General features: G+C 42.5%; 1 protein-coding gene across 1 annotated transcript; it reads left to right on the forward strand.

The window, feature by feature from the left end:
• The first annotated feature begins 4,863 nt into the window (after window positions 1–4,863).
• TNFSF11 (TNF superfamily member 11) lies at window positions 4,864–29,256 on the forward strand. The gene is made up of 5 exons (XM_074572934.1): window positions 4,864–5,085; window positions 12,994–13,161; window positions 19,782–19,827; window positions 19,910–20,008; window positions 27,140–29,256. The coding sequence occupies exons 1-5, from the start codon at window positions 4,864–4,866 to the stop codon at window positions 27,559–27,561; spliced, it is 957 nt and encodes a 318-aa protein (XP_074429035.1). The 3' UTR covers window positions 27,562–29,256.
• Window positions 29,257–72,089: the final 42,833 nt, after the last annotated feature.

The raw sequence follows: 72,089 nt of genomic DNA on the forward strand, positions 1-72,089 counted from the left end.
TATTTTCACTACTTCCATAAAAATGTCCCTATTCACACTCGGTAGATGAGAGTTTCAGTACAGGATCTCTTTACATCCCCTAAAGAGTCTGTTCTGTCCCTTGGAAACCTTCCTGTCCATAACATGCTCAAAACTGATACACCTCAATAAAACATTCGCGGCAAGTCCAAAACAACCTTTTGCTGATGAAATAATTTTGCCAACAATATTCCAACCAATACTAAGAGCAGAGAAGTTAGTTATGAGCACCTCTCCATGGAATAAAATCTCACCAGTGTAAGAATACAATACTCGTTTAACAATGCCTGTTAAAAAAATGACACAGTTGTATGGATGCACTTGCTGCTTTACTGAAATGGAATATTTCAGCTGCATAATCTCTCTGGAGTTAATAAATGCTGCCTTATTTGCACTTTAGGTTGGGAGACCTTTTAGTGATTCTCCATATTTTGAAGGAGAACAAACTAAAATAAAAGAAAGGACTTTCTTTTCTAATGTTTTACTTTGACCTGCAGGCCCACTGCTCTTTGACATTTTCAGATTTTTCAAGACTTTCAGCTTTGCAATGAGCATTGACTTTGCAATGAGAACCTACTTTCAACACAGCCTTTTATGTAAACACTATGTTTCCTGTTTTGCTTCAAAGCAAAATGATGAAAAAATCGTAGCAGTTATGCAGTCTTATAACAACAAGGTAGTATATTCATTGTCATCTCCTGCAACACAAATATTTTGTAGACAATAGCAAAGAGCTGTATTCTGCTCGGGGGCCAAGAGTTCGCATTACAGCGCCAGGACTTTGCTCACAGGAACTGTTACCGATGTCATTAGTCCTCACACAATCCAAAGAAAGCCACATTTTTTAGGAAGAGAATATCTTTTATTAGGCCAAAAGATACAGTTGGGTAAAGTAGATATTAGATAAAGCAGATTGATTTGCAGGTAGATGAACTACTCTTTGGGTCCAAAACATAGAATTTGAAGGTAATTGTAGTTAACTGCTCTGAATTGCACTTAATTGGTCAGACATTTGAGAGAAAGTGCTTAATATTTTGGAAGCAGAGAGTGATCCTGGCCCTGCTAGGAGTATAAGAGATGACAGAAGCTAAATGATCAGAGGAAATGGTAATTCCCATCAAAGATCAGCAAGACTTGAGATGTGAGGAAACACAGAGGTCTGTCTCAAATCCATCTGATGTGGTGTCTGGTATTTCATAGAGTTACACATTTTAGTTCACTGGACCATCTTTGATCTTGCAGTGCCAGGACTGCAAGGTTAGAGACAGAGTAGTTGTTTTGGGAATATAATTTTCCAAATGGTAACCAGGTGTCGCTGTTCTTTCTTGATTAGGTAGCATATGACAGTTGTTTGGTTTCACCCACAGAGTTCCCTAAGAGCAGTGAATGCATCGTGCAATGCCTATGACATTTCAGGATGCACGTGTATAGGATCTCTGGATTTTGGTCGTTCTGGTGCAGCAGGCATTTATCAGGAGGGTTGTGGCAAGATTTGGATCTGATTTTCTCAATCTATCTGGTTCTAGCCAGCATATGCTGGTCTGCCGTAAATTTGCTTTCAATAACATAGCTAATGATGATGCATGTCATCAGAAAGGAGGGAGGGGTGTTTCTAGGAAAAATAATTTCAAGCTATGATTTTCTTCCAACACAAGTTGCAGCTTGTTAACATTTTCTAGTATAAATTCCTTGCATATTGTGGTACGTGATACCCGGTAGGGGATTTTCTCTCTGTATTGTAGTACATTTGTACGAGGTTTAGGCGGCTTCTTCAAATATGTGATTGTAGAGGAGTGTCACTGTTGGACGAACATCATCTGTAGCTTTGTGAGGGCATGTCATGAATATTCTCCTCAGAGCAAATGAGGTGATGTCTGTGGGCTGGTTGTATATCAGTTTTTCTAGTGTGTTTTGGATAGCTGATGGTTTGCGGAAGGAGGTGTGTTGGTCTGTGGATTTTCTGCATATGGTAGTTTGAAGGTTGCTATTTCTTTATGTTGACCTTGGTGTCTAGAAAGTGGATGCTGATGTAAGTTTTCCAGAGGTAGTTTGATGGACAATTCTGGTTGCTGAATTTGTGGTAGAAATCAATGAGGGAATCCAAGTTTTCAGTCCAGATGTCATCTATGTATCCTAGTGTATCCTAGGAAACCGGGCTGGATGGGGGAAGGTTAAAGTCTTTTTCTTGAGGTGACTCCTGAAGAGCCTGCTATCCTGGTGCTTGGATACAAGTAACTGGGTGCTTGTAGTTGAATCTGTGACTTGGTGGGGATGAAATGGCTGTGGGTGAAGATGAAATAGGTGGGGTTGATACATATATAAGATGCCAGTTAGAAGGCTGGTATCACTTACGTGTGCGGCTCAGGCATAATGCTTCCCTGGTGTGGCATAGTGATGATAATACAAAAGATGACAGTAAGAAGATAGTTTATGAAGCAGTGATCTTAAAGGAAGCACATTTTTCTGGAGAAAGCTGCTTTCATAGATAACAAAGTGTTTAAAGATGATGTCAGCAGATCCTCATAGCTCTTCAGCAAAAGTGCCCTTGGGTTTCCTTCTGTAAGAATCTAGAAGAGCACATTAAAGTCTTAAGGTGGCAAAAGAAGGGTTTACACAATTTTGACCTTCTTCATTAGGAAGAGATTTGAGCTCCAAAGTGAAAAGAGAAGGGTTCTTTCTTGAGTTCCTTCTCCTATGAAAGCACCAAAAATCATCTGCTAGCATCACTGACGTTATCCTAATTTCTCCTTTATCAGTTGTTTAATTGGTGACTGGATTTTAAAAACTACGTAGACTATTAACCCCCCCCCCCACTTCTATCTTTCAAAACATTATTTCACTCTTATTCCTCTCCTGAAAAAATTGTTACTGTAGACCAGTGTAAAATTCATTCGGGGTGTCCAGCTCAGTAAAATGTGAGGTTATTTTCACAGCTATTTTACAGGGGATGGTGGTTAGTTTACCTTCATTTTGTTTACAGAAAAGTTGAGACACACTTAGAGAAACAACTCCTCCAATTCTCTACAGACCACAATGCTACAACGTTTCCAAGCATAAATGTAAGCATTTGGAAAGAAGAGAGATGGTTAGGCATTCAAGGTTGGGGTATTGCTCCATGACTTCCTGGTGGGTGGTGTTGGGAAGCAGGTGCTCTCACCATTGTTTCTCAGATGTGTCTCATCGTTGGTGAAGTAATAGTTATTGCATTATTTGGGTCCAGTGTTAAATGATACCAGCTTATTTTGATAGTAATTTGTTGCATGGTGGTTTGGTGTATTGCAGACAGTTTCCTTTAATGTGTTGGAGCACACAATCATGTCTGGTTCAGTCAACCTCTTTGGGAAGTAAAATTTCTCAGTTTCTTAGCTTAGGCAAACCTAAACAGGATATTCTGTCATTTCTGTCATATTCAAGAGTCAAAAATTGGACTGTTTTTGTACAGTCAAAATGATGTACATGGATCTGTGTCATTCTCCCATGTTCTTCAAAGCCTGAGCTGGGCTTCAACTCACTTTCTTTTATGTCTGGACCATTTGCCCATGGAATTTTACGGTGCTGCAGACCTAATATACCTGCACTGCCTTTGCAACAAGCACTTTCATAGGATTTAGGAGAACGCTTCCCACAAAGTGGAAAAGTCCTGAGTAATGTGCTCTAGGCAATCCTGCTTTAGCAGGGGAGTTGGACTAGATGATCTCTAGAGGTCCCTTCCAACTCTGAAATTCCGTGATTCCGTGATTCCATAAGATGGATCTACCAAAGAGATAGTCACACCTCCAAATGTGTAGATAAACTGATGAGCGGAAGTGCAGAGGGAGGAAAGACTACAAGGAGGTGGGAAAGACAACGAATAGACAAACTCTAAATGGGCAAGTATATGAAGGGGAGACTTGACCTAAACAGGACCCCCAGAGGAAGAAAGTGCCTACAAATTGTATCATGACTTTACAAGGAAGCGGTTTCGGTGCTGAACACAAGCTGAGGCATGGGGACCACAGGAAGTTGTTGCTCCTAACCAAGCGTTTGGAAATGCCTCTGTAGGAGACCACCTGGGTGAGGGGAGATGGGGAGGCTCTGGTCTGGTTTCAGCAGGAGCCAGTTGCCAGCACAGCTTTCTGCTGTTTCTTTACCCTAGTCCTTTCACAAGACTCTGAATTACGTGTCCTGTTTCGGGCAGCGCAAGTCAGCATCATTTGTGCTCATTTTAGCCTGGCCCGAGGAAGGGAGTTCAGGCATGGAGGGCTTGCCAGGCCTCTGGACCAAAGGTGCCAGGGGGTGACCAGGAGGGCTGTGCCCCTTCCAGGTACCCCGGGATTTTTGGGAAAATGCCCCTCCAGACACGACCAGGGGCTGAGAGGCCTCAGCTGCAGGGTGGATCACAGACCCGAGCCGGGGCGAGGAAGGGGCAAGGGGGCGGCGGGGCGGCAGGAGCCGGCCGTGGCGGGGCCGCCTGTACTTTTGTTCCCTCATGGTGGATGGGAGGCGAAGAGGAGGAGGAGGAGGAGGAGGAGGAGCAGCGCTGACCGCCATCGCCGGGCGACCGTCCCGCCGCTGGAGGCCGGGGCTCCGGGGGCAGGGGCGGGCCCGACCCGACCCAACCCGACCCTCCGGGCCGGCGGGGGCAGGTCTCTGCTCGGGGAGGGGAGACGAGGAGGGGGCGGTGGTGTTGTGTGGGGCGGCGGGGAGGAGGGGTGGGGAGCAGAGGCACGCCGCCTGGGGCTGATTGGCCGCCCAGTTTATAAAGAGGTGCCCGGCCGGGGTGGCGTGGTTGTTTGCCGAGGTTGGGGAGCTCCGCCGAGCCCCTTTGTGGAGCCGTCCGAGCGGTGCGGAGCTGCCCGCGGCGCCATGCGGCGCGCCAGCCGAGACTACACCAAGTACTTGCGGGGCTCGGAGGAGCTGGGCAGCGGCGCCGCCCACGACAGCACCCCGCCGCCGCCGCCACCACCGCCGCTGCCGGCCCACCCGCACCCGCCGCCCGCCTCCCGCTCCCTCCTCGCCGCCCTCGTCCTCCTGGGGCTGGGGCAGGTAGTCTGCAGCGTCGCCCTCTTCCTCTACTTCCGAGCTCAGGTAAGCGGCGGCTCCGGAGGCGGCGGGGTGAGAGTGAAGTGTGGGGGGGTCGGTCCGGTCCCTTTCCCGCCTTTGGCGTCGGGCGCCGCGCCGTGAGGGAGCGGCTGGGGCAGGGCGGGAGCGGCCGCTTCGCACCTTTTGGACCGTCCTCGCGTCGGTGGGATTGAGGGGATGAATAGCAACAAAAAAATAGGGCAGAGAGCAGCTTTTTCTGGCTCTGAAGTTGGCCCAGGTTTGAGAAGGGGTCGGGCTGGTGGGTTGCAGGGGCACTGCCCGGCCCGCGCTACCCCCTGGTTGCTGGAGCTGCTTGGCCTGAGGTGGTCTGGGTGGTGCTGTGGCCTAATGGTGACTATGGGGGGTTTCTCAGCGAGGTCAGACTCATGAAGCAGCTTGATGATCCTTCACGTGAAGTTTTGAGAGGCTTTGTTTTTTAATGATTGGCTTTCAAGTCACTCACCAGAGAGCGGTTTGACGTGGCTGAGGTCTTCAGCTGTCGTAAGTGTTTCACCAGGGAGAGAAATGCCTTGAAGTGGGGGGGGGAAGCACCACCACACAACACCCCTTGGGATCCTTTGTCCTTCAGGCTGCACAGGGGCCCTGTGGAGCAGTGTCCATGCCTTAGTGGGCACCGGCCGGTGGTGCCGCTTGTAGCTCAGGAGATGGTTTCTGAGAGAGAACCTTCATCCCTTGTCCGCCAGGCCACAAGCTGGCCACGGGGATGCTTCAGAAGAGGCAGGGGTGCGCGCAGAAAGGAGCACAGGGGAGGTATCTGTCGCTGTTGGGGGAAGATGAGGTGATGCGCGGTTAGGCTTTCAGAGAGAAGAAGAGCCCGCTTCTTGGAAACGTCTCGTCTGGCTGGATTCAGTCGTTGTTGCCTCTCTTACCCCAGCGGGGCTGAGCCCTCTCAGAGGAAGTGGGGGGCTGCCGGCTGGTTGCTTCTCGGGGCTAAGGTGTTATCTTTCTGATTGGCTTTTTGGTTGTATGCTAATTAGCTCTGTTAATACAGGTCTCACGGCCTTCATGGAAGTGGTACTTCTGTTGTGCGTGCTTTTCGTTTGAAGTCAGTGGGGAGTGGAAACCTGTTTCTTTCGGTTTACTTTCTAGGTAGATGCCCTTGATCTTGATGTAGCAGACTGGATTTCTTAGCACAGTGCACTCCGAAACCAGATGTTGCACAAATGTATACCCACTTAAATAGATGAATGACTATCAAATATGCAGTAGTGCTGCTGATCATTTATTATGCAGACCAATTTGTGTTTTCTTAACAATGATTGCTTTGTGTTTGCCATTTTTACAAAAATAAAATGGAACAGCAATATAGTACTTAGTTAATCATATCCTGTATGCTTCAGAAAAGTGACATTTAATTTCTGGGACTCATTATAAAGTAGCCTAAAGCTACTTGTTTGCTTGACAGTGAAATAAATTAATGCCTACTTCAGCTTGTGGCATAGAAATGTTTTTCACTCCAGATCTGCATGTACTTGAAAACACATCTTTGTCAAAACATATCTCCTAGAAATGCATAGCTATACATTGATCAGTAGGCAAGAGAACCATTGCAATCAAAACAACTAATAAAAGTATACTTTTTGAAAACCCTGTTTTTCCATTCTCTTTACACCCCCCTTATTAAGGACTCTTTCTGGTACGTTCATGTCAGTGCCTCACACAAGCCTAACAAAGGGTAAAAAGAGCTTTCTTACCATAATGACTGTTTTTCTTCTGCTTCCTTGATTTAAAAAATTACATAGTCCGGGTGTAATTCTGCATTTAGGAGCTTAATTCTCTTGCCAGTTTCTTATTCTGTAGATCTGGAGTAATGCTGTTGGATGGTGTCCTTTATAAACTTGAACTTCCGAAACATCTAACAGAGATGATGTAGCTAGATGTAGACTTGACTGAAGTCATTGCATGAAAAATTTCTAATGGAGAAAATGTCTTATTTGAGATCACTGAAAAATAGAATAATAAGTATACTTTTGAAGTAAGTACATAATTCAAAATAATAAGATATGGTTATCCATATTTGTTCACCAATTTCTTATTGTGAAATAAGATAGATGGAAAATATAGTAGGTCCCGCAGAAGTTAAGTCTTAAGTCTTACGATTTGTTTTATTTATATGGGATATGATCTGACCTCTTTCTCTTGAAATGATTGCTGTGAAATTTAGTTGTATTAAGCTATCTCAATTTGCACTTTTCAGTACAAATTTCAGCTATCTGAATTTGTACTTTAATAATGGAGATTAAATATTGTGGTGTATTTTGTTAAAATAATGAGAAGTTCACAGTAGAAGCTGTGCAGAAAAAGATTGAAATTGTTTGGTTGGTGAATTAACTAAATGTGAATTAGCAAGATTTGACTGTATAGGTTGATATCAAGAAATTATATGTTTTACAAGCTCTTTAAAAGTCTACCTAAGAGGCTGAGTAAACTCTGACTCAGTTTTACCATACACATTTTATCTGTATTTGCATAAAATTGTTTGGGCTGGATCATGACACAATAAGAGCTGAGACAATAGTTGAGGTTTTGGTTTTTCCTTAGTTTTGTTTATTTTGTGGCTTGAGCATTTAGAATTTCACAAGACACATAACTAAGACTGACACTAGATTTTCACGGGTAAACACATGTTTGTGGCCAAGAAATAATGCAGTGCCATGCAAATGAGACAATGAGCTGGTATATCTAAAAAGAAAGGAAAAGCTAAGAATTTAATTTTACCAATATTCTGGTAATAGTGTTCTGAAATGTAAAAACATTAAGATCTTCTAGCTTTTCTTTTTGGACCATCATGTGCAATGTACTGAATCCAAGAAATTAAACACTTACAAAATGTATTGGTGTAAGTGTTTATTTTGCTTACACTTCGTGAGGAATATTTGCTCATGATCAGTGAAAATGCCATGAAAATTTAGATACTTGAAGCAGCTGGAGATCATCACATGATAAAGACTCTTGCACAGCACAAAGTGAGCAAATGAAGTATTTAACTTTCACTGATAAATGCTAAGGTATAGTCTCCAAAAGCTTTGCTTTTAAACTTATATTTCTGGCCCATTTTCTTAATGTACTTAGATCATAAAAGAGTAAGAATTTAGGTTAACGTTGACTGAACTGCAGGGCAGTGGAACAAGCTTGAAAGTGCTTAATCCCCGATGTGAGGGCTGGATGTCTAACTCCCATAGTTTAACCCAGAATCTGAGCTTAACTGTTTTTCCCATTAAAAGAAAAAAAATAATCTATAGAAATGTGAAGTATCCTACCACACTGAAGAATTCACCCTTGGTTAATTCAGGACATGGACAACAGATTTTCTTTATTGTCATTTCATGCATCTGTGGAACTCTGGCTTTAATGAAGGTATGTTTTTAAACAATCACCTTTCAGACTTCATCTAAAGTTTTGCGAGCATGTTAGAGCAGTGGCTAACAGAAAACAGCCTGCTGGGGTCATTAGCACTTTTTGGAAGCCTGGAAGAAGCCCTTCTTGGTGGTTAAGAAAGATCGTGGGATGCAAAGTGATATTTGATAATCTGGAAGTTGGTTTACGTTTGAAAAATAAGTACACGTGTAAATGGTAAACACTTATTGTAAGGAGTAAATACAGAACATGATACTGTAACATTTCATAAATGAGGCAACATTTAATAGGCAAAGCTGGCTGGAATGTATTATATTTTTAAAATCAAAATGAATCTTTTTAACATCAAAAAATCGGTTCTTAATTCTGTGAGTTCATCTGGTCTCACCCACAATGTTGGAGTTCATTTTGGCTGCCCTAATATAGGTGAAAGGAGTCCAGCGATGCAGCTAAATGATGGATGATGCTGAAAATTAAGGGGTACTGAAAGATTTGATCTGATTCCAAGGTCAGACATGATGCATGTATATACAACAGTAACATAAGAAACATAAGCTAGACACTCCTCTATTTAAATAGGTTAATTTCTCTAGGGTATTTAGCTTACTTAATGTGTTATAAAGCTTTCTCCGATGTTTTTGGTTGCATCTTGATGTTTCTTTCAGGTATTAAATATTTAGGACTTGATGCTGAATGTCTGTTTTTTCAAAGACTCACCTTCAGTGCCTTGCAAGTTTGATTCCTGTAGACCATCCTAGTATTTCATCTGTCTCTTTAGAAGTTCTTCTCAAAACATGCAAACTTGAAAGTTTTTCTGTGCGTCACTTCTTGCCTACAGTTTTGGTCTCAGTGCTTGGTAATACCTGTTTACAGCCACGGCAGTTCAGTACATGCTCTTTGTAAAGATAAAAGATACAGGATTTCTGAGAATGCCTTTTCAGACAAGTGAGCTAATTTCCATGGTTAAATGTGGTGAAGACTAGGTGTTCTTTGAAAAAGGTAAGGGCAATCAGGCAGGTTAGCTAGTCCCAAGATCAGAGCTGCACCTTATCAAACACTAAATCTCGAGAGACTTGCAGATTGTCAGAACCCGCTGCATAGCTTTAAGTTGCTGGAGCTATCAGTTACTGTGTTTCCATTGAGCCTTCAATCTTTTAGCTGTGGGTGCAGAGATGTTGGTTTTCTGTCTTAAGCCTTCAGCAGATAAACTATAATCCGAGTAAGTGCTTCTGTACAACCTGCTGTTACTGTTCTAGCGCAGTGTTGTGTGACACGGTTGACTGATTGCTGATGGGTGATAGCTCTAAGTCTACACTACCTGTGACTTGTCATGCTGGATGCTCAGGCCTTTACAAATTTTGTGACCTTTGTGCTGTGAAATCCGGTTTTCTTGTCTACTTTTCAGAGGATGTGTTTAAATAAATCCAAAACTGGGGTAATAGTCTCTCACTAGTAGTATTACTGATAAAAATGAGCATCTACTGGCAGTTATTTGCTATGGCTGTCTGTCTTCTAACGTGTGGTGTGTGTGGAGGGGGGAAGAGACATCCAGAACCTGTTGAAGATTCTAATTCCCTCAGGTCTCTAATGATCCCAACAGAAGAGGCTACATCTGGGATAATGAATCCTGTTTTGGGTCCCTCAGTACCAGAGGTATAGCAACAAACTGGAGGGAGTCCAGCAGTAGTCCAGTGTGACCATACTGTAGGGACCATACTGAATCAGAAATGAAGAACTGTATTCTTTGAACCTAAAGAAGAATGGGCTAAGGTGAGGGAAGCTAATCACCTAAAGATGGAGTCAGGTTTTTCAGAAGCACCCAGCAAAAACAAGAGGCGCAATCATAAATGGCAGCAAGAACTGTAGCCGAACATCAAGATCGATGTTTTTACAAAATCATAGAATTGTTAGGGTTGGAAGGGACCTTAAAGATCATCTAGTTCCAACCCCCCTGCCATGGGCAGGGACATCTCCCACTAGATCAGGCTGCTCAAAGCCCCATCCAGCCTGGCCTTGAACACTTCCAGAGATGGGGCTTCCACAGGGCTCTGGGCAACCTGTTCCAGTGTCTCACCACCCTCATGGTAAAGAATTTCTTCCTAACATCCAGTCTGAATCGTCCCATCTCTAGTTTTAATCCATTCCCTCTAGTCCTACCATTACCCGACATCCTAAAAAGTCCCTCACCAGCTTTCTTGTAGGCCCCCTTAAGATACTGGTATCTTAAGGTTAAATTAGAATGCAAGTGGTTAACAATTTGCCCAGAGAGGTTGAAAGACTCCATCAATGGAAATGCCAGAAAGCTTGTCTAGACGAGGCCCTGACCAACCTGACCTAAGTTACAAGTTGGCCCTGCCTCAAGCAGGGGGCTGGACTAGAGACCTCCAGAGGTACCTTCCAACCCAGGTTATTCTGTATTAACTACCTTTTTGCAGCTGTTGGTAAACAATTTGTGCTTAATTTTTTTTTCTTTCAGTTTACAGTTGAATTTCTGCATTCTGAATAGTAGTGGAACATATTGGGAGAGACGCTTTTAGGGTGCAGTTTTACAGTTGTTAAACCTTGTGGTGCCTTTGTGCTCTTTCATTCCTGTGCCTCTACAGGTTCTGATGCTTGTCTGATACCTGAAGTGAGTTGGTTTCAGGGTGCTAATCTTTCAGGAAATTAGACCAGCAAAAATTCCTCACAGGTTATTGATTTGGAAGAGGAGATTGAGAACCAGGAATAAAATTTTGTGGTGAAGGAGGTAAGAGCACAGAGGTGCTGGTTTAGATCAGCTTAAGCAGTTAATGGGGCTGCACAGCACTAGCTGACTTCAGAAGTCATTAGTGTAGTTTTTAGTGCTTAATTCATGGAGCTGTAATGGCTATACACAGATTCTCTTTTGGATTCAGCTGTGTCAGGCCACCCCAGGAAGATGTTACTGCCTCCAAGCCATTCTGTAACTCATCTCTACCCCTTTGCTCAAAGCTGTGGCATCCTCTGATCTTCGGGTGAACCTTTTCTGACCTGTTTTGTTCCAGATCTGCAGGGGTAGCTGAGACAGCTAAACCAGGTTATAAGGGCTGATGTTGATCTGAATGAATCAGGGAAACAGCTCTCCTCTGGAGACTTCAGCAGAAGGATGGTGATGGATGAGGCAGCATTTTGTGTTGCCATCTGTGCAACAAATGTTTCTCTGCAGTGTGTGCCTGTTGGATGGCTGCCTGGCTGGTGTAGACTTAAATTCACCTCTGTGGTCCTAACCCTAGGCTTTTAAGTTAACTTTGTTCTTTTTTTGGGGTTAGGAAGTTGAATTTAAGTTCATGTGAACAAATGATATAACATGTTTCATTCACTCTGCATGTTTTGTATTCTGCAAAACTTCTTTTGATGATCTATTTTGTTCAGTGCTATGTTAAAGGAAATTTAACACAGGTCAGGCACTGTCCATAATGTCTCAGCATTCCCTCATCAAGATTACAAATAATATATTACCTTTTGTAATTCTCAGATAAAATTGTTCCTTCCTTGAAGTAAATGTTCTTTATTAGACCAGTTGATACAGATAGAGGACTTAGACAAGGTTTTGAGTGCACAAACCTTTCTTCAAGCCTGAAATAAAAGCAGAATAAATACCAGTTGAGAGCTATTGCTGAGAGTCTTAGGCCATGTCTGAAAGATAGTGGTTAGTATCTCTTGAGTGTAAAGTATATGGAGTGTGGGGAGAGAGAGTGAAATGGTTAAATAATGTTTATGCAATCAAACTCTGCCATGTGACAGTCCTAATCTTTGGAGTATCTTTCCAATTTATCGAACTGATTGAATTCAAGAGTATTCTAAATTTACAGTTTAAAAGGATATTTGATTCAATCACAAAGACTGATTGCTAAAAATATCTTGCAGATATTCTAGATTTACCAATCTTTGTCCCATTGAGGCTGAGGAATTTTTTAGTACAGTTTTATGTTTATATTTTTCTGAATTTGGTCATTCTGTTCTACGTGGTGACTTTAATGCAGCAATATCTCTTGCCTACAAGATAGCTTTGGTGATAACTACCTTCTGTTCTTCTGTTTCTCCTCTTGAAAATGATGTGCTAGGTGTTGTACGTACTTTCCCCACGTTTTTCTACTTGGCATTTTTGTGTCATCCTGCAAACTATGTTTTTTATGATAGGATTGCTGTGTATGTTGCCTGCTAAAATAATTGTGATTTTTGTGCTGAGTGGTCAAAAAAATGAAATTCATGATTATTGATTTTACTGTAAAAGTGGGATTTATCTTTAACTTTTGAAAGTCAGATATCCAGTCTAAGCTAATAAACTGGGCAGCTCCAAAAGATAATTCATTCTGCTATCTGTCGCGCTTGTTGGATGAAATAAAGCTCCATGTGGGGAACTCTTTCTCTCTGAATTGTTTACAATGAAAGTTTAGGTAATAAACTTAGCTAGGTCCCAGACTTTTAGATGGCTGAAAATTCTCCCTGATTTAAATGCTCTTAATGTCTCTTGGACAGAAACTTAAAACTGTTGTCATGCTTATATTTTTGTTTCAGATGGACCCTACTAGAATTTCAAAAGAACACGCACACTGTGTCAGAACACTTTTTGGACATCAAGAAAATACAGATTTGCATGATACATCCTTTGAAAATCAAGAAGTGAAGTTAATTCCAGAATCATGTAGAAGCATGAAACAGGGTCTCCAAAGAGCTGTGCAGAAGGTAAGTAGCAGATAGACTGTGTGTTCCTTTATTTTATGCTACTGTTGAACTTAGAACAATTTTTCCAAAATCTGTATTCAGAGGTAAGTTCTAGAAAATATTTTCTGGTGTTCAAGTAATATGTGAAGTTGCATCCAAGATCATACTGTGTTTGCTCATGAACCTGATAGTGGTTAAATAATTCTGTATTGAAACACTTTTTTTTTTTTAAGCAAGGAGGACTTAAAGTTGCACTGATAAAACTACGATTGCAGTTAGTTGATTGGCCATTCTGGCATTTGGATGGGTCTGAAAGTTAGTTGTTTCATCCTAATATTTGTATAGGTTTGCCAACACTTTGGATGTTCATAAGAAAGGACGGTTCCACATTATTTCCAAAGCAATCTTCCTGACTCTGTTTCTGACAGAGATTCTTCCAAGTCAATATCATCAACAAGCAAAATATTGCCTGAAAAAAGTAGGAGATAACATTTGCTCTTGTTTCTTACTCTTCTGCAACCCATAATTGAGGGATGGTATCTTCTTTTTCTTTTTTAGCTCACTTTGCCAGTTCTCTGTTCTTGCAGACCATTCCCACACCAGCAGAAGAGCTATTTTGCCATAGCACAATAACCAGGCAGTCTTTGCCCAGCAGCTGAGAATGACAGCTTGTTTCCAAATACAAATTACTTAAGTAGTCAGCTAAAGAAGTCAGCCCTAATGAAGAAGCCTAGGCGAGCTGAATAATTGTCACAATCGCCTCTTACTGCACTTACTGCCTTTGATCTCTTTGTTCATGATAGTGTTTAGTGCTAATTATGGTCTGTTTAAAAGCTGAATGTGCTATGGTATTTGGTTTTCCTGGCTTACCAGATCCATTACTACTACTTCTTATCTCCATAACATTGTCAATTTTTCATACAGGATACTACATTAGATTTGAGCTGAACTCATGTACACTTTACAGAGTGAATTGTACTTGAGTTAATTATATGGTACTTTAATTCTGCTAATGCTTGCTTTTAATGGAGTACCCTAAGTGACATATCTTTTTGTGAACAAAACCAAAGAAAGCTAGGAGTTTGTCTTATCCCTTTTGCTAGCCATCTCCTTGAAAAGCTTAAGGACAAAAAAAGTCGGGTCTGTAGGATTAGTTCTATCTTCCAGCATTTTATAGACTGTCTTACACTATGCCTACTTCTCTATTCTTTTTGCTGGTACTAGACTGCTGGTTCATGCAGCTCCCATGACAGAGGAAGGAGCTTGTTACAGTAAGTGAATGGGAAACCCTGTATTCTGGTCATTTGCTGATGGTTACTCAACAGAGGCATTTGCTTTAGTTGAGGCTGCATATCCTGCCATTCTGGATGGAGGTTAAATGCTGCAATGTCCGTGGCCAAGATAAGTAGTGAGTAGGGATAACTTTTTTTTGCTGATGAACCATTAGTCTGAGAACAATAAAATTTAAGTTGCCAAAGCAATCAGACTCTGAATTTCCTTTGAATGCAACAGAATGAATTAAGCAGCTGGGTCAGTGTTGTACATGCTTTGTCATCATATGTTGATGACACTGAGAAAAAACAGGAAAATGCTTGCCTAGGCCTACATTTGCATCTTTTTGGTATATCAGAGAAGTGAAGGAAACAGTGTTAAAGCAAAATTATACTTTATCATGTTCTGTAAGGTCTGCCTTTCATTTGCTCTGCTACAATGAAGGGTAGGGTTGCAGCTGAATCTTACTCCAGTTGTGCTTGTCCTTCATGTGTGGCAATACAGCTAAGGTGACTTGAAATAGGTTTCCTATTGTCTGTGCTTTCTTCACTTTCCTGAAGGAGAATCTAACCTGTGTGTGTTTTAAGAACCAGTATCCTTATTTGAACTGGCAGCATGTTAAGTAACTGAAACGGAACACTTAAAAATACCATTTAAGTTTTGTGATTTTTTTTTTCAATATTTTTGTCTTTTGCAATTCAAGCTGTTCAGGAAATGAAAATAGACAACTTGCTTTTGCTCAGGTTTATGGTCTGGTTACAGCTTTTAGCTTACTGCGCTGGTTCTCGTTTGTTTTCTTTGCACACCTGTAGACCTAGTGCTTAAATCTAAAGCAGGGATTGATGTCGAAAATGAAAGTGCTCGTGTCAAAACCAGTGTAGTAGGGCTGCAAGGTCAGGTCTAGAAACATTTGTCTCCTGAAAAAATAATAATTAAAGCTTTCTTTTAACCAAAATCTAATGGTGAATTCCTTAACATGTTCCAGGATAAAAATACTGCTTAGGGAGCAGCTTACTCATATTGCATATTAACTTTAAAGGAGTCAAATGATATACTTCCCTAGCCTGTCTGTTTGCTTAATTTATTTTTTTTTGCATGTAACCCTAAAAACCTTTTGGCAGTCCAGATGCACTAACCACAGTTCTTAGGAAGTCTGTTATGAGCCTGAAGTAGAAAGGATGGCAAACATACCTTGGGTCAATTCATAAGTAACTTTCTTGGCAAAACTCCCAGCTTCTAGCAGCTTGGGGAGTTCAGGCGTAAACCAGTCTCCCACATGGCAACAGAGTACTTTGCTACACCTCCAGGGCAGCACTTATAAGGAGATCCATATACTTAGCAGACATTTAAAGTGCACATAATTACGGACAAAGTCAAGGTTTCATGAGTGATTGCTGTAAGTTGTTAAAATTTCAGTTTCCATCCTACAACCTTACATGCCTTTTTTGTTTTTCTGCAGGCAATAGACTGCTCATTTGGATAGAGGTTGTAGTGCTGATCTCTAAACTATCTTCTGATGAATATTGGTTCATGTACGTTCTATTTCACTTCCTTCCTGATTAGCATTCTTCAAATTGCTGAATTTCCGGCAAGATAATCAGATACTTCTTCCTGGTATTAGCTGGACTTAAAGCACTCAGGTAGCAGAAGAAACAACTGCATAAAGGAGCTTAAAGATCAAAGCTGAAGCAATACATGAATGTCTGGAGGGGTTTTCTTCTGATTGGTCTCAATAGGCCGCTTAGAGATGCTCAAAGTAGATACTGAGATATTATAAAAGCCAAAAGAGAAAAAAAACATTCACAAATGTCATGTGTTCAAATGTAGCCTTGTCTCTGCATCCTCAACATTGGACATAACTTGAAGAGCAAGAATTGTTTTTGTTTTGCAGATGCTGAGATGCTAACGGTTAAAACCTGCAGCCTGCTGTGGATGAGGAAAGAGCAGTTCCCAAATTTCAGGCACTTAAAGCATGATTTTAGCTTTATAAATGTTAAAGTTTTGCAGCTTCCTAATGGCCTCTAAATTTTTTTTTCAATGAAGGAAGACACATTTTTCACTTTTGTGACTAGCTGCTTGTCTGTTGTTTAAACAGTAACTGTATGAAGGAGGTTGGAATGTGGGAAGCTGGCCAGCAGAATTGACTTGGTGGGCAGTGAGAAAATGATGCAAAGGTGTAGAGGTGCAGCTTATCATGAGACTGACAGAGTGGTGTGATTTTTATGTGCAGTTTTGTAAAAATTACTCAACAGCTTGGTAGCACACATGGTTCTGTGGGTGGAAGTTGTTAAGAGAAGTCACTGGTAATATTTTGTCAGCAGTTCTCATGCCACTATAGCAGTGTCTTAGTGACAAGTTCTGTTGATCTGTTTCTGCTGTCTTAATGGTAGTGTACGTTGTGATTAGGTATGAGATGCCTAAAGACATTCAGGTGATAAAGAATGCAGTTGATACTTTAAAGATTTGTAAAATCCTAGCTCTTAATTCCTTGCAGTAAGGATACGAGGGGATTTTTATAATCCCACTAGAAGGCCGTCTTTAGACATCTGGATATCTTCAGACATCCACTGAAAAATGTGGTCCTTGAATCCTTCAGGGTCAGAAGTACATGCTAAAATCCTTTTCTAAGGTAGGTTGTGTATCAGCACCTTGGAACCATAGAAACATGAAGTAAAAAAAAAATCAAGAGAAGTGTTGAACTACATATCCTTCAGGAGGAAACCCACAGCTCCGTTTCTGTTTTCTATGGACTAGTTCATGTGTTTCAGCTTCCTTTTGGAAGTCTGGGCAACAGAACAGAAAGGAATGTCAAAATTTTGTGGGGCTGGTCAGAATCAAGTAAAGAACTTGACAGTAGTCCAGTGTTTGGAGAACTTGGCTGATAGATGATTTCTGTTTTTTGGCTGCAGGCTAGCCACTTTAATCCAGTGACAAGCACACAGAAGAGCCAATGAACATGAGCCAGTCTCCAGCTCTTTTCAGCGTGTCAGTGTTGGGCTCACGCTTATAATCTCCCTTTTGTTGTAATGGCATTCGCCTTCCTAATTGCATAGTAACATAGCTTCAAGAGGAGTACAGGAGAGTGTTTCTGTCAGAGAGAAATGCTCCTAGGAAACAGGAAAGTAGGCTCAACACCTTCAGGACAAGGAGAGTTGTGGACCCAAGTCTTCCTGGGTAGCTGTTCTGCCTACCAAGTGGTGATCTTGCAGATGAACAGCACCACCAACAGTTAGAAAGAAAGCAGCTCAGACTGCCTTTCATGAGCCTTTCCGGATGAAAGATGAGCTGAGTCAGGCTGCTAGATCTCAGAAGGTGAGGTACCCAGCTGCTCAAGCTAGAGCATCTTTGGAAATGTGCAAAAGCAGAACCCTATACTCCTAAGAAAAAAAAATAATGTAGTTTAAGAGGAGAACAGCGACTGGCCAGTTCAGGGACTTCAAGGGCTGTGCAGTTACCAACCATGAGATTTTTTTAGTTCAGATAATAGGAGACTAAAATGTACATAGCTCTCTTTGGATCTGCCCAGCCCCAGCAGGCTCTCCATGCAAATGCATTATCACATCCCCCAGAAGGAAAGGATATTAAAGCAGGCTGCACATCTGAGAAGTTTCCATTAAGAAAACAAGAAAACAAAGGAGTCTCCTCTTTCGAGGGAAAGGGTTGGGAGAAAGTGTGGCACAGTAATCTCTGAGAATGTGATCCCCTTCCCAATCTCTTTTACTTTATGTCCTCTTCAGAGCCTTTTGTCACTTTTCTCAGTATCTAGAACTCGCAATTTTTTGTTGTCTCCCTACTTCTGATGAAGTTAAAGAGCTCAAGTGTGGCTAGAGGCTGATGCTGGCGTGCAGCTCCTAGAATTGAGCTTCATTTTCATGCTCCTAGAACTGACATTGAAGTATGAAGATCAGAGAGGGGAAGTGAATGCAAATGGGGCAGGTGGGCATGAGTTTTGCTGCTTTTGAAGTTGCTATTCTTCTGCTTTTCTTGTCTCTACAGCAGAAAGTATCTTAATGATTCTTATCTACAAAATCAGCATATCTCTGCTGAAGTATTACACTTTGATAGTCATACTACAACTTCCATACTGCTGTGGCTTTTCATTTTGGTTTAACCTTTAAACACCTACTGAAAGGGGAAAGTGAGAGTAATATATACACTGGCTAAGGCGTTAGTTTTCACTGTGGCTGCAAAATTACGTAAAAGCAGGACTTCAGGTGTTTTCAAAGCAGGATTTCAAATTCTAAAGCACCACAATGATTGAGAGCACAGTGGGAAAATTGCTGATCTGGCCAAATCTGAGGCGTGTTGCATATTGAATCAGATGAACAGCAATATGTGTGACACAGTGCTTAGAGATATATTTTAGTGATGGTTTTTGTCAGAGTTAGGATGATGGTTGGACTAGATGATCTGAAAAGGTCCCTTCCAACCTAGGCAATTCTATGAAAACAAAACAAAGGACCACCCTTAGGTTTCAAAGATGAGATATGATTTGCTATCTTCAACGAAATGTTTCCTTTTACTGAACATCTTCTTGATGGCTCCATGGTATAAGGTATTCTGAATAGCAAGTAGAATATTACCTGTGTTTTTTAGAAAGCAAAGATGAAGAGAGTCATGGGGGAAACAGGGGACGGAACTGAGGACTGAATCTAATATTACCAAGACTCAGTCTAGGCTTGCAACAAGAACAGACTACTTAATTTTTTTTTTTAAACTGCTGTTTCTGTCTTTTCTCAAGAGGAAAACAGGTGTGGATTATTAAAAGCAAGGCTTTTTGTGGTGCCTGATGTCTGTTACTTGTGCTGTTCTTGGTTTTGTGTAACATGGGTCTCATTCGTGTTAAAATTCATCTGCAGTTTTGAAGAATGCATACTTCCAGACTCTGGCACCCAGTCCCTCTGGCCCAGTACAGATGTAGAAGATGCTTAGTCCTTCAGTTCCTGCATACCTTGTTGGAAATGAACCTTGATTATAAAGCTTTGTAGTCTTGCAACCTTCCCTGTTAGTGGTCAAGTGTGAGGTTTTCATTTACTTCATCACAAATGAAATTCAGAGCTTAGCTTTCCTTAGCTGTTAGTGTGATTGCACACTAGTCCCTGTGTAGAACTGCCTCTTCTGTTACCTTTTGACCCCAAGTAATTAAATCAGTTCATAAACTCCGTTGTTTTATGTGATGCATTATTAGCAATGATTGTTCCATTGTACTTGGAGAAATATTCCAAGTGCATTAAGTAGGAAAGGTTATAAATGTCCTGTCACTACTACTTCAATAAATAGTGTAGTGATACACACCATCATAACTACCTGCAATACACAATACTACAAAACAAAGACAGCATCAAAGCAATGCCTCTTTCTCATTTTAGGAAGTCCAGCGTGTCATGGGAAGAACGCCACCAAGACCAGAAAAAGGTAGGTGCTGTTTTATGAGTAAGAAATACTTTAGTTCTACTAAACTTGATTTTCTGAGGTAATGCAATTCTTTTATCTCTAGCTGCAATGGAGGCATTAGGAATGGATCTGTACAAGAGAAGTAAACCTGAGAAGCAGCCTTTTGCCCATCTCATTATTGATGATAAGAATATTCCATCTGGTAAGTTCAGTTTTAAGTGAATACTTCCAATGTGATTAAACAGTGAAATACATGAAAATAGTTCAACAATACCAGCAACAGACTGGGTTTCGGAAATGGCTTTTGATAATGAAAACAAATTGGGTGTGTTAAAGGATTTCAGAGGCAGCAGGGTTAATGTTAACAGGAGGATAGCTGCCCTTTTCCCTCGGGTATCTTACATCAGTCTGTTATGTGCTTAATGGCCTCCATTTCAAATGCCCAGTTTTCATGATCAAGGTCTGAGGGCTTGGCCTGCCTCTTTCTGCTGTCTTCAGGTGGGGAATGAAGACATGCGTTGAATGCTCTCCTCTGAAGTTTATTTTCGTAGGCTAGTAGGGCCCGTCTGGTGTTCTTCACTCACCCTGGACATCAGCTGTAGGTATACACACAGATATATGCATACATATACACATACATAGAGGGATATACCAGCATAAAGATTGGCCAGAATCCAGATCTGGCAGGTTGGAAGATGTTTTCCTTCCATTGAGTCTAAGATTTTTATATTCTGTTGTCAGATGAAGAGATCTGTTGTTTTCTGTTGTAAAATTCAAGAATGTCTTATGTCCACCTCCTCAGCCCTTCAAAGCAACACTGCAACACTCCTTTTGTGTGCTGAAGTGTACTGGGTACTGAATGTACTCTGTACTGGGTGACGCAGCATTTGTCTTCAGGGTGGATCTGGAAGCTGAGAATCTCACGTGAATACACAATTCACATGCATGTCATGTGCCCATCAGTGTAAGAACTTGCCATAAAGGCAGCGCATTTTTCATTTTGAGGTGTTGAAAACCTAGAACTGCAGTCCCAATGTCGTTATTCTAACTAGCCTGCTAGTTCCCTGCCCTCTGTGGGTACATTGCACTGTCATAGCATAAGGTTGAATTTATAGCAAGTGTTTCCTTCTGCTAATGGCATGTTGAAAAGGTTTTGTCATATTCCATTCATTATTATGTTGTAGGTATAGACTTTTTCACATCAAGACTCCCAGGGCCTTCTTGAGGTTCAGGCATACTAAAACTTCACAAGGGTCTGTCTGCATCCATCTAGTGTAGTAGTAGGAAGATCAAAGATCTTAGCATTGTACTCTGAGCAACAGGGTTTCTGGTCGGTGTGTTGACTTGGATGCACTATGTTTCTGAACTATTGAGTCGGGGGGGACGAATGTTCCTGTGGCTTTTATCTGCCCCTGTGGTAAGAGGGTCCATTCTTTTATCTTGCCAGAGCTCTTATTCTCTACCCACAGGTATCTTTGGGTGGCTTTGGGAATAACCTCACTAGTACAATAGGAGGAAACAAGACATGAGCCTGTCTTAGAACAGTCTCCAGAGGAAAAGATTCATTGCTGCAATTTTAAGATATCTTAGTAGTGTTTCCTTTTTAGCCCTGGGGCACTGTCAGTTGAGATTTTTCTCTCTGTATTCTCAACGCAACAATCATCAGTGGTGTGGTAGAGAAGTAAACCAGAGTTTATTCTGAAGCTATTGGGCAGAGGATCTCAAGATAGGAGGGGGCATTGATCACCACTGTCTTCTTCCTCTGAAGATGTATACCTTCTGCAGTGCTGAACTCCTTGTTAATTAATCTATGTGCATTGCTTTTCTGTTTTATATAACCAAACCAAAAGGGAATGCTGTCTTGAGGCTTGAAATCTGAGATTTCAGCAGCCTGCATAGTAATACCTTGCTCTTGCTCTATTTAAAGACAAAGAACTTTCGTACACAAGGAGTTAGCTTCTTGCCTGGAGGGGTAGGATTCTTTCTCCCTTCAAGTGCATTGGCATTGCCAAGATCCAGAGCTTTGTAAGCAGAGAGCTTAAACAGCTTGTCAGATAGCAGTCAGAACTTCTACAAGCTTTCTTATTAGCTCAAATGCCTCCTGACAAGCTTCTATTTCAGTCAGATTTTAGCTTTTGACATAGGTCAATAGTAGAAGATGCAGTATCAGTAAACTTCTCTAAGCATTTTATTTTTGTAAAGATTCAATTAATTTGCTAATCATAGAGACAGATCACTTATATCTACAGAAGTGGAGTGTGTCAGCGTCACACTTCATGAAATCTACCTTTTCCTGTGGGGACTTTATTTGCTGTCTACCTGGATGTTGCTGTAAACTGTATTTTTATCAGGGCTAGCAGCTGATAATTTTTATTGTTGTGCATCACTGCATTAACCTTCTAGGAAGTGAAGTAGCACATCTGTGCGTAATGGCAAGGGAGGCATAGCTCTTGCTTGCTCTCTTCACTTTTTTTTTTTTTAATAGCACAGGCTGCCAGAACTCTTAGAAATACAGTGGCTGTGAAAACAAGCTGCTTTGTTTCTCCTTGGAGCAGACCATCCCCTTACCAGTGTGATGAGTTGGATGTACTCCCTCCTGATCTGGCACATATGGCTTCTGCCTCCTTTGGAAGAGCATTGCCAGGATGTTAATCACGAGCACAGTCTCTGCGGTCCTTGTGGGCACTGCAGCAGTGAGGGGCTGCATCGTTATGGATAGCTGGGACCCTGAACCTACTGGTTGTGAGGCACTTTAGTGGCATGCTCGCTGGTATGAGGCAGTACCCAATTGGCTGTGTGGCATAGAGGTTAATGACAGGCATAAAGGACAAAGAATTTGCTTGAGGGTCACCATCCTGTTTCCTCTGACTGCAAGTGGCAATTTCTGTTTTCTTACCCTGATTCCTTACCGTGTGTGTCTGAAATACTACTAAACTGTTTTATGCCATTCACGAGTCTGGACAGATCTGGTCTTAGTATTTTAAGGTTCTCTACTGTCATCACTCTGACCCAAAATAGATAATGTCAGGAAAAAAAACCTCAACAATCTTCATTATTGTCAAACAGGATTTTATTTTAAGTAGTTTGCCGCTGAACACCCTTCACAAAGGGTCACTGAGCAGTATGTTGTGAGGGAACATTTTCCTTTTACCTGGTTCACAATAATATCAAGCCCCAAGTGGAGTTTTGCAGCTGAGGGGAGTGCAAGGGAGGGGAAAAAATATCCGTTCCCAGATCTTGGTGTCCCCACCCATCATTTGGCTGCAGAAGCCATAGTGGTTTGGCTTGCTGTGTGTATTTTTTAGGTTTGCTGCCTTAGGTTAAAGCTGGATGCTTGCTGGTTGCTTTTTACCAGAGCTCACTATAAATGCTACCTAGGTTTTAAATGAAAACAGTGAATTTTCATTTATAAATTGATTACAGAAATTAGAGTTTAAAGGCGAAAATCACAAACAGAGATAAATTTCAATGTTAAGTATATCATTTGGGATGTGAATTGATACCTTTATCTGTCTAAGGAAACGCTGTAGTATTCTGAGCTATTTACAGCTGCAGGTTGGGCTTAGCTGCCCTTTGCCTCCAAAACAGTTTTTCAGAGCAAACAGTGCTTTGGTCCTTCCCTCAGGTTTTATTTATACCTGAAAGCTACTAGAATGCAAACAAATTATCAACACAGGGCTACTTTCTCCCCTGTTCCCCTCCCATCATCTTCTTTCTTACTCATTCATTTTATTGAAACTCATTTCTCTTTGTCTTAGTTCACGCTCACGAATACCCAAGACATTGTTTTGATTTGTCTTCAGTTACTAGAAAAACTGTGTATTATCTTCACTTTTTTTAGTTAATGATTTTTACCGTGTCTGGAAGGTTATCTTGCTCATTATCTCTCTGACTTCTTCCTTCTCTGTCAACGTGACTTACCTTGTGCTATTTTTTTATGGCTCCATAATAAATTTTATCACAGAAGATCCTATTTTGCAGCATTTCTGACTTTCCCATGGCCTGTGTTATGTTTCAGAGTTTTCTGATATATGGACAGCTGATTTGGCACTTGTCTGCTCCAGTTTTCTCCTCTGCCTGTGTTATGAGATACTGGTTGTTTTGGTGTCCCCAAATTTGGGTGTATTACCTCCAGAAGTGCTGGGAGCCTGCTCACTCCTTCCATTAGTTGCATGGCATAACTCCTACCAATGCATCTTTGTGCTGTGCTGCTGGCTTGTGGCGTGCCTCTTCTGAAGCTCTGGCAAAATGCCCATCTGCCTCCCTTAAATTATAATGCTATGATTGTATTAAGTTGGAAGGGACTTGCAGAAGTTATCTAGGCAAATCCCCTGCTCAAAACAGATACGATCATCTTCCATCGTCTCTTGGCCTGTCCCTCCGCCTGACCATGGATGGATGATGCATATTGCCCTCAACCCCGAAACAGCGTGGCCAAACTTCACTCAGAGCCCCTCTCAGCATCTCAATTACAAGCAACTGTGGCACCTATTTTCTCGCTTCCCCCTTCTGCATTCCCACTAAGGATTTCTTCAAAATTGCCAGTCTTAATCAAGTAGCAACTAAAAAATTTACTTGCCAGGTAAATAAAATCTGCCTAGCATCTACCCAGTGTGCCACCAGTCAGTCACAGCATGCCAGTATGCCTTTCTGTTCTGTCATATGTATACATTCCTGTCCCATATCTCTGATGTGCTGCTTCTCCGATCCAAGCAGTGATTTCTTGCCTATCCTCCTCATCTTGAAGGTAGTCCATGCTCCTTGGGGCAGTATTTCTGGCAGACGGCACTGTGCACAAGAAGTTCTACAACTTCCTCAGCTATCCCCAGTGCTTCAGAGATGTACTGTGGTACCCCTATCTCAGCATCTCTTGCAGGTGAATAATTACAAGATAAGAGACGTAAGATCTTAGTGTCATTTCCAATTAATTGATGGTTTTCAGAAGGTTTTTTTTCTGAGGCACTGCACAGAGGATGGCTTCTCGGTATGTTTTTGTTTGTATAATTTCTACCTGGCTCTTCTGGAGCCATAGGGGAGCAACTATTTATGATCTGCCTCTGACAGCCTGTGCTTTGCTCAAGTCTTTGTGGAAGAACGCCAGAAGCTTTTTGTTCTGGAATACTATTAAAGTATTCCTGTCGCATGCGGAAGATGCTTGCACTTGCCAGTTAGGGAAGACTCATAGCTCTCAAATTCCCCTGTCCCTGCTTCCCCTCACGTCTTTCTGCACAAACAAATCCAGGAGGCATCTTTTTAACTGATCAAATATACCTGGGGCTTTTCCCCAACACACTTGTGAGTACTGGTGGTTCTGGGGCATGCCTCAATACGTGCTTGGAGGAGGGGGCACTGTGCCCTGCCGCATGCCATGGCCTGTTCCTCTGTTTTTGCAGACAGAGGCTATGAGATGAGGTGGGTGCTATAATGGGATGGTCAGAAAGCTGGAGAGGTGGAAGGAACCATGGGATGTATGCTGCAGGGCATGCTCCTCAACAGAAAATATTGTGATAAACCTCTACATAATACATGTGCTGTAGTAGCAATGCTATTGGGGCTGGTGTTGCAGGCTGCTTCTTAACACTGTGCCACCAAAACCAAACTGGTGTGTCAAATGTGCCCAGGTTTGGAAGGAAGACTCAAGTGCTTTCTCTCATTGCCTACCTGACCTCCTGCCAGGCCACCTCTTAGTGCAGCCTCCATAGTAGAATCATAAATATCTTGAGTTGGAAGGGACCCAAAAGGATCATTGAGTCCAACTGCCTGCTCCTCGCAGGACTGCCTAAAACTAAACCATATGACTAAGAACATTGTCCATATGTTCCTTGAACTCTGAGAAGTGTCATGACCGCTTCCCCGGGGAGCCTGTTCCAGTGACCGACCACCCTCTTAATGAAGAACGTTTTCCTAATGTCCAAAGAACATTTTCCTAATATCCAGGATCTGTGTGAAATGACATCTGAGATTTGACCAGCTTGAAACCTCCAAGAGGTGATACAAAGTGGCTACTACAGAACTACAGAGTTCCTGGGGGACATTTGTACCTGCATATGTGGTCAGATTTCAATGACAGTGCTGAGATGAAAAACTAATCAAAACATCTCCAGTCTCTCAGCTCTTTTTCGTTCTCTTCACAGAGCATTCAGTCATTTTAACAGATAAGGGACAGCTTCCTGTTTACCAGGCCACCATCATGCAGGCAGAGCTGAAAAGGCGTACCTGTTAGAAGGAATTCAGTAATGCTTAGTTACACATGTGAATTCTATTAATCTGTCATTTTGGTAGGGAGACCTGGTAACTGTTGTACATGTATTTTGATTCCAACATGCCTGAAGCTCTATGGAGAGACAGAATATTATCTTAATTTTCTTTCCGAATTTGTGGATCTCCATTTTAAGACAATTGGAAGGGGACTGTTCTCCTCCGAACGTGGAATATTAGCTCATTGTTTCCAGTTTGAAACTTAAGATACATAAATAAGAAAAGGAAAGAGCAATGTGTCCAGAGTCACATCTGTCTTCCTAAAGCTTTTTAAAGACTTTCCTCTAGATATTAGACAAAGAATCTGAGTTTACCTTCCAAACAAGTATAATTGCCCAGCTATTAGTATTTGTACAATTAATAAACAATTAGGATTGTGGTGTGGGCCACTATCCTAGATATCTAGGATGTGACTAAAACAGATTGTGGAGCCTTATTCTGACATATGCAGGCACTGGGTTAAGTCTAAAAATTGTTTTTGTGTACAAAGGTTTCTTGAAGTGCTGTCTAAAGTCTAGACAACTTATTTTGTAGTACTAAAGGTAACACAATTGTACTGATTTTCACCCCCCCCAATTTTTTTTGTGTTCTTAAATGAAACTACGTTTACCTTTGTACCACTACAGTCACAAGAACATTAAATATGGGAAGGCTTCATAAGCTTTCTCTTTAGGGTATCATCAGTTTAACTTGTTTTCAGATTTTTAGTTATTTTTTGCAAACACAGGTTAAAGACAGGTAACAAGATTTGCTGTTTTTTCATTAGTAATTTTTTGTTTCAAATTCTTCTCAAGTATTTGTCTCTTGAGTAAAGTTTTAGTTGGAAGGCAATTTCTATACAGAGCTTGTTGCATGATTGCTTAGCGTAATCAAATTATTGGCCAAGCGGGTGTTTTGTACCATGGTCCAGCAGATGTTCTGGTGGGAGGGCAGTTATAAATATGGCAGTACAGGATTAAAAAGGAAATTTCTTACAAATTTTTATCATAATTGTCTAATATTCCCTTTAGCATATCTATGTAGCACATTTGTTAAATGTTTATAAATAATTATTTTTTTTTTCTCCCCTCTTCAGGAACACGCAAAGTGAACCTCACATCCTGGCATCATGACAAGGGCCAGGCAAACTTGTCAAATATGACATTCAATGATGGAAAACTAATTGTTAATCAAGATGGATTTTACTACCTTTATGCCAACATATGTTTTAGACATCACGAAACTTCAGGAAACCTGACTAAAAGAGGGCTTCAGCTGATGGTATATATGATTAAGACAAACCTTAAAATAAGGCGCTCTGATGTGTTGATGAAGGGAGGAAGCACCAAATACTGGTCAGGGAATTCAGAATTTCATTTTTATTCTGTCAATGTAGGAGGGTTTTTTAAATTAAAATCTGGTGAAATGATAAGTATCCAGGTATCAAACCCATTGCTACTGGATTCATCACAAGAAGCAACTTATTTTGGGGCGTTTAAAGTGAGGGATTTAGACTGAATCTTTTTTTAGTGTGCTGAAAATTGTTTGGGTTTTTAGTGGCTTAGAAACAACTTGAAGACAGAACTGAAAACCTTTTGCAACCCAATTGCATCTGTATAAGCCATATATCTCTAAAGACACACTTTTGCCCAGTGCTGACTCCAGCGGGAGTCCCACAAATGCCCAGAAGGGCAAAATTGCATAGTTCTCCTGATTTAGTCCTATAGCAGTTTTACTTAGTATGTCTCCGCTGCCTTCAGTAGAGTCATTATGACTTTAACATTGGTGTAGTTCAAATCAGAGAAATTAATATTATTGAACTTCTGTTTCCAGACTCTGCCCTGACTTTTAACCTGTGCTACTCCTACTAGTTTTGGCGCAAACATAGGGCAAGACACAACTTGGCTCCCAACTTGCACGTAGGGCTCAGTTTTGCTTGGGGTTGAGCATTCTGACCCTGAGACAGCAAAGATTGTGAAAGTGTGACTAATCCCATTGCATTTGATGTGGCTTTTCACATGCTTAATTAAGCCTCTTCTAGCTTTGCTGGATTAGGGTTGGAGAGCTCAGGCCGTGGCAGAAATGAGTTGCAGAAACACCAAAACGGTTCAATTTAAGTTTTTACCTGATTAAAAGGGCTATTCCAGGAAGAAGGGAGATCATCTGGCCTTGCAGTTCTAAAAGGTTAATTACAGGTCTTTTCTATTATTGTTGCACAGTTAATTGCAAATATAGACTGCCAAAATACGGTGTGCCTTTAAAGTATTACGTCGTGCCAGAACCTGCAAAGACATTTTTTAGACAAAAAGTATGTATTTTTATATTCTGTAATATCTAAAGTTATATTTCAGGTGTAATGTTTTGTGTTTAAAAAAAATGTAAATTATATTGTCCTATAGTATTTGATACAAAATATTTAAAATCTCTTGCTGTTTGTATATTTAATGTTTTAAACTGTTTTTAATGTACAGACATGTTAAACTGGTGCACTTTTTAATCCCAATGGGAAAAATTGCAGCTAAAAGAGGTTGTTTGCAATTAGCAAATGTAATATATATATCTTTGTTCTTTTTAACTTAATAGATTTCTGTTAAACTTGTCAGTATTATTGGGAGGGGGGAAAATCACACCAACGTAATGAATAATTAATTACACCAGAATGCTGGTCACTGGGTGCCTTTCAAACCTGGAGGGTCGTTGACATTACAAAGTTGGCATTACCTAAAAATAAGTAAATCAGAAATTAATATGTAATAAGCCACAGAAATGCATTAGGGGTATTTATAGTTACCGAACAGGCGTATTTTCCTACAACAAAATCCTGCAAGTTGTAAATTCTGCAATTGAGTAATGACTTTTTTAGCTTAGTTTTCTGAAAAAGTGAAGCTTATGTCATTGCATTGCCTGTCCTCTCCCCTTCGAGCTTTGAAAACTGCATGTTTCTGCCAGATTTGGCACATGAACGTCAGCGTTGAGATATTCTTACAGGTTTTATGAGAACAGAGAGCTGAGAACAACTCAGTCATTATACATTATTTGTCAGTGGCTGGCCACTGTTCATAATTAGCCAACAAATTAATACGGGGAGACTCTGAGCTAGCTGCAACACGTGTTGTCGCTTGTAGAGTTGCTTGGCCAACAGAGGTAGGTGGATGGAATCTGAGAGTGGGTATGGGGGACATCGAAGGGATGGGTGATGTCTAGAGCATATCTGGGCAGGGAACAGCAACTTGTTGGGGAATGAGGGAGGTTTGAGGAGTGTTCGTCCGGGTGCTCTAAGGATGATGTGGGGAAAACTCGCTCTTGAATGTGGTAGGAATCACAGAAGGCGAAAAAATCAAATCTGTAAGAATTGAGGCTTTATACAAATCCTCAGGCTTTTTTTTTATATAAGGAACTGAGTTGAATTCAAGCAATTATTTTATACTGTATAATAAACATTTCTTTTTAATGTTAATATTGTTTTCTTACAAAATATATTTCTAAGAAAAAAAATCAACTTTGTGATTTCTTTATTTTCCTGTGTTGCTGTATTTCTTGTGCAGCTTTCATCATTTTGGTCAGATTTCAGAACACGCGGGCTGGGTATAGTATAACTCACTCAAGAGAACTGAGGCATAAATTGACTATTTTGATACATTTACAGTGAATTTTAAGGAGTTTTTGATCCAAACATGCATCCACTGCATTTGAGTAGGGTTACATCATCAGGGGTTGGAAATTTAGCTGGCAATGAGGACTTTGGGTCCACCAAACAGCTGTCAGTTGACAGCCAGAACTGGGTGGGAGGGATGTGAGAAAACAGTCCTTATGGGGCTCTGTAGGCTACCCTGGGGGTTATGACAGAAATAGGAAGCAAGTAGGAGGCCCTCTTCTGCCTGTCTTGCCCTGGCCCTTGTCCTCGTCCCTTGCTTACCCTTACGGACATTCAGAAGGAAGCAGGAGGCTCCATGTAGAGCTGTTGGTAGAGTTTGATTTTGTGCTTTATATCGGAGCAGCCACAGGTTGAAAAGCTTCAGTAGCGTCATTTGAGACAGCCTGGGCACGGAGGCCAAGATGATAAAGTTAAAACCACCTGCCGTAGCACTGACCTTCCCCAAAGCAAGTCTTCCTCCAGAAGCGTCCATTCTTTTCTGTCTGCTTCATTTATTTGATTGCTTCATTGTGACACAATTAATGAAAAGAGCAGACTAATCCGTTAACAAAGAGAGTTACCTTGAGAAGAAGGTTAATGCTTTCTTGGCTAAGAAAGGTACATGTGACTCTTATTTTATAATCTTCAAAAGACAGTTTTGGTCTGTGGATAGAGGATGATTATTTGCTGAAATTTGAAGTTTAAAAAAAAACCAAACCACTTGGAAATCGTTTATTTGGAATTCAGTGCATGTAAACATCTGTATATTCTTACTGTGTTCTTGCCAAAAATGTAAATCTTCATACATGGGGTTATGATTGCATGTTTTGGCACCTGGCTACTCCTCCCCCCGCCCCCCCTGCCTCTTTCTTCCCCCCGCCCCCCCCAGCCTTCCCAAGCTCTTCCCAGCCAGTGAGTGTTTCTTTTTCTGTCTATCCCACTTCCTTTTCTCCGGCTCCTTCCAGCTGCCCAGTGTCTCCTGCTCGTCCCGCTCTCGCCGACTCGTAGCTCTTTTTCCCAGCGGTCGGAGCAGCCTTGGGTCAGGTCTAGGTATGCTTCCCCTTATTTGGCCCCAATTCAGGTGGCTTTGCTGTGTCTTCGGATGGAAAACAGCAATAATGTTCGTCAAAAAGATTTTTGGAGCGTCGATGTGAGGGTTGAGCTGGATAGGAACAAAGGAAAGTAGTCGGGGAATAAGGAAGCAGGAGATGGGACGCACGGAGCGGTCCATACTGCCCTGTGGTTTGAGGTACCAGCTTTGGGGGGCTCCAGACAATTATCGCTTATATTTTTGCTGTTGCAAAATGAGCCTCCAGCAAAACTTCCCAAACGTGACCGGATGCAGCATTTTGCTGCGGTGATTTGAGAAAAATCCCATTTAAAGCAGAAAGCGCTCTTATGCATACACGCAGACAATTTCTTCTTCTTTCTCCCTCTCTGTACCGGTTTCTTGTCCAGTATTTCCTGGTTGCTGGTATTTGGGATGTCAACCCGGGCACTCAGCCAACTGTTGTGGTGGGGTTTTGTTGTTTTTTTTTTTTTCTTTTTTAACTTGCTGGGGTCTGACCCTGTAGATCCCAGACCTTTGCCTAACGCTATCATCTGTGACTAGCTCCAAAGCAAAGCTTGGTCATGAAAAGCTGAGAAACCTGTGCCAGCCTGAGGTTGTTTAAATTGGATTTCACAAGTTTCTAGACAACTTGGGATGTTTCATTTTTCTGCCTTTTTTTTTTTTTTTTTTTTTTTAAGCCTCAAGTCTGAACGTGTGCTGGGGTTTCTAGCGGTGTTTCTGAGGAAGTGTTTGTGCTGGGGTGGAGGTGAGGGACTGGGCATCTTTGATTTACTGCTCTCTGTTCGCGATCCGTTTCATGAAGTTTAGGGAGGGCATATTTTCCTGCCATTCCTTCAGCGTTCGAGCCGTGTGCTCTCCACCTCCTGCCCTCTTGCGTGAGACACATTGCTTTTCCCTGGGCCGCACAGCACCAAACTCCAATCCATTTATGTTTGGCTGTGACAGGAGACAAGCAGGAGCTCCGATTGCTTTCAGCTCCTTGCGTGCTGCAAGTCACCAAAGGATAGATTCGTTTCTCCAACCTTCTGGTTCTTGGTTTGTTCACCGCATGAGAGATCCCTGGTTGTTCTTTTAGCAGAGGATGCCCGAATCCTCCTTTGACTGCTGAGCTCACATTTTAGGCGCTGTCGTGCCTTCATAACCATGATGTAGCTGCTGCCTCATCTTGTAGGTCCCAAACTCCGTCCCTAAATCTGTGCTACCAGCTGTGAGTAAGGCTGCCTGGTGGGCGGTTTTGGGGACTCTGACTCCATAAGGGGGGGGGTTCACAGGCAGGATCTTCTCCCCCTGTTCCCAGCAGGTCACAGATTTTGGAGCACTGAAACATGACCAAGTGAAAGGAAACAGTTTGGGAAGTTCAGATACTCTCTCGTACACGATGCTTTTAACCTCATGTGCCACCAGTTTGAAGGATTTTAACCTACACCTCACTGTTAATTTGACTGAGTGAAATGCTTGGAACTAAATGCTTGCAGGCCGAGAGAGCTGGGGTTGTTCAGCCTGGAGAAAAGAAGGCTCCGGGGAGACCTTATAGCGGCCTTCCAGTACCAAAAGGGGGCCTACAGGAAAGATGGGGAGGGACTCTTTATCAGGGAGTGTAGCGATAGGAAGAGGGGTAACAGTATTAAACTGGAAGAGGGTAGATTTAGCTTAGATTTTAGGAAGAAATTCTTGACTGTGGGGGTGGTGAGGCACTGGAACAGGTTGCCCAGACAAGCTGTGGCTGCCCCATCCCTGGAAGTGTTCAAGGCCAGGCTGGATGGGGCCTTGAGCAGCCTGGTCTAGTGGGAGGTGTCCCTGAACTAGATGATCTTTAAGGTCCCTTCCAACCCAAACCACTCTGTGATTCTATGATTTTTTCCTTACCGTGTCACAAAAAAACCTGCCAGATGCCAGAATGGCAACTTCCCGTGGGCACAGATCTTCATTGCTGGTCCATAGCTTATTGCTGGCCTGGTGCAGGTTGATGTGTCTGCTCTGACCCCAGCGTCAGAGCGGGGGCTGGCATCAGAGCAGGTCTCCACCCTGCTGACATCCCGGGGAGCTGATGTACAGCAAATGGCGTAACCTGTACATACTTATTTTGCCCTCTGGGAACTAATGACACTGCTTTAGTCAGCAACCATTTGCAGATTCTCGACTCTTTTTCTTTTTTTTTTTTTTCGTATAAACTTCTCCCTAGTAGAATGCTTTCAGTGTCACCCCAAAGTTTCAGCAGCTCCCTGCTTACCTGCAGCATTTGGGGACGTGAGCGTCACTCATTATTTTTTTTTTCTGCAGTACAATATCACAGGCAGTAACGCAGCTTAAAGAAAACAAGGTCCATCTGGTTTAATGGTTTATCACTCGTCAGGGCTCCAGATCTTTGCTCTGGAAAAACAACTGCAGTTCTGGAAATGGATAGTGAGGTTATTTCTGTCCTGCTAACTGGAAGAGGGCTGGAGTTTCGAGGCACCGAGCGGCCCACAGCCTTGCAGCTTAAGCCAGCCTCCCTCTTAAGCAGAAGAAACTCCCGAGTTGTGTTTTTATGGCGTGACACTGAGTGTATGGGCTGCACCCCCCCGGGGCTCCACAGACAGGGCTCCTCCAAGCAGATCAAAACAGAGCCAGCAAGGGAGCTAAAAGCAACCCGTGTGGGGCAACGAAGGTCCAGACCCGAGCTTCTGCCTTTTCCCTCCTTGATCTAGCGCTGTCAACAGAGAGGAATAAATCACAGAATAATCTGGCAGCACAAAACATTTTTAATTTTGTTTACTATTTCCCAAAAGCAGCTATTTTACCGTCTATTGTCACCTGCAAGTGTATAGTTGAATTACTATTTACGTGAATCTGCATTTTCTCTCAAATCTAACAGTCCTATTATACCACTATGAATAAGAGGAGACTATTTTATTTAAACCTCATTAGCCTTATTATAAATAGAAAAAGTAATATTATAAATTAGCATCAAGCGTGCCGGACAGCGGTCCAGCATTCTGCTGCCTGGGGATTTGTAGGCGGGCTTTGTTATTTCTGTTATATCTATTTCTGCTTCGTTATCTGTCCATTTTTTCTTGTTTTTTTTCAATTTGGCTAAAAATAACATTTAAAAACTTTTTAATATATTTTTTTTTTTCAAAAACACGAGCCAAATAGAAGTGCTCCCGTGATTTATTTGAAAACATTCAAACAAATTTCCTCAAGTTTGCTCTTGTTCTCTGGTATGTGCCATCTGCACACTCGCAGAATTTTGCTGATGTGTGAGATTGTGAGACAAAGCAGCTCACATAAAAAAGATAATTGAGAACGCCATTGGCCCAGCTGTGCCGTGAGACTTGCTGAATGCGAAAAATTCCCCCCAAATACATAAATTGCTTGTTACAATTCATTCAGTTTTATTAATCTTGGTTAATATCGTACTGGTAAGACAGGGCTTAGTTTCTCACTTTAAAATTAGTGGATGTTTCCCTGCAGACATCAATAAGATTGGTATTATAAATAGTTTTATATGAGACAGTTGGTTTTTAAGCCTTTTTTTAGGAGGTGGCTATTTTAGTGTATGCTTATACTTGTCACTCTGTGTAGTATAAACTGCTTTAAAACATAGCAACCATGCAAATAATATTTCTTCGATGTAAGATACGTTAGTTGTATCTATTTCAAATGTAGCATATATAGTCTATATGTAACTGAGAAGAATAATATTTGGGATATTTGGGAATAATATTTGCTCCTTGGTGACACATCTTATCTTTGTATCTTTCGTGAGACCTGCCGGGAAGGAAGATTATAACTTGTTTTGGCATTTCTGTGCCTATACTAAAGGGATGATACTGAATGTCTTTGGCAGCATCAACAACAATTGAACAGGTGATGGAAATGTTGTCGTTGCTCACCAAATGTCCAGACTGACACATCTCTTGCCGGCCCCCCCAGCCAGGAACGGGCCAAGAACAGGAACAAGGGCTCATAGTTGCTCCGTCCTAACTCTTGAGGCCATGATCTAGTGAGGCAGAAGAGACGTGACACACTTGACTGGCCAGGGACTTTCACCTTGCCTTGTCAAATGTGCTTATGCAATGTGTGTAAAATATGACCCAAGCAGAAATTCTGCCTCAGCGGTAGGGAGGCTTTTTTTTTTTGGTTTATTTTTCTTGGTTTTGCCCAGGTATGGATGACACTCATGAAACTGAAAGGCAGACATCAGAGGAGGCTCCAGTCAGCATCTGCTGTACTCCACTTGCGAGCCAAATGCCCGGGATCACAGATGGCCTTTATGACCATTATGGGCTGGAGACACATTCGATGAAAAGCCATTTAAGTTCTTACAGAAAAAAAAAAAAAAAAAAAAGAAAAAAAGAAAAAAGTATATGAATGTGGGTTTGCTCCCAACACGAGACAGTCTGAATCAACAATGGGAACGGGCCGGTTACCAAAGAGTCTGCTGGAGCAAGTTCCCGCTGCCAGGGCAGGATCTCCTCTCCCTCTTGGCCATTAGAGGGAGGAAAAAATAACAGACTATAAGAGCCACTAAAATAAGGACCAACACCAAGAATGTACCATGGGTTTAATACCAGCTCCTCCTCTTGAAGTAATTATAGCTGATGTTGCCCAACGGTTACCGATGAACTATCTTTCATCGTGGTCTTTTGTTTGGAGTCAGTAGCTTGGGTTGGACATCAAGACCAGCACACGCCAGTCGGCTTCTCATGGAGAGTAAAACAGGACTGAAGGTGACAGTGAGCGTTGTGCTGCTTCAGCCATGAAAACAGGCAGCCGAGTTTGGGCTAGACCAAAGCTCCTTCCTACGTGTTTGTTTCACATTATATAACCTTTACCCAAAAGTTCACCACAGCACTAATTTTAAAGTGAGAAAAGGCTAAGCTAAACAAAATACTGGTGTTTCTCATATTATCAACTCCTGCATACTCGGAACTGTGGTATTTACTAAAAATGTATCAGTAAACTCAGAAGTTTTCTTTGAATTTCTTGATGTGACCTAGATTTAGGTGGTGCAAATAACCCTTGCAATACCCTGTTCACCTGACCCATTCCTATTTATATGCAAAGGAGGTGACAAATAACCATCACCATGACTCCCCCGCACTTGTGTTTGTAGGGTAATTATTTTTTGTTAAGAGGAAAGTTAACTCAGTAGATGCCTCTGAAGGCTCAGGTTCTCCATCGCTTTTAAATTTCAGTGCCGCACGTGTTGGTGTTTCTTCTGCTATGGAAGTGAGCCGTTTGTTGGATGCCTGGCTTGTCACTCCAAAGCCACTGATGTGATAGATGCGATCATGTATAGTTTTCCACATAGAGGAACCTCCATTTTAATTGCAGCAACGCTTCCTTGATTGATCAATACAAACATTTCTTTCTAATATTATTCCTCTTCTTTTTCATCTGTCTGGATGTGACAACGAGCAGTGCTCTCAGTTATTTCCAGCGTTTAAGGCAGAACCTTATTCAATGCAGTGAAAAGCCTGGAAAAGTCGTAGGAGAGCGCATGGAGATCTCTGCAAACGGTAATTAGCACTTAGGACGTACTCATTAAGGTTTTGACGCCGTTGCTAGGGCTGTGACATGCTGTGCTAGGATCAAAGCATTGAAGAGGAAGCCTGCTTCCAGAAAACCCGCCAGGCCCTTTCTGTGTGGAAGGACCTACCATCACCATCTCTCTTGGCTTGTAAGGATGCCAATTTTTCTGATTTTGCCCATGGTCAGAACTGCCCCCACCTCAGCAGCTCCTGCCTAATCCAGGTAGAGATGTAGAAAGAGAGCACACTTGGTGTGTGCACATAAGCCCGCTGCTGTACTAAGGTAGCGTCAAAGCCATGAGTGAGTCCAGGCTCTTTATAAAAAGTTGCATTTGCTCGATGTTCAGAGGTGCATAAACACTCTGCCGTGATATAGAGAGACCAGACAAGCAAGGACAAGCGTTTTCCTCTGTAATTGCACACTGTTTGTGTGAGAAGGAAAAATCCGGCAGCTGTGCTCCCCCCGTGTCCCTCTGTGTTTCCCCCAGGTTGTTCCTTTGTCAGCAGTGACAGGCATTCATTTTGCCTGAGCTCCTCAACCACTGGGCCAACCCAGCCATGTCTTCAGTGGCGAAGTGGTCTCAAACTGTGACCCTCAACAACCATCCTTTGCAGGGATGCCCCCGGGGCCTTTTTTGATCACCGGTGCTGGGCAGCAAAGCATTTCTGGAGAATCTGGAATCTAGGAGATAAAGTACCTCCAAAATTTTTTTGTCCTGAGCTTTCTAAATTGGTCAATACTGTTAACTTTTCAGGGGACAGATAAAAAGGAGCAATGAATCAAGGTGACAGTCCGGCTCACTTTTCACGAAGAGAAGATTTCCAAATTATTACAATGCTGAGCTGAGCACAATGGGTGCAGGCTACCTGTAAAACTAGGTCACATCTTCAGGCTGTAACTTAAACTGGGTCATACTTTCTGACTAGTGAAGAGGGGGAGTATGAGTTTCAAAAGCTTGTGAATTATCATTTCCTGGAAAAGACCCAACATGATTAAGTGCTATCCAAAAAATCAACCAAGCCGGCCTGACACATAAGAGAAGCTCATAAAACATCGCTTTATCTTCCTCCACTTCATGAAAATGGAAATGTATTTCCTTTTGAAAATAATTGGTGGTGCAAACATTGATGCTTCTTGTGGTTTAAGCTGATACTGAGTCATTTAAAGTTTTGTGAGCAGGAATATTCAACACAGACTTTTCTGGGTTCATTCCTGTAAAATGCGTAAGTAAGGGGGAGGTTTGCTCTTCCAAGCTTGAAAGTCACTTGGGTTTGCAGGGGTCAGAGAGGAAAAGTAAAACTTCACTTTTGAAAATCATCATCAAGTCATTTTAACGTTAATAATCCTCACAATACCACGCAAAGTAGGTAGCTCTTGGGAATTATGCATTGAAAACTAGAACGCTCAATAGGTTCTTTAGACTCACTAATGGGAAAAGCAGCCTCAGATGCCCACCACGTCCATGGAATCAATTGACTAAAACTAACTCTTCTGACAATTTGCGATCTCTGTGCTGATTCCTGCAAGCATTGCTCTCTGTCCAAGAAAGGGTTGATATCTGGAGGCTCTTCTTAACATTCCCATTATGTCCTAACTTGGTGTCATAGCAAACAATAACTGGGATCATAAGTTCAGGATCATAAGTTCAGGATCATAAACTATATGCCTGGCCAAAAGTATCTGAATACAGAATAACAGCAGCAATGAATAATCTGGTTGAGATTTTTGAAGCTAAGCTCAGGGGTCTAGCTACTAATTTTGCTGAGAGCTGAGCTTCATTGGCTCAGAAAAACATGGGCTGAGCTTTTCTCCTCTGAGTCCTTCTGTCTGCTGGGTGGAAAGAGCAGTGGCTAGACTCATGTCTGTAAGGGATGATGAACAATGCTGGGATGGAAAGAGCAGCGTCCAGACTAATGTCTGTAAGGGATGATGAACAATGCTGGGATGGCTGTTGGGGAGAAATAAAACATGCCACATTTTCCTGAAATAGTACCTTCCCTCCTGCCCCAGGCTGGTGGGGAGGGGATGAGCCCTTTTGAATCAAAATCCTCTCTGACTTGCATGGGAACATACGTTACGCCTCAGGGTCCTGGGGAAACCCTGCGGCCAGCAGGCTTGAGAAAAACACGCCAGGGACTTTTGCCGCGGGACTTTTGCCGTCTTCATTTTCTCTCCCTTGCGCTGACAGTCTGCTTGCTCACATCCTGCTCCTTGCAGCGTCTCTGCCTCCCCATCGCTTCACCTCTGCTCGGCTTGGGTCCTCTTCTCCTCTGTACCCTCTCCCTCTTCCTCACTCTTTCTTAGCTCATCTGTCCCACAACAACCCTTTCCCCACCCTGCAGAAGCCCTGCATCCATTCGGGACTGATGCGGTCTTTGCCATGATGACTTGTTTTGCATCTGCCGTGAGTCCTGCCTGCCCCTATCAACACACATTTTGGGTACAGACTTTGAGGATAAAGCCCTCTCCCTTGTGTCCGTGCAGCCCCTAGTCTGGTGGGATCCATTGTTAGTTCTTAGGCATTGCTAAGAACTAACAATTAGGCTAATTGTAGTTAGAGCTAAGTATATATTTTACACAGAGTTGAAGTAACTTGCCCCAGTGGGTCAGTAGGTGAGACAAGTGAGGGGTTTTTTTCCACTCCTATATCTATGCATTGGAAAGCTTTCCCTCTTTGCAGCACGGATGGGACAGCACATATCCCTCCAAGGGAGGTGGAGGGTACTCATCCTCTCTTCTTCTCTCCCAGCATCACTGCAGTGACTTCGATGACTAAGAATTTGTGTCCTCCCAGGGTCCCTCCATCTCCTGTGGCTAGGGAGGTGTTAGCCCCACTTTTCCAGTGACAGTCCGTGGGGACACCCTGCCTCCTTCTCCTATTTTGTGTCTAAAATCTAAATACCACGAAGGTCCAAGTAGACTCCTGTTTCCTATCAATCTCCTCCTCACCCTAAAATGCACAAAGCTCCCCAAACGTGACGTGCCATAAAGAGCCCAGATTTAGTGACCTTTTTTTTTGTGTAGTGTGTTGGCAGCTGCTTCTTAGCAAGCAAGGGGTAGATATCGAGATATTTGCAGTATCTGATTTGGCCTCGGTCGCAGAACCAAAGGAAGTGTCTGCATTAACCGGGACCTATGCTGCTTATCGCACTCCGAGCCAGCATCCACAGCGCTAAAACTGCACCAGAAATCAGCCATTGGCAGGCTGGAGTCATATAACGCAGCAAGGCAGCTGCACTACCTAGAATTTCCTCTTCGTTTGAACTACATAATAAAAATCTGAAGCAGGAAACGGGTTATCTGGTAAAATTTCAAATGACGCTGTTATCTGGTATAACCTCAGTGCATGCTAGAACTCGTCGCCTGCCTTCCAGTCCTTGAAATCAGCTCGGTTGTGATGAGCTATTTAAATTCTCCTAGTAAAGGTGTAGACACGCACACTCTACTCTGTTATCTGTAGGTTATTTCCCCAAAATGCCACTTTCAGCTTTCGTCTAGGAGCTGAAAGTCACAGGTATCAATGTAAATTAGGCAGTAGGGTTATGATGAAATACACATATATACATATACGTCCTGACATATTTTCTAGGTATACACTCGCAAATGAAAATTTTCACTTCTGAACTAACTGTGCATTTTGTTTCCATGGGACCACAGCAGCACGAATGAGTCCAAGAAAGTTCTTGTGCTGTCTGATGAGACATAACCCTTAATAAATGTTTAAACATTATAGATGTCAGAGATACGCACTACCATTAACTGATTAGATAAAATGGACTGGCAACAGTAGGGCGCAATGGTCTTTGGCCTTTCTAGTGCCAGTCATAAGAGGATTAGGTTTCTGCTACATTTTTTAAATCCCACGTAAAGACAGAAACAGGACCAGAAGATGTAAGAAGAGGTGTGTGAGAGACTGAAGAGGTAAAAAGGCCTTGGGCTGTCCCTCTAAAAGGAGGTGAATTTTAGCACAAATCGGAGTAAAGAGCATTGTATGAAATCGACTTAGTAGTGAAGCCACTTCAGTTTCAGCCATCTAAATGAGGCCTGTATCCACACTCTCCAAAGAGTCAGTGGAGACAGCAGATGCCCTAAGTAGAGACAAAATCTGCCATAAAAGAGGAGATAGAAAAGGTGGGAGGATGTTCCTTGTGGAGGTGTCTGTCTCACTGGCTCATGGAGACTCCATATTTAGTTCGGCATTAACTGTTTAACTATATTTTTAGACACTTCCAGGAGACTTCACTATCCAGATGGACCTGTTTGTTCCTGGTGAGCCTTCGGTATCACTGGCAAATCCCAGATTTCTGGGGCCACCCCACAGAAGCTTTCCAGCACAGACAAATGGTTCCCTGAGCTGGGGACAAATTGCCAAGAGTAGGGGAAAACGGGGTCCCCGGAAGATGAAAGCCCAGAGGGAGAGATCACCCCTGCCAGTGGCAAAAGGAGCAGGGAGAGCTCGGAAGATGCTGTAAGATCCCCCGGTCAGGTGATAGCACCTATCTTGGAGTGGTCTGCAGCAAGGTCCTGGTCTGTGCCAAAGGGTATGGCCGCGCTGCTAAATAAAAGAGGAGCAGGGAGCAAGTTTGAGCACAGGCTCTCTTGTTTTGTGTGCTGCATAGCTGTGGCTCCGTCTTGAGAAGCTGCAGCTACTACCACCCACCAAAGAGCCCTGCTCTGCACAGGGTATAGCTCCTTCCAGGATGGCTGGGAGCCCATCTGCGGGCTTGGCCTCAGACTTGTCCATGGGCCTCTTTTGTGTAGCAGTGTAGATGTGGCCTGAAGGACTCAGCAGAAGCAACTTGTGGTCATTCTGGCCTGGAGATTGGTGGTTCCTTAGAAGGAATGTCTTTGCATTTGAAAAAAATCCAGCAAAACATGCTAAGTAGAGGTGAAAATTGCAAAAGGGATGTCAAGGACCAAAGTAACGTCAGGGGAAAGTTTCTGGCTGCTCACCTGAATGTTCTTGGTAGTGGGTGCCGGGTGAAATCAGCTGACGGTTTCCACAGGGCTTGGGTGTAGGAGGAGCAAAGAGTTGGTCCCCACAGCTCCAGCAGCTGCAGCTGGGGATGCCCACCTTCCCCTCCTGCCCTTCTTCTTGGAAACGTGCTGAGCACGAGCTGGCAAGGCAGAGGGCTGAGGCCCTCACCCTTCCCTGCTGGACACTCAAAATTGAGGGAGATGAGCGAACTGAAAACCAAAGAGGATGAATGTGGCCTTTAGCTTACCCTTTGGCAGGCTTTGGTCGATTTGACTTTTTGCCACTATGAAACACAGCTGAAAGAGCTTTCCAAGTCAGCAGCTGGGTTGCTGTCCGCTCGATTTGCTTGACAGAAAAATCAAAACATTTTTGAGCAAAATTGAAAATTTTCTCATGGAAAATTGCCTTTTTGTGAGGACGGTGTTACTTTCTCACTAAAATAATTCCAGCTGTCTTTGTGTTACTAGTGCAAGGCTGACATACTACACTGTGAGGCAACAGCTCTGTGTGGGGTGAATCTCTCAAGGACTGGAGAGCCCAGAGTGTCATGACAGTCCAAGCTGTTCCGCTCCTTTTTGCCTTTCACGTGCCTCACCGGTTTCAACCGTCCTTCCCTCTGACACGCTCTGGCAATGTTTTCATATTCTTTCCTCATAGCCTATCTCTGTTCCCCACTTCCCTATATACCCTTTTGGCACGTGAGTTCACTCAGTGTTTGCCTGTTCAACCAGGCCGGCCTCCTGCTGTGTCAATGCCACGTGCTCTGTCTTGCACATTGGGGTGGACTGTTCTTGTACAACGAGGTGGTCGCTCAGCCAGCTCTCCTGGGCTTTTTGAACAGCCTCCCACAGGATCCTGCCGACTACTGCCCTGAAAAAAATGAAGTCTGCCGTCCTGAAATTCCTAATAATTTTTGCACTAGTTGCCTTCCTCACTTCCCTCAGGATCTTAGGCTCTACCATCTCATAGTCCCCACAGCCAAGGCTGCTCTCGGCTATCACTTCCTAGATTAGTCTTCAATTATCCATGATCAGCTGAATTGACTGAGCCCCTCCCTAGGACCTCCCTGTCCTGTCCAGTACCTGTGTAAAAAATTGTCCTCAATGCATCCCAAAAATCTCCTGGCTTGCCTGAGCCCCACATGCTGCCCTTTCAGCAGATGCTGGAGTGGGTAAACCCCCACCTTGAGAACCAGGGCCTGAGATCAGGAGACTTCATCCAGTTGTTTAAAGAAGGCATCACGCTCTCCCTCTTCTTGACCAGGCAACATGTAGCAGATGGCTACTGTGGCATCCCTCCTTGCCGATCCCGCACCTTCAACGTAACAATAATATAGACGAGAACAACCTGAAAATCTACCTGAGCCATACAGTGTCAAACAATGTCTTCTTGTCACCAGCAAGTAAGTGGATATAGTGTTTAGTATTGAGGACCAATTCAACAAAAAGACACTGCACACAGAAACAATGCATGTAAGACAGTGAAGAGTGTCTGCAGATGAAAAAGATAATGATTTATTCTTGAGTGTACACTTCAGTTCTAATGAGATTTTGATTCCACCAACCATGACCTCAAGCCAGGTTGGCAAACACACAAAACCTGAATTTAATCAAGCCTTTCACTGTTTGCAAAGCAGCAAACGATACGCTTGGTAAGCAGAATAGGCATATCTGTATGCCGATGGCTCTGCAATGTGCGTTGTGTGCCATGCACAAATGGGCTGTGGCTACTGCTGCCAAGCTCCTCTGAGCAAATGAACGGAGCATATCAATTTACAGAAATAAAGAGAGCACATCATCAAACTTCTCTGCATTCTTGGGAAAATATTAGCAAATTCAGCATCTGGGGGTGGTAAGAAGAAAAATCCAGAGCAGAACAGTGTTAGCTGGAGAAAACTAATCTGAAGAGAGAAGCATCACCCAGATCCCAGCTCAGGTAAAGAACTGCAGTGGGACTTTGGAGATGTCAAAATTCAATGGGTTAGTCTTGGACCCCTGTCCAAGTCATGGTTCTTTATAGTCTAATTCTCCTTTCCCCAAAATATCACTTTCTGTGTAGGCCTTCCTTAGAGAGAAGTCAAGGAATTGTATCTTTATCTGGAAATGTAGTGGGGTACAGCTGCCTTTCCACTACAGAGCTGTGCAGTGGAAAGAAAGGAGAGAGCGCACAGAGACATGATATGGGCAGGAACACGTCTGTCAAAGAAACCTAGGTGTTGTAAAGCCGAACCTCAGAGGCAGCCAACCACCACTGATTTCTAAACATCTTTAAAAATCTGTGGCACAGAAGAATTTATTTTGTTTTACCCTGCATCTTCACCTTTCACCTTCCGCTTGACCAACCTGGTCTAGTGGAAGGTGTCCCTGCCCATGGCAGAGGGGTTGGAACAAGATGATCTTCAAGGTCCCTTCCAATCCAAACCATTCTGTGATTCTATCTTGAGCTCAGGCTTTGCCTGTCTGCATTTCTGGAGTCCCTAACTGCAATGTTCACTATTTCAAGGGTCAAGACTTCTTCTGTCTCTGAATGTTCTGCCTTATTGTCCACACTTACTCTGGTGGAGCTGGGGGCAGGACTCCAGTGCATGCCAGTGCCTGCACAACACTGTGGGATTTAGTGCTGTGTCTCCAGGGAGTGAAGTCAGGGAAGGAGCTGCCAGGGCTCTACCTTCTGGTCTTCATAGTGTATTCAATTCATGCAGAATCACTGAATATTGAGTCTGAAGTGTTATTCAGGATTAAACACAACCTTGATCAGAGAGGTACAGGCTACCCAAGTCAGGTACAAATGATTATTTTGCATTTGCCTGGGAGCAGATTGAGTGGTGTCACATCTCCTTATACAGTCCCTTCTTGGCCAGAGTGCTCCTGCATGTTTGAAGAACTGCTTAATCCCTTGTTATGGTTCAGGGGGTGGATTTACCACCAGCCACAATGCTGCCCACCACAATGGCGATGACTGCTGCAATGCCCGTATCACTGGTAAGAGCAACGCTTTTCCAACGTTCTGTAATTAGCCCTTAATCTTGTATAAACTCTTTCTATGGATACCTTTTCAGTAAAGCGTGGCTGAACAGCCACTCTCCTTTCAAGGTAAGAACAGATTCTCAGAGGATTTTTGAGTACCCGGCTCCCGTTCAAAAGAGCATTGGAAATATAAATACACCTGAAAACCTGTGCTTGCCTTTGGAGTTATTTGCACAGGCTGTTCCTAACTGGTGGAATTTGTTATGGCATTCAGAAAACGTTAAGGCAGTGCCTGGGGCATGGGGATGGTGGTGTTTATGGTTTGGGAGGTTCATTTTGATGGGGCTGGAGCTTGTTTAAGGCCCAGCTTTTGCTCACGGTTGCCCTGTGTTGTGATAGTCAAGCCCAGCAGTCCTGGAAGTGTGGGTGACAGAGGGAAAGCCTGTATCAAGCAGGGGGACAACTTTGGCTGGCAAACCTATCCCAGAGGTTAACAGTCTGATATTACATGTAATCCATTCAGACTTCATGGTGGTAAAACGTGAAGCTGTTCTTCCCCCATTCAGAAATGAAAAGACTGCGTTTCTGGCTTACTTTCATATTCCTTGTGTTTCAATACACAAAAACTCTCAAGGGATGCTCAGTCATCCATCTGCTTCTCAATGGGACTTACATCCACCAGGGAGGTCCCACGGGCAGCCTCAGAAAAAGGCATCGCTCTGCACCCTACGCTGCAGGAGCCTGGGGTGCCACTGCAGAAAAGAGGTCCAGCAGCAGAGACCTGGATGGAGACATTCAGGCTTTGAGTCCCTATCACTACGCCTCTAGACACAATAAAGCGAATACCCTAAAGTCACCTGCCACACAGATAAGTGTGTATCATCTGCCTTCCTGTATAGAATTCATACATTGCATGGATCTGGACTTTAATAAATGTGGAGTTTAAGCGGTGCCCAAAAGATGGCACTGTTTATTTGTGCTTTTTTCATTCTTAATTGCATACCCTTTTCTAGGCTGGCATCTCATCTGACAAAATTAAGACAGGACTTACATACTCTATGGAGAAAAGCAGTACAAATCAAACTATTGCTGCAGTGTGGCCTTTCCTGTGACCTTTAATGTGCAATATTTTAACGGAAATGGGCATTATAAATGCTGCTTAATATTATAACTACAAAGTAGTTGCCCTTTTATTTCTATCTAGTTATTTTCACCGTAGATGTTTCAATCTCATACATTTCATTTAATGCCTGGTGACTGAAGAATGTGTCTCAGTTATTTAAAAACAGAAAGAATTATTGACAAGAGATGGATCAGAACCGGAGTTCTGCCTTGAGGGTCCCTGAAAGTTAGCATAAATATCTCTGCCTGTGCAGTAATCGTTATCCGTATGTGCTGGAAAAACCCAACAAATGCCAAATAGCATGACAGCCAAATTACAATGAATCAGTTGCCCACACTTCTGTTTGAACAGCCAAATCCCAAATCCTACCTTAACAGCTTGCTGCAGCTATAGAACCAGAGTGACTATGGAAATACAGTTTACCTTGTAGCAATGAATTTAATGAAAGGTTTGCTGGTAACCATAGCAAATGACAACATTAATCCCCATATCAGCTGTCAGGTTTCTCCAGGCCTTTAAAACTAGAAGGTGTGCCAAACAAGCAATAAGAATAATAATAATAACAATAATAGTAATAACAACAACAACGATAATGCCTTATTTTATTAAATCGAAGCTCTTCACAATCTCAACATAAGAATCGCTTCACCTGGCACTGACATCCAGCCATTTCTGAGGTAACGAACTTTTGACTCCACATATTCCCCATCCAGCTCTACGTTACGTTACTTGTGGCTGCTAGATGAAACCAGAGGGTACCAACCAGTGAGGGCCCAATGGGAATACAAACTCCATTGCCTCTGTCCCTTGCCAGAGCCTCCCCTAGGCCTTGTGCCTCCTGCACTGGATATAGCTCGTCAATGAAGGTAAAGACAGAGAAAAATCTGTGTTGCTGTTGCTCTCGAGGCTGCACAGCACCAGTCCAGGAGGCAGCTGAACAAATACCCCTTGGACATAAAGCTTGAGACTTGACAGGTCTAAGTGGGTAGCAGGTACATTTGCACAGACATCTTTCTGGTCTCTCAGACCTCCATGGGATTTCATCGCTAGCAGCAACCTCCGTATCCTAAATATATTTCTCCTTCACATGTATCCTTTTCTGCCCTCCTCCTGTCCATAGTATTTCGTGCTTGCTTTCCCTACCGACTCCACTCTTGCTCAGCACTACCTGGATGTGGATCTGAAAGAGCCGTGGTAGGCTCAGATGTGCAGGACTAAGACACTCTCCAGCTTAAAACCAGTCACTTCTGAAGAAGTGTGTGAGGACGGTGCTGGGTTGTGTCCTGATGATGGCTTCATTGGGATGGGCCTTGCTTTTCAACATCAGGTGCCCATGGGGCTGTGTGTGAATGGGAAGAAGACAAAGAAGCCAACCAGCCAGGCAGGAAACAGAGACTCTTAAACCTCACCTTCCTTCTGACTATGGCTACTGGTTAGCAGCTCTGAGACGAGGGAAATGGGGATTCAGGAGGCTTGCTTCCTGGTCCGTCCTCAGCATGAAGAAGTTCAAGGCTGTCCTTCCTCAGGAAGAGTCCTAACCACCAGGCAAGGGGTTGGAGACAGCCACCCTGTAGAAAAGCCTTTAAAAAAAGAAGTCCCAGGTTTTTATTTCTCATCCCCAGTGAACTGTGAACTCAGTTGGGCAGCTCATAGCTCAAGAAGTCCCAAAACACCGAACTTTGGGTCCTAGATGCCACGTCAGGAATCGGGACATACAAGTCAGATGATTCAGTCTTTAGTCCCTACGGTCCTTGCACTGGATGCATTTAGTTTGAAAACGTGTTTTGGTTTTTTTTGTTGTTTGTTTGTTTTAACCAGTTTGGGTTTTTTTTAAACCAGATATTCACTAGGCCATCCCACATTTTGCAAAGAACAATTGTGCTTATGTTTATTTGTACATTCAGTTAAATACATAGAGGATGCCTAAAGAGATGAGCTATGGATTATGTCAGGATTTTCAGTTATTAACTGCCTATAATCATGGGCACCAAAATTTGTGCTCACAATACTGACAGTTGTTTTGGAGAATTTAGTTCCACATGGAGTTAAAGTAAAAAATGACTTATTGGTTCCTCCTTATATAATTTATTCTTGCCTTTAGGTGTTCTTTTACTGTTCAGGAAAAATATGTCCTCTTTTTTTGGGGTGGTGGAGGTGGGTACTTTTTGTTTCAATGTCAGTTTCAAGAATCAGGTGAGTATCTGGAAATGAAAGCTTTTTTTTTTTGCTCCATACATCTTCATTGCAATAATAAGGCCTCCGAAATCAAAATTTAGCTGGCAATTTTGATGACGCTGCAAGAAGTAGATATAGCTTGCTGTTCAGCTATATTGGCTCTGCAGCGCTGAAAGCAGTAAACTTTTGATTGTGTCAGTAAACTGAGCTGATAGATCTTGGAAGATACATACGGGCAAATTTTCAAAGTAATACACGGAGCTGGAGATGCAAGATTCAGTACTAATGGGAAGTGAATGACAGTACAGAAAACTTCAGCCACAGAAAGCAGATCTATGCGGCAGCGGGGTGGCATTTTACAGTCACCCAAATCACCACTATTTAAGGAGGTGTTTTTCTTGGAATGTTGTGTGTTTTGTTTTTTTTTTTTTAAGGGTTAGGGTAGCTCGGTTGCTGCCAGCTGGCTGCCTACAGAGCAGGATGTGCAAAGGGTGCTCTTGCGCCGCTCCAGTCCCCATGCCTGCAAGGGGGTAAGTCTCCCTCCCCGGTGGCAGCCTCTCCAAGGCAGACCTGGGAGCTCAGCATGGGGAAAACCTCTGGAGGCGGCTGATTTTGGAGCTGCACACATGCATGGGCAGACAGGCTCGTTGGCGGTGGGTAGCAGCAGAGGATAAACAAGAAGGGATGTTGGCCTCAGGAAACGCAAGCCCCAGGAGCTGGCTGCTCCCACCCCTGCGGCAGGGCTTCCTCGGCTCTCCCAGGTGCTGCCTTCTCTTCTCTGAGGCTCCTCTCTTGTTGCCCCAGGGCCTGGAGCTGGAAGCAGGGCTCAAACAGCAGCAGGGGAGTGCCTTTGACTTTGCTGTTTCGTGAAAAGTGCCTCAATTCCCATTTAAATACCCCCAACCGAGGACCACTCTTGCTTGACAGGCTAAATTATATTTAAACACAGATTCTCGGCTGGTTTCTTTTCCTCACTCAACTGACAAAGGCGCAGAGTGCAAATAGCTTGATACATATTAGCTGAATCCGAGCTAAAATCTTGTCCAAGGCTTTGCCAAGCCTGAGAGGAGTGTTGGCTCGCTCTGGGATAGGTTTGGTACATAGGCTGGACACAGGAGCATAGCCAGCGCAGATGAATTTGGGGCAGGGCTGACGTGTGGCTTGCCACATGTAGTCAACTTTCACTGGGCACTGCCTTCTTTTCGAGTACGTGCTTCAGTGACTCACCTTGTAAATCAGCTGTGGTCATAAACTGCTTTCCGATGAAATCCATCCTTTTTTTGGGTTACCACGCCATTAGGGGTGTATAAGGTGTCCTCTGTTAAATCTGTGCTTCACTTTTAGACAAGTCTTCTCTGTTTCTTTCTTTTAAGATTATCTATCTTTCTCTGTCGATACCAGATACTAAAAGGATTGTTTTGTGCCACATCTACCCCCTTCAAGTAAACAGTGGTACTCACTGTTGGGTACATTGTCGGGTAATGGTAGGACTAGAGGGAATGGATTAAAACCAGAGATGGGATGATTCAGACTGGACATTAGGAAGAAGTTCTTCACCATGAGGGTGGTGAGGCACTGGAACAGGTTGCCCAGAGAGGTGGTGGAAGCCCCATCTCTGGAAGTTTTTAAGGCCAGGCTGGATGGGGCTCTGAGCAACCTGATCTAGTGGGAGGTGTCCCTGCCCATGGCAGGGGGGTTGGAAGTAGATGATCTTTAAGGTCCCTTCCAACCCTAACAATTCTATGATTCTATGATTCTATGATTCACAGTGCTGCTCAGCTTGAGCCAGGAAGCACAACCATTCCTTCCTGCAAATATTCCCCCTCAGCGAAGGGATGAGCGAGGCGTAAGACCTGCATCAAGACCTCCACCAATGTCCCAGTGGCTGTCTGGCAGTAAGAAATTACAAAACTCCCTCACCTGACCCCATTCCTGTTGAGGAAATTAATCTCATGGAAATGCATCCAATTTTCACACACCAGGGCATTAGACATCTGAAAATTGCTGCTAAATCTGGATTACAAAGGAAAAGGGAAAAAAAAAAAAAAAACAGAAAGAAAAAAGAGGCATTAGACTGTGTTCTTCCTCTCTCTCCCTCTTTGCTCTTTAACTACTATTTAACACTTTAATCCTCCTGAGGCATTTTTTTCCTTTTTACTATAATCCCTTAATTTAGTCTGCACCGTTTATAATCATTCTTCTTTCTTGCAGTTTTAGCTTCCCGTTTAAGCTACTTTCTTTACCTTAATTACTTGGCTAACTGTAATCTGTCAGAAATCATAGACGTGCGAGAGGGCAAGCCCTTATGATGAGGCTGTCTCTTGCCAAAGAAAAGCTGCTCACTGCAGTCTATTTTGTTAAGTTTTATTCAGCAGTTGAGGCTTACGTGCCTAAAGTCAGGAAGCTTCTACCATTTCCTTTGAGATATTAGACCTCAATAGAAGAGAAGTCAGTTTCGGGAAAATTTTCTCTGAAAATTTGCAAGACTGGTGTTTTGTATCTTCACTGCATTTACTATTAGCAGGTAGTCCCAGCTGCTGGCCTGTATGTCTCAGCTCCTAGACCTCAGAGCAATCCCCACCTCCAGTAAGACCTCACGTGTCCGTGTTAGATCGTCCCTTGGCTGAACAGTTGAGAAGACAAATTACTGCAGGAAGGAACAGACCATCATCCCGGAAGCATGGACACAGAGAGGAAAACTGACAGCAACCGGAAGAATGGTGGTGATGCTGCTAAGTGGATCTGCTGGTGCAGCTCCTAATAATTGGGGCTGGTCCTCTTAGGTGCTGTAGTCGCTGATGTGCGAGAGCTTTGGTGAATACTCACTCTAGTGGCATAAGGAGTTAGAACCCCACCGTGTGCCAGCATGAGACGTTATCTTCAATATCTGCTGGGTGAACTGTAATTTGTTGTTTTGTTTACTGGCTTTCTTTAAATGATGCTTTGCATAGTCTTCATGGGAGGCAGCTGTACCTATCACTGCAAAGTCCTGGGCAAGAGTAGGCAGTGCGTTTCTGTAAAAACAGAACAGAAATGAGCCTAATAACCACAAAATACCTCCGAGAGCAAATAGCTCACAGAAGTTTCCATTCCAGAATAATATTTTGAAGTAACTGGAGATCATTTCCTATAATGTTCATCACCTTTTCTGGTGCTCGGAATGACTCAGAACCAGCTGCAAGGCTTCTGTAGTCCTGGAAACACTTGAAAATATATGCTTTGCACCAGCAGCCACGACACAGTCACAAAATGACTTGTACGCTCTCAGCATGTCTTTCTGTGATCCAGCCTTCGCGGCTCAGAAGATATTTGTTACTAAGAACTCAACATTTGACAGTTCAGGACATGTAGGGCTCCTGCTTGTGTGCTTTTAATGTCATCTCTAACACTCATGCCTAGATCCAAAAAGACACTTATGTACTTCAAATGCTATGTAGGTGGAACTGAGGCACAAGTAATGTGCCAAACCCCTCAGTAGAAGTGAATACTCAAGTGCTTGCAGTTTTGCTTGGCCTTGACAGTCCATTTTCAGAGCTCCTAGATTCTCAGCTGGGTGTGGGGTTAGTCTGAAGCCCCTGTGGGATCCAAAAAGTCTGCCTGTGCCCAAAACCCTGAGCAGTCAGGTTTGGTAGGTTTGTTCTTAGCACACCTAAGTTACACTAGGGGAGTATTGAACTCGCAGGATGGTGGGCCATCAAAGCCGCTTTTGTTCAGAAGAAAGAGGAGACATCAAAATGGTTGGTGGCTGGAATATTGGCTGAGGTGGTAAAACCAAGTTTCTGGTGTCCTCAGCTACAAAGGGGTTGTACTTTCTTCTCCCACAAACCAGGGTACTATGGGAAATTTCTGGTTGGAAGAAAAACAGTAGAAAGATGAAAACTGGATCATTTTACAACTGAAATGGAAAGATTTGTGAGACTGGAGGGAGCCCTTGAGAAATCATCTTATGATAAGGGCATTCACAGGCAAGTGTGCCTTCCCCTGTTCCCACAGCAGTTTATGTGTTTTTATTGTAAGAGTTTGTAACATAAAATCAATGCCCAGGAACCAGGCTGTTCCCTTAGCAAGTGAACTCTGTAAGCATTAGGCTTCAGAGTGTTTTCCATTCCACGAATCTCCCATTCTTGCCTGGCTGGTGGTTGAATTTCAAGAGAGGAAAGAGCAATGCTGTCAGTGTGGTGGTTGTGGGCTCTCCCTGCATTTGGCATGAGCTCCTGTTCGATGCGATTCCTTGGTCTGTAATCCTCTCGGTGCACTACGGGATGCTTCAGGCACATCTTTCATGTGTGATGCAGAGCGGCACGGAGGAGCGGAGGCGCAGAGGCTCAGAGGCACAGAGGCAGGGCTGATGGAGAAATAGCTGGTCCCAGCACAGCGCTTTGCCTGGATGAGAGGGAGGACTTCTCCGCTCAGGTGCAGCCTCTACGGATGCACAGTGTTAATGCACCAGGTAACGGGACCAGCTGGCTCTGTAACAGCTCCACACCGCACCATTAATGGTTGTTTTAGGTTTGTTATCTTCCATGTGTCTACCTAGTAGTCAGCTATTGCTTGGTATCCCCTCCTCTGTTATCTTTGGTGGATGCACTACTTCATTTTGGGCCTGTTCCTGCTCATTTGTAGATGCTTTAATTCCTGTGAACTCCAGGGAGAACAAAAGAAAAAGGCCCTTCATTAGTCAATGTTTGTACAATGCCTTGAAAATGTAAAATGCTGCACAAATGATGAGTGCTATTTACTTCAGAGCTAATTTGCCAACCTCTCCTATATTTTGGGGCACTTTGGTTTTAGCTGTTCATTTGCTTAATTGCATCTCGAGCTTCCAGTTAGAAATGCCTACATGTACAGCAGCTATACCGTACCCTAGGAAGAAAACATTACAGAGGATGTTAGTAACTCACCAGTCACAAAGCCATTTCTGCTCGTGTTCTGTATCCCTCCCTCCATCTAACCACCCCCTGTCCTCACTTCTTCCCACCATCTCCCATACACATAGCTGATATAACCATCGGAATCCCGGATTTACATTGAGCCTAATAATACTTTCTCGTCTCACGTGACTTACTCTTCTACCTACTCTTTACTTGGCTGCTTGGTCCTTTTTATAATTATCTCTTTCACATCCTTGAATATGCTTTTGCCTCATTTGGAGTGTGCTGTAAATGATAGGATTTTGATAAATTAAGCAATAATCAGAAAACATTTTCAATATTCTGTAGTTTTCCATTAAGTTACAGTTATAGTGACACAATTTGCTCTGCTACAGTTCACACTGAGTTAGTCTTGTTTTCATTAAAAACCTCATTATTTAGAGATTTATAACTCATCCATAGATATTTGCTCTAGGGTGAAACTTGACAATGTTTTTAGCTCAAAAGAAAACTTAAAAAAAAAGATTAATTTGGTTTGTGTTTTGTGATTTTTAAAGAAAATCATTCCACCTCTTTTAAGCCTTTTGTGTTCTTATAACTCAAAATAACCTCAATTTAAGTAATGTGCTATTAGTTATAATAATAAAAATAATTGCTATAATTACAATTTCTACTTACATAGAGAAGATAGCACTAAAGGGTGCAGACAAGAATAAAATCAGAAGGGAGTATAACCCCCACACATTTGGTAGGTGAATAAGATTAATTGTTCCAACTGCACTATCCTTCCCTATGGAATATTGCAAGAAACACATATGGAATCAAGCCTTAGTGGTTCACACATTATTTGCCAGAATGATTTCTCATCGCTTTTTCCTTTAGTCGTATTTGGATAATTCAACGGAAGAGATAAGATTGGAAACAGGAATGGACAATTGTTAAAGAATCATCAAGCATTTGAGCTGTACTGGTAGGCAGCTTATAAAACAGAAACAGGCACCGTATGAAAATCAAGACTGCAAATGCCAGTGCAGAACGTGTGGGGTGCAAATGTATTTTAGGATGGTGAATGGAATTAGGGGTAATCTATTCTTTCTGGTGTTTATTATAGAGTCCTTTGTTCACAGGGGTTTATAGACCTCCTTCATGCATGGCCTCAAGGTGCCTCTGAAGGACGAGGTCCAGCGATGGGGTCCTAGATCCTGCTAGGCTCAAGCGATGATGAGATTGTGATACCAAATGTTAACACCCTTATAGGGCAACACACCGACATTGCAAAATCCTCTGAATCTTCTCTTGGGAGAACTTGCTCATGTTTGGGGGATCTGGACAGGAGCCAGTTTAGGAAAGTCAAAGTTTTCCTTCTGGTCTGTTTCCTAGCCTCACCTATTTTGCACCAAAATAATTTTGCAGTGTTTTTTATTAATTTGTTGACTATAGTTTCAGAGCCTGCCATACTTAATATTATGTATGCAGCAGACTGACAGTACATTTGTTTGAGGACACACATTCAGCCAATTTGAGTTCACAAATACGAGTTTTGTGTTCCTACTTGGGTGGGTAAAGTCATTTGTGCAGGACAAAATTAGACCACTAATTATAGAGACTGTCTTAAAACTGCCTGAAAATTTGGTACAAAGCACGTATCCCCTGGGCAAAAAACTGGTTGGGCTTTGTCAGTGTGTGAACATGCAACCTGCAGGAGAAAACTCATCCTACACAACTTAAGACCTTACTGCTTTGTTGTATCAACTATAAAATATAGAAGCCACAGTTTCACCATCTACCATATTTCCAGGTCTATAAGAACAGAAATAAAACCATTTTGCATAGATGCAGTGACTAATCCTGAGGGTTGTGTCTTTAGGTTCCTAATAAACTCTTGCCAGCTTTTGGGGTCGGAGTAGCTGGAAAACAAACTTGTCAGCAGAAACTGAGGAACTAGTTAGCTTAGTGAATAATGGAAATATCTTGCCTCCATCTATGTAGCAGAATAATGCTACCCAAGTGGAATGGACCCGGCGATTGTGCAAAGAAGTAATACTCAAGACTGAAATTTCAGTAATGAACCTTTTAGAAATGGTAGTTCCCCAGGAAGTTTCTTCTATGTACATGTGTGATATAAAAGAAACACTGATAGCATTGGGGTATAAACTTGATTTCACTGCTATATAAACAGTAGTAAACCAGCTTTTTCTGAAATCAGGACAAGGAGTAGATTGCTTTTAAGTAGTGTTTGGGATTGATGCTAGGGAAAAGAAATACCCACATGAAAATTATTGATGCAATAAAAAGAAATTCAGATATTGTTGTCTATCTCAGCCCATTTTCCAGGCAGAGTTTGAAGGCAGGATTCTCTGGGCAAGTGAACATTAACTGTTTGTGTATTTGGGGTCCAGTTGTCAAATGGTCATTTCGTGGCTGCTTCCGCTGAAGTCAATGCCTTTGCTTTTACTGAATACCAATGGCTTAAAGGTAACACTTTGGCAACGTTGAATTTGCTTGCAAATACCACTTTTGGGGGATGAAAATCTGTTTTTCTGAAGGTGTGTAGGAGTGTAATTCTCCCTAATCACCTGCATATTTCCAAGGATCTGGACCGGGTCTACCTATCTGCACATGTAAATTATGCATCACAAATATTGTGGCATCCGAAACAACGGAGCGATGTCTGCCTGTTTTCATTTGCTGCAAGGCAAATGCTGTAATTAAGATGGATACACAGCTGGGCTCTGTTTCTGCAGGCAGAGACGAGAAAGGACCAAAGGATTCCTCCAAACACCCACACTTCTCATGCAAGATGAATCATCAGAGCTTAGCATGTGAGGTTCCTGATGAATCCTCTGGAGAAAAGGTCTCCTTCACATGAATCGTTGGGCCATCTTTGTGCATGGCACGGTGTTAAGGTATAGCTGCCTCTTACAGCAGGGTGGCCTGATAGCCTGGGCGGTCTGTTCCTCTCTGAGGCCTCACAGTCATAGACAGGAAAGGATTACATTTTTAGAAACTGCTACAAGTCTTCTTAATGTGTATAAATCCATCTGTGGATACCCTGTGATGTCCATACACACCAACAAGAATTCGTGTGCGGGAATTTCCGTAGTTATGTTCCCAAGAGCATGTTTTTAGGGAGACAAAATGAGACTATTGCAGAATCCCTGAATCCCCCTGCTAGTCCAGCTGCTTCAAGCGCATACAAGAGGGCAACTGCGGTTTTGGCATCTTCTTTCCCCGTGATGGGACCCATACCGATCATACAAATGGGGACACGTCTGGCTCTTGGGGTCACAGGGAAGAGCCGTGCAATTCAGATGGGCTCCTGTCCCCTGGGAATGGTGGGTGTCCTCACTGTGCTGTATGCGGCTGGCTCACCCACCAGCCTTGCCAGCCAGCCCCACACAGCAACCAGAGCCAGCTTTAAGGCTTTTTGCTCTTCTAAGCAAAGAAAGCCTCCTCCCAGGCCACCCACTACCCAGGGCAGCTCTGCTCAATTCCAAACACAAGAAGGGGATAACAATGGAAGGACTGACGCATCTGGGAGTCAGGCAATACAGGACTGAAGAAGGGCTGTATTTTTTTCCTGAGTAGGCAGGAAAGTGATGATTTTTAAAATAATTTTTTCATTTGCTGCTCTGGATCGGGGAGCAGGGGAAAGTATGTTACCAGGCAGATGTTGCATGATTTGCTGACAAAGGAGAATGTTTTCTGATGAAGCCCTAGTTAAAAATTTGGCAGCAAATTGCTTATTAGATGAGAGATGAGATGCTTCAGATGGAAGGCAAAACACCTTGTCATATTTATCTGAAGTGTCAAAATACAGATCAGTGACTGGGTGGCTAAGCCCTGCTGTGCATTTGATCACAGTTTATTCCAAAGAGACAAGACTTTCCTTGTCATGGAAGAGCCGTTTCAAGGACTGTGTGCGACAAAATCTTCACGCTGATGGGACCTACATAGGATCTTCTTGGAGCATGTGCCTTGCGATGAGTCTGCCGGGGAGTGAATCCCTTGGGGTGAATATGCAACACCATGTAAGAAGAAGACATCATGTCCATGTGCTGTTTGGGACTTGTGACTGCACCACTGCTGTGTAGTTTTGTCACCTGGGTATGGTTTAGTGCCTCCTCACCTAATCTGAGAGGGCAGATTCCAGCAGAATTAGCTTTTTTATAAAAAGAAAGAAGACTGTATGAGAAAAGTTTTGAAGGGAATCACAGCTCAGTTAAGAATAACTAAGCATGCTATTGCTTTGTTAAATTATTGTGACAGCCTGAAAGTTGAAACAGCTGAGTTGGGATGATTATACCAGCAAAATATAGCATAACTGTTGTTGATAACAATTAATATGATACCTAAAATTCAAATTAATATATGGGATAACAAGCTGCTTATCTTATTCCATCAGGCTGTTCCTATTATTTTGGTTGTTACTTTCAAAGCTTTAGCCGTTTATTCTACCAAAACACTCACAATATAGGAGTTAATTTGGCGGCATGATTTTAAGAAGTTAGAAGAAGTTCCAGTCTTAAAGTGATTTTTATAAACGTTAGTGAAAGAGGACCTTGAAGACGGCTGTCATATTAACTATGTGGAGTAGAAGTATAACTGTCAAGGTGCAGCGGAGGCTGGTGGCTCCCTGAGGCTGGGAGCCATCGAGGCTTCCCCACCAGGGCAGGGCCTGTCCTGTCCCACCACCCCTGCCAGGAGCAGGGCAGCTGGGGGGCACTGGGGCAGCCCCAGACATCAGGCACCTCCATGGGGATGGGGATGGGGATGGGCCAAGGCCGGGCTGGGACAGGGGCCCATGGCTGGGCAGGGCAGGGCTGTGGGGAGCTGGAGGCCGGCCGTACTGTGGCATTGCTGGGACAGGGGCTGATGGCCCTGGGGGGCTGACATGGGGTCCTGGGCAGGGTGGTGGGGAGCCCCAGGGGCTGGGCAGGGACAGTCAGGCCCATCTCAGCCCCCAGGGCCCTGGTGGGGATTTAAAGCAGGCTGTAAGCAACAGCAGTAATAGGAACATGTAGTCATTCTTGTACCTCACCCAGTCACTAGCCACATACATACTTCATTCTCACATAAGTAAACATTTGCCAGAGAAGCAGATGTCATTATATTAAAGGCTATTTTGGTCCAAGCCTGCAACAGAAAGGCTGTTCAGCCCATACAACTGGAAGAAAACAGATGAAGCCATAGATCAGCCTCTCCTAGATGTCACTTAGACAAACCATACATCTGCATTTAGTCCTTCTGACTTGTCCTGCGAATCTTTCTCTTCAGATCATTCATCATCCTGGTACTTTTTGCCTGGATGCTTACCTGTTGTTGACATTTTTGGCAGTGCTATATACAGCAGTGACATCTGTGTTCCAGGGATTTTTCTCCACTAAAGAAGTTCATTAAGTGTGGATGAGAGCTCCAGCAATGCCTTGCGGAGTTACCACTCTTCAGCTGTAGCCCAATGGATGTGCCTTGCCCTCCACTCTTACCTGATGAAGTTGCTCCCCAGTGAGTAGCAATAAAGCGGTGAACTGGATTTCTGTCTGCAAAGCATAGCATAACATAATATACTATATTCACATATGGTTTCAAAAAGGGAATGGGAAGTTTCTTCTTGAAGGCTCCTCCATCCATCATTTGAAGAAACGGCTAGATGCAGGGTTGGAAGTTAGAACTCACCAAATTTAAGAAGGTAATGAGCAACTTACCAAGGCTTTTGGTGAATTCGTCATTGGATTTTTTTAGAGGTGAAGATAGCATTTTTATTTTAGAAATTATATTGAAGTTCAAAGAGAAATTGAATCTGAGGGAAAGACTGGAATGCCTTCCAGAATGCATACAAGGAGATAGAAATGGAAAAATAGAAATAGAATGGGCTTTGAGAGTACAAAAGTGAAGGTCACTGCTTGAAGCTCATCAGTTAGAAATGAAGAAAATCTGACTGGATAAAGCCCTGGACAGCCTGGACTGCTCTAATAGCTCAAATAGTACAAAGTAGACCCTACTTTGAACAGAAGGCTGGACAAAAGATCTCCCAAGGTCCCTTCCAGCCTGAATTATTCTCTATTTTGTATGATTCTACGATTTTATGAAAGAAAAGACCTTGATGTATTAGCCAGTTATGTGGTGTAAAATGGGGTTGTGGATTCAGACGCATAAATCTAAGCCTCTAGAACGTATGTGCCTCAATGTGAGCTGGATTGTCGAGGTCCCAATATAGTCAAGAAAGATCAAATCGTTACAGAAAATGGAGTCTGCAGAGGCTCATTTAAGGATGAGATGAATAGCTGTCTAGGTGCTATTGTCTATAATATAGACACACACATACAGACACCTAAATTTTGGAGTCCATTTCTGGAGCTGCATCCCATCAGTCAGAACTATGGTATGGCTATGAAAAAGACAAATGGACCCTTGAGTATATTGCACAAAATGTTCTTTGTAGAGGTAAAGTACTAACGTTGTTTTACAAAGCCTTGCAGCCGTTTGTGGTTTAATTGTAGTTAACCATATTCAAGATAAATGGAAGAAGAAATAAGGGCTACTGAAATGATCAGTGGAATCTCACAAAAATCTTACTGTCTGTAAGGAACTGAGGCTTGTTTATTACAGCAAAATGAAGAATGTAGTTTCTCTAAATACTTCAGGAGGTAAAGCCATGATGAACATCAAGGAAACGGTGCTGACATAAAATGATTTAACCATCAGACTTGTTTGGGATTAGATAAAACTTAATTACCACTCAATACTTTTCTAGAGTCAACTCTATCCAGGCTTACAAAAATCATTACAAACTCTGCTTATGTAAGCAGAGATTAGGAGTTAAAATCCTTTAGCACTAATATAAAAAAGACACCCTTACAAAACAAAATCTCGGTTGTGATTTGCTAACATTCTTATACCTTTCTTGGCCTGGCAAAGAAAGAAAATCAACAGATTTCCAAGGTATCATCCTGAGAAAAGCTCCAAAGTGTCTTCAGATAGGTCACAATGCCCCAACATATATTGATCACATATTCATTACATACATATCAGAACGTATTTGGATATCTTCTTCTATCCATCAAACATAACTTCCATATTTTCAGCGTAGTAAGGGGACAATGACCTTACTGGTTTTTAAAAAAAATCCTTTGTGCTATTATTTACAACCTCATAAATATCCTAATAGAAACTTACCATCAGACACCCTCCTCAGCTCTAAACTCATTTCAGTACAATGAATTAATGCATTTCAGGGATTATTTTTTGACGCCTTATTGAATAATAATAATAATAAAAAAAGCCATATTCTGTGACAAAAAAAAAAAAGTAAAATGTAGTAGCTGTAACGTTCTTCCAATCTAGGCACTTTCATATTTTTTTACAATTAATAACCACAACTTCCTGGTTATTCCTATGTTGGTTTTGCTCTGCACTGGAATGTTCTTTTTGGCTGTTCTTCTCATTCATTACGGATAATTAACCAAAATCCTTCCCATTTGTTTCTCTGGTCATTGCCTTGCTCTTTACCGTTGGTAAACGCTGTTCCTCAATTGTAAACTGTGTCCATATCTACAAACATTTGAGGTCCAAGTTAAGTCTTGCAAATCATGTGTTGGACTTAAGATGTTTACATCTTCGTGATACATTAGAGGTGGCACTGCACTTGTACACATTTTATGTAGGTTCTGTTTTTAGCGAGACCACTAAATAGCCAGTTGCCAGTTACGTAAAAATACCTGTATTTGGGCCAAACATTGGTAAAGAAATCGTGAATGACGCATATAGGGCTTTTTAGTTCAAACAACAACAATCATTGGTGGGACGGGGTGTAACAGTGCCCAAAACCCCAAATGTTCTTCAAAATGTTTTTGTTATAATGGTATGCATTTAATTATCACTTTCTTTTTATGGAGATGTATATATATAAAGTATTTGCTTAATTGTAATCTTTATTAACTCATTAACCTGATTTCATATTTTGTTAAGCTGATGGAGTATTTAATGTGTAATTAAACTATCAAATCTTCATTTGTCGTCAACACAAGTTGCACCCTTGCTTTTGCGTACTCTTTCTTTTAGATGATCAAAAACACTTACCTCCTAATGTTAAATTTTAATTGCAGGTTTAGTTCTGTATGAAATTGCACAAACCAATGCTATGTTGTTCTCATTGACCAAACACATATTTTAAGGTTTCCTATACAAAATTTTGGAATGCTTTAATAAGGGAGATATTTCTTCCCACTTTCAGCTATGGGAATATGGGAATATAGCAAAGTTAGCAAAATCAGACCTGTGAAAAATGCAATGTAAGTTTTTGTGGCTTGGCCCCAAGCTTTTTAGAGTCTAAACTGCAAGTAGAGCCTGACCTCTAAGGAAGCTCTCACAATAAGCTCTCTTTCCTAATTCAGAAACTTACAGTCAGTCTCCAAATGTATGGTCATAAATTGGACGTGAATAAATTTGAATTGGAAATTTTCTTAATGACAGAGCTGTGGGGTTCTGGGACAGAATTCCAGAAGAAATGGTGAGAAGACACAAGGTTGCTTTCTTAGAAATAGAACCTCATAAGTTTTAAAAGGAGATATTTGGTCTAATTGTCCACAAGCCCGAGATGGACTCATCAGCTCAACACATCTTACCTGGTTCTATGTTCTCTGTTCCTAATTCAGAAAAATGCCTTTGGTTCAGTTCTATAAAAGTCAGGCTTACACACAGTGGCCCCACTGGACTTACAGGTTTTGAATTGTGCTAAATAGCAACATCTTCTTTCACTGGCATGTTACTTTTAAACTACTTTGGTTTGCTTTCTAGTATAGACAGACACGTCTACGAAGTCAGTCATTTTCAAGCAGTGGAAAAATCCACAGTAAAAAAGAATTGCTGTAGGTGGTCTAACAATCTTTACGTCGACACTATGAAGTAAGAAAATTAGAAAATTGCATGAATATTAAAAAAGCTTTTCCAGCAGCTAGGTTTTATTAGATTGTGGAAGAGACTAAAGATGTTAATTATACCTAGGCTTAACACTAATTCTTGTGGCAGCCCACTAATCGCCTTCCCACAATTTGATGAATGTCTGGTTATCGTTACCCTTTGTTTATAGGCCTCCACACGAAGAGGGATGTTTCAAGAGGAAAAATGCTTTATTCCATTCCTGGCCCTAAGAGAAACTACACCAGTGACAGCTGCTCTCAAAGAAGGAAATTGTTTGTGCCAATTATAGCCAGTCAGGAAGGAAGCCAGCTAAAACCTCTTATAAACACCAACGAGACTAAGTATAACTGGTTTATTCTGCTTACTACAGTGAGGTCAGCTTTTCCTGTCCCGTTTTTGAAGAACTTCATGTCTATCGGGCAAAATGGCAAGATTTCACCAAACTGTACTGCAGAATGCTGTCTGAGAATTTAACATACATTAACAGTCTTCATCTGTTGTGTTTTGTTCTAGTCAGTGAACGAAACTGGCCCTATAAAAAGGTCCACAAGGATTAGCAAGCACTTCAAATCCTCCTTTGTTCCCATGTTGAGAGCCCACGTGGCTCCTGCTTCAAATAGTTTTCCATCAGCATTGTGAAGTGTTTTTCATTCTGTTTGTTGTTTTTTTTTTCATGCGATGGAAAGCTGCTTACTTATAGACAGCAAACAACGATGGAATATCTAAATAGACGGGTAGGATGGTGGGAGAAAGTCTGCCTCTATTCCAGAATTCCCAGAGCAGATCCCTGTTCCACAGCGCTGGCATTGTGCACCAGCTCTGCTACAGGCTGGAGGTTTGATGAATAAAGTCTGAGTGAATAATTGAGTTTTGTTTTAGAACCCAAATAAAGAGAGCTAACTGATTTAGATAATGCTGAAAGAAAACAGACTGGTTTTGTTGTTAAACAGAATGCAAGAGGGGGGGAAAAAAGGCCAAAAAAGAGCTTTGTTTGGTACAGACAAAATAGTTTAATTTCATTTTTAATAATGGCAAAGCAATTCAAAACCTCATCTACAAAAACAACACAGAGGTAGCTGTCGCCACCCTCCTGGATCAATGGTGAGGGCACTCTCCCAGGCTGCGGGATATCTAAGTAGCAATACTTTTGCTCTCTGGTACATTTAAATCTGAGCATCCCATCTCCAAGAACAGGGCTTTAAACGTTATAGGACAGACATGCTGGGGCAGGTACTGTTTGCATAAGCAAGAACGCTTTCTTGGAAACCAGGCTTGAAACCCTATTTATTCCTCTGGTGGTTTGTACAGGAGGTTATAGGTTCATTCATGCATGTAGAGTGTTTTTTTCTTTTTTTCTTTTTTCCTTTTTTTTTTCCCTTCAACCTGGTGAATAAAGTACTTGAGCCAAGACTCAGCAGCTTTCAGGGGAGATAGTAGGAAACAGCTCAACCTGGAATACAAGACAGCAGGGCATTCACTTAGCAAGATCCATGGACTCTGGCCTTTTGGAGCAGAGGAGCAATACAAACCCAGTTTTACACACTAAATGCATTCTTTAACTATTGGGTAAATGGGAGAGGAAGAGGTTTAAATCCCAGTAAATAGGAATGTTCTACTTATCCACAGTTTTGATCCATCCCAAATTTACACATATTTTCATATTGCATACTTTTTTATATTAATGTTCCTAATGATGCCTGATACTTATTTATGGGGACTAACGAAGTTATTCTTTTTCTCTCGTAAAGGTGCTTTCATTAATTTGTTTGTTCACTGAACTGCACGATTCTATTCCCGCACTTACTTTTTCAACTGCTTTTCTCCATTCTGAACACAATAAGAAGACACAGATGTGATTTTATAATCAAAGGCCCAAACAGAGCATTACAATATAATATAATCAACAGCATCAAATGTAACGCTGTTATTTAGAAGATGAAATACAAGGAGTGCTGTCCTGAATAATGAAGGCTGAGATAAGGTAATACAAGTGGCTTGGAGACTATCAGACTCAGAGAAAGAAAGTCAAGCCTTGGTAAGAGTGAGTATGAGGCGTTCGTTTCATTAATGAATTCATGATGATGTAGCAAGATCTGGATAAGTCTTTCCTCCTAAAGATGCTGTTCTGTTCTTCTTACTTCAGGATTTGGGCCACAATCCATTTTTTTTCTTCTCTAGAAAGCAATTCCCACCCACTTTTTATGCAGAACGGTTAAAAGCAAACTGTTTCCTTGAATTAGAGAGCTCACTCCCTTTCCCAGCAAGACTGTAGCCCTGGGGGTCAAAAAAAGATTTTGCTCTGTTATTTTTACTACTATTTTGCGCCATCAGGCTCTCAACTTTGCTTAGTGCCTTTGTATGTTACTGTAATAAAAGTAATTTTTTATAACGTATAATTTGTTGAAGTCACCTGGGAAGTCGCTTGCAGGGGCAATGCTTGTAGGCATTTCAAGGATTCTTCATTATGTTCCTTCTCTTTCTGTCATTCCACTCAGAGCCTGCGCTCACACAGGAGAAGATTCAGATCCTTGGAAGTGACTGAGATAAGACCGAGAAACTATGAACAACTGGAAAAGAAACTTTCAGAAAAAAAAGCATACTCTTTCCCAGTCAATAAAACTGTATTTTAATATGTATTTTTAGGAAGGGATTTTTTAAAAAAAAATACTTTCAATGATACAGACAGAAAACCAGATTGCAAATATTTAGCAATTTTTCTATAAATATTTTTTTTTGGCGTACCCAAATCCTGGATGAACCACTGGATGTGTTGTTCCACTCTGAATTGTCATTTAACTTTGACGAGGATACAGAAGAGGTTAGATTAAAAGCTAGGAAGTCATTTGCTGAATCATGGCAGAGAGGGAAACAGTAAGATTTCCTATTCCCATGTTTTAAGCCCTTGTTCTCTTTTTGTTGTTGGGCTGGGGGTTTGTTTTGTGTGCTTTAAAAGATGCCAGGAGCTTACCACCAGATGAAATGATGCGCTCATCGTGAGAACTGTGATCACGCTGGGAGCAAGGCGGTTTCATTCTATTCGAATCCTCTTCAGAAAGTCAAAAGGGTAATGCACAGAGCCGAGGGAGGCAGAATAAGTAAAGTTTGGAAACATCAGGCTATCAGGGAACAAAGCGTTTGCGTGCATTGTAAGGACCCAAAGGTGGAGAACCCAAACTCCTCTGCCGATCAGGGATTCTTCGCCTCAAACGACTAAATCTTGCAGAGTTGGTGCATTCCCTTTCCATCCTCCCTGGGCAAAACACACCTTGTTTCTTTACTGCCTATCTATCTACAAAATGATGTGAAGCACAAAACACACAAAGCCGTACTGGGGTCTTACTCCTCAGCATGCTGAAATCAATGAACATCTTTTGTGAGCAAGTACATTTCTTCTTTGGCAACTCTGAGAAAAATGAAAGAACATGAAAGCTGAGATCCTGCACTACTGAATTATAAAGCTTTCTTTCATTTTATAATCCTTTAGATATAGACAGAATTTAGCAACAGCTGGTTTCATCAGCCCCTTTAGCCTGTTACAAAGAAATGACCAAAGCTGTCCACAGGTGCCCCCACAGAGAACTGGTGTGAGATTAGTTGTGTAAACATAGACACCAGATGTCATTTTAGGATACCATGCTTGTCCTCCAGCTGGGGCTCCAGAAAAGTACAGATGCCCCATAAATCCTGTGACATATCTGCTAGCCATGTGCAGATGTGTCGGGTGCTGGAGGGAGTCTAGAATATCGTTGGACACCTGTGTTTAAGCAACTGAATCCATCTTCATGCCTAGCTCTTCTTTTAAAAATCTGCACGTTTTCATTTATTTAACCACCCAGTAAAAGATGCGTTTTTACCGGTTTAGCAAAAAACGTGCATATATTATATGGAGGATGCAAAAAAAACCAAACCCAACCCTATTTGGTCATATTTACTCAAGAAAAAAATTCTGTAGCTTCCAGTGGCTGGTTGCAGTTCTTTCTCCCCACAGCCTACAAGAAGCCAGATTTCCCTGAGGACAGGGACTGGTAGCCTTCTCATCGTTTGAATGAACAAGTGACTTTGGCATCTCTTGAAGAAGCTTGCTCTGAAGCTTGCACTCAAAAGAGCACAGTTTTCCATGATCTCAGCACAGAGTTCACGTGGCATTTGGTCCCCAGGATCAAGGTAGTGCCTGGGAGGCTGTGTAAATACTGGGGCATCACTGTCATGGTCAAACAACACGAGGTAAGGGCAGGTTCAGGGTCTCAATAACTTGGGAAATGTGCTGTGAGGGGAGGGTAACTACTCCTTTTTTTTTTTTTCCCCAGTGTCATTTTCTGTAGCGTGCTGAAATACATATGGCAAAAGCTTAAGCAAATTCGCTTGTCTTTGTCAATTTATTTTTGTTGTCCGAACCCAGAGCTCTGCTGAGCTGCCCACTGCAGTCTTGGATGGCTCTGCAAGTTGTGCTCATTATCCTATTTTCTTTTAATTTCCAAATGAAGATTCAATTGCAGTTAGAAAAGGCTTTTTTTCCCTCCCATGCGCATAACTATTATCTAGTCAGGGAACAATCTTGCATTTGTGTCAAAATTAATTTTTTTAGTTACTTTAAATTGTCCTCTCTTGCTGCAATTACAGCATTGCATAATGAACCCTTCATGTTTCAATATCCAGAGGGAGGTACTTGAATAAATATTTTTAATTGCCCTTTTTGTGTTTCACAGAGGTGAGATTCCCAGTATGAAAAATGTCCAAAATGTCTTATTATACTCAATTCTTTCTCTCATACTAATTTTTATGGTATCATCCCTGACGGGACATCGCTATTTCCCAGATGAACACAGATCTTCTGTATACTCAGCCATTATTAGAAGCACCCTACAAGGATTTCAGGGATGGGCATTTGCACCTATTTTTCGGTGCCAGTGAAATATCAAACAGTTTTCAGCTATAATACCCTCTGACTCAGGAACGTTCTCTTTATCTGCTTCAAGAGGCCACTTGGTAAATGTTTATCTTTTACTTTTAGAAGCATGAGCTGTACTCATGTACAATCATCGTTTTCAATTGCTTGCTTTCCACAAGAATTCTTTATCTTTTGGCAGGTTGAGTCAGATTCACAAAGTGAGGTTTTTCTTGCTACTACGCATGAATAATTTACCTGTGTGCAAAACTGATCAGCAGCTTTCACATGGTTTGCAAGGAATAATCACATTTAAAACTGAAGGCTGGCACATGAGCTTTGCAAGTTGAATTTCCACTGAATCTGGATCCCAAGGATCTTCCTTGCCTTCCCTATGTTTGTGGCTTTTAATGATGCATGTTCTCTGCCAGCTGAGAACTTTACCGGGTTTCTTCTTTTTATCCAGTGTCTTGCTAATTAGGCACAGTTATACCTCTTCACTTCCCCTTTAGGTTTCCAGGGAATTTTCTTCCCTCCTTGCTGGTTTCTAATAGATAAAATGAGAACTCAAATGCTCTTGTCACTTCCTTTTTCATGTCTTTTAAAGAAAACCCCCAAATAATTCACAGGTTGAAATTAAAATCTCATATTTTCAGGGTAAGAAACTATTAAATGAACAATATAGATATAGACATTCTCTTGATAACTAAGAAAGTAAAATTAAAAAAAAGCAGTGGAAAAAAATGGAGAAAAAAATGAGCAATAGACAGCCAATGGGACTGAAGGACAATCTGTGTCCTTCCCTTCCCCTCCTCTTCTTTTTTTTTTCCTCACAGCTTTTTGATTTTTAAATTTGTGTATTGTGAAAGATGCTGTGTTGTGACCCCTTGTAAACTGGAAGATCAAAACCAAAGGACGCTGCCACAGGTCTCAGCTCTGAAAGATGACCAGGGAACCCCCTCAGAGTCAACAAGGAAAAAAGGCCACCCAAGAGACGCACATGGAGGAGGTCAGCAAGTTAGTTCCCGCTCATATTAGAATTAAGGGGAATTTTTCTGTTGAGTTTAAAGGAAGCAGAAGTAGGTCAAAAAGGCAGCCGGGATGCATTTCGTGTAAGAGTCCCAGCAGCTATCTCCTGCTTGGACACATGTTCATAGCTCAAAGGGAAGGATCGTGTGTCTGCAGGAAAGGTTGGGACTCTGCCCTAAAGAAGAGATAGCTCTCAGAAGCATCACTTCTTTTATGTACCATCAGAGTGGAAATGTCAAGCCACATAATCTTCCTAAAGCTCAAACATTTAAGATAGAAGAGACTGATGGCAGGAAAAAAACAATGCCTCCATCTACTGAATCATGCCCCGTTTATGCACTTCTGCACTGTTCTGTAAAGGGTAACTTGTAATGCTTTTTCTGGATATCCTAATGTTATTGCCTCAGGAGCAGTTATTTTCCTCTAGGGAGAGAGGGGGCAGAAGGGCCAAGCTGTTTAATGATGAAATAACCTGCATGGATTTCTTTTCTTGTTCCGTTTATAACCTGATTTCTTGCTCACTGGTTGTGTTGTGGTAAGAAAAAACCAAACAACATTGGATTGATATTGCCTCCACTATTTATGTTTCTTCTGTATTTTTAAAATAATACTGGAAGTTCTACTGCTTCTTTATCATTCTTAAGTCATATGGGTGTGTACATCTTCTGTCTTTGTGTCAAACTATTATTTGGAAAAAATACTTACTATATAGTTCAAGAAACAAGATTCCCAAAGACTCAATATATTGAATAAAATATTTCATTTTACAGGGCAGAGCTTGTTAAAAACCAGTTGTGCTCAGAAATCTGCCTGTCTGTCATCCAGACAGCTTTCCTGAATATTTTGATCAAGGTCCCTGCCATCTAGAATGGCATTCCTCTGCCCAAAGCTAGGCACCAAGGAATCCAGTCTCCCTGGTGTAGAGAAACTAAAAGTAGATAAATCTCCGAGGGAGGTTCCTCAGCTCCTGGGTTAGGCTGTTGCCTTCCAGAGTGCTTACTTCTCTCTCCAATGACTATGTCAAATTTTGACACCATGCTTTTAGATGATCTCAGGTAGGTGGATCCCACCTGTAGGATTGGGAAAGGAGGTTGTTCTGCTCTGGTGGAGTTGTCAGTTATTGCTCACTCTGCCCCTGAATGAAGGCAGAGATGGGACCCTGTCGTGCTCCTCAACACACACAAGAGTTTTCATTGCTCTTGCAGTTTCTCAGCCAGTCATGCATCAAGATAGTGATGCAGGTGTGTAAAGGTGGCATGAGATTATCATTACATGAAAAAGCATAAGGTAACAGAGTTTAGAAAAGAGACACTGGCAGACGGCAACTTGACTTCTGGAGAAACAGCACAATAAGGAAGCAGAGAGAGGCAAGATAACCATCCCCAGCTTGGGACCATCTGGCCAGCATATAAATCCATCATCTGGAGAGCAGGGGGAAAAAAAATAATAAATCCAATCAAACAGCTGGAAAATCTGCAAGCTAGCCAACAATCAGATGCATAGAAACTGGCTAAAAGCCTGCAAGACTACAGATGGCTTTGCAGGGACCTTCGCCCCTTATTTGCGGCTGTCTCCCACCGAATCCAGCGAGAGCTCTGTTGGAGAGGAAGAGTGCCTACAATTGTCAGGCACCCACAGGGAACACCTGGTTGTCACTGAAGTGAGAGTAAGATACACTCTTAACTTCAGTCACTGATTCATAGCCAACCTACAGCGATGTAAAAATCCACTTTGGAAACAGAGATGAAGGAGCAATGTTAATCCTACAGTCTCTGATATGTCCCTAGACCTAGCATTTACCAGCTCAGTGACCGTGATGGAACAGCAGAGATGTTTTTCTTGGTTTAAAGATGAATACACAAAAGAGTTTGGATAAGAAATGTTTATTTCTTTCCCTGTAGCTTCTTCCCTTTTTCCTCTTCCCCCACATGCTCTCTCTGCTCCTTGTAAAGGTGTTTTTTAGAGACACAGATCCACAGACCTGGATAGGATCTTTGGTCATCCTCTCATCCCTACATTGCTCATCATCTCACCTGCACCAGCTTCAGGGTTTGGACATCCACATTAATAAGGATCCAGAGAACTTGCTTATCTCAAAGGAAAGGCACTTGTAGGGTGAGAATGCCTTCCATGAGGAAGTTGATGAATATCTAGGCTTTTTTTTTTTCTCTTATAATTATTACTGGCAACAGGAAAAGGCTGTGACTGCCCCTGTCCCAGCTGGGAGGAGACAGCAAAGACGGTGTTGAACAGTGGGCTGAGATGGGCTTTGTGTTGGTGGTGCTGCTTTATATCTATACACGTGAGCAGTGTTCAGTAGCAATCTTATTGAACCTCGACCACATGAGGAACATGCCACGGCTCTTTACAACTGCCACTAGATGGAGAGCTTTAGATACACTCTGCATACATACATCTATATGCAAAGATTCAAAGACCATAAGGCTGGAGGGTATCTGCATTATCCTTAAGCCTGAGCTCCAGGAAACAAAGAGCAGAAAATTTTACGTAAAGATTTCTGCATTAAGGTCATCATTCCTTGCAGTGCCGAAACATAGCTTCTCGGAAGACAGACATCCTTTATTTCAAGACTTCAAACACGAACCTACTGCATCCATACGAAGTTGTTCAAATGATTGTTCGAAATATGCACTTCGTTTCTCATCTGGTTCTTGTCTGCTTGGAATTCTAGCCATTACTTTTATACTTTTACTTGTTTTAACCATGATGTCTATAGTTTATAACTGAGCTTTTATCTGCATTTTGTCATTTCTGACCTGTATTACCCTGACCTGGTGTGTGTAGGAGTTGTCCAGCATTACTGGAGAAGCTAAGTGCTCTGTATGAGTTTCAACACTTTGAATTTTTAAATCGCATTTTTGTTTTAGAAGCACTAATTCCACACTTAACACAGTTTAGAAGGGGGAAAAAAAAGCTTTGCTAAAGTCTTCTGCCATTAATTTAGCAAGTTCCAAGGAGAGTTCAGCACCGCCTGGTTTAATTTAAGCAGGGTTACCTTGAAATGCAGCGTTCATGACTACAGATTTCTACTTCAAAAAGAGGCTGAAAATCAGTCATCAAATTGTTCCATCAAAGTCCAAAGCAATGTTAATAACCCTGCTTCTGTCTTGGTCCTTGCTAGTGCTGCGAATATTTGCATTAGGAAGCTGAATCCATACAGCTGCCTCACGTCACCAAGTCTTTTCTGCCACTAGAGGCAGAGAAATATGAACAATATAGCAGAGGAGGTTTCTCTCAGCAAACCAGCTTTCTTGCTATGTTTGTTCTAAGTTCAGTCCCGTTTCCACGTCAGGTTATGTGTAGTTGCGGATTCCCCAGAAGTTGTCTGGAGGGCTTGGGAGCATACAAATAAAATGGGAGGGTTTCTGCTAGTGGCATAGCTGATGGCCCCCATAGCATTGGCCCTACTCACCAATGTACAGCAGCAGAGGACTTCCTTCCCCCATGCAGACACCTGCATGCTTGCCCTTGAGCTCTCCTTTCCTTCACCCTCAGGTCTTGCCCAGGCACAAGTGGGGGATAAGGTACCACCACAAGGATTCCCACAGGCTTGGCCTGATGCTGCTTGCAAGGGACAGCAAATGAATAGAAAATCCTCTGCAGATCAGAGGGGATGGGCACGTAATATCTCCAGGCCTTCCTGACTCAGGTACCTCCAGGCAGTGCAGGGACTGGGCACACACTTGCCCCAAGCACACGATGTTACAGTCCTTCTCACGGCTGCCCCACCACATCTTGCTGAGCGGTCACCTCTTAATTTGTGCCCTCCCTATCCAAGACCTCCCCAGGTTGCAGGACATCATCACCTACCTCCTCCTGGCCAGCACCAAGCTGTCTGTCGTGGTGCCAGGAAAAGCAAATTTCCTAGTGAGGATATAACGAGGCCTCTAGGGCTAGCTTCCGTCCCTTGACCATTTGCATATCCAAGTGGGACACTGTCAGACAGTGGCCACCAACCCAGATGTCTTCTGTGCATGATGGATACTGCCAGAGGTGCTTTGCTTGGCCGCCTCCTCCCATTACCTTCCCATTCATGTCTGAGCCCTTAACCCTCATACCTCTTCCTCTCTTTGCTCCCCATCATTACTTCTCCTCATGTCTCTGTTTCCTTTAGCTTCCTCCTCTCCCAAGAGGCCTCTCTCCTGGCACCAAAAGAGAAAATGACAGCAAGTCTGCCTGTGATTTCCTTTTGAGTAACGGAGGCTTACAGAAAACACTCTTGGACGGCTCTGCCGCGGGGTTGTGTCTGACTCATCCACGCTGAGGCTGCCTCATACTCAATGGACATGAAATGTACTCAGTGCTCTGCACTTCATGGGGTTAAGTCTGCAGAAGGTCCTTGAGCTGTTGAGAAGGATGAAGGCCTTGTGTTGAGTTGAAGAACTGGGCTGAAAAAAAAAAACCAATCCTGAGTTATTTTGGTGCCACCAATGTTGAAAAAAAAAAAAGGACAAAGAGAAAAGTATTGCTCTCACTGGTAGAGACCCCATTTAAAGGGATGAGGTTATGTGCAGGAGACACTGTCTAGTTGGGAAGAAAGCAGGAGCTGGTGGGGATCTCAACAGCAACCAAGGCAGGAACACACTGCCTGTGAGAGATAATTGCAGCAATGGCTCTATAAAAGCTGGAGTCACCTCTAACTGCTCAAGAGGAGGAAGATCCAGAAGTCTCAGGGAGGTTTCAGAACATCAGGAAAGAGAAAAAACCTGGAGAAGAAGACATGTTTTGCCAAACAAAACTTCCTTCTCCGGGGGGTGTTTTTATGTCCTTAATTTTGCTACACCCCCACCCCCTCAACCAAAACCAACCTCAACACTGAAGCATCTGCTCTTGTTCATGCACTTATCAAACAAAAA

Source organism: Larus michahellis, chromosome 1 (genome assembly GCF_964199755.1).
Source record: "Larus michahellis chromosome 1, bLarMic1.1, whole genome shotgun sequence".
NCBI classification, from domain to species: domain Eukaryota; kingdom Metazoa; phylum Chordata; class Aves; order Charadriiformes; family Laridae; genus Larus; species Larus michahellis.

Bases quoted from the DNA above. Each gene is read 5' to 3' on its own strand.
- TNFSF11 (XM_074572934.1), top strand. From the start codon at position 4,864: ATGCGGCGCGCCAGCCGAGACTACACCAAGTACTTGCGGGGCTCGGAG. The intron at 5,086-12,993 runs GTAAGCGGCGGC...TTTTTGTTTCAG, and splicing joins TCCTCTACTTCCGAGCTCAG to ATGGACCCTACTAGAATTTC. The intron at 13,162-19,781 runs GTAAGTAGCAGA...TTCTCATTTTAG, and splicing joins TCCAAAGAGCTGTGCAGAAG to GAAGTCCAGCGTGTCATGGG.